Source organism: Conger conger, chromosome 13 (genome assembly GCF_963514075.1).
Source record: "Conger conger chromosome 13, fConCon1.1, whole genome shotgun sequence".
NCBI lineage: Eukaryota > Metazoa > Chordata > Actinopteri > Anguilliformes > Congridae > Conger > Conger conger.
The window spans coordinates 43,210,269-43,281,641 of NC_083772.1; the positions used below are offsets into that span (position 1 = coordinate 43,210,269).

Here is a 71,373-nt window from a genome sequence, read left to right on the forward strand (position 1 = left end):
CCTACGGGCAGTTTAGACTCTCCAATCAGCCTAACCTGCATGTCTTTGGACTGTGGGAGGAAACCTGAGTACCCGGAGGAAACCCACGCAGACACGGGGAGAACATGCAAACTCCACACAGAGAGGCCCCGGCCGACAGGGATTCAAACCCAGACCTCCTCCTTCTCATATATAGCATCGCATACTGTCCCATACTGTCCCTCAGCATAAAATAAATGACAGACAGCTGATCACTGATTCGCCCGGAACACCTGTTATTAACAAGGATTCAACTGTAAAATTCACAGGCATGCAGTGTGTGACTGTGTGTGTCTGCGTTGCACCACGTTGCAGACGTTTGGAGGCGTTCTGACCCCTTCCTGCGTTGTTGTCTGGGCAAGTATGTGTCCGTTTACTGGTTTGAGAATCCCAGATGCCACGCATCATCCCAGCTAAGGCTATTCAGTGATCAAGTACAGGGCAAAATATTCTGTGTATCTGTGCAAGAGCAGTTCATTGAATACCTAAATTAAGTTGACTGCAATTCATCAGTATTGGAGTTGAGTTATCTCTTTTAGATTTGATTTAGCGCTGATAACTTGACTGTTTGCAGTGTGTGTGACATGTATCTTGCATGAGGATGTAGAATCTTGATGACAGAATTTCGACGTGTCACAGTAAGCCTGCAGGACAGGACAGAAATTCATCAGCCCAGCACTGGGCGGGTCATCACCAGTTACCACGGCGATGTGTTGTGGAAATTCCTGCCCTCACCGTCACACTTGGACCTCCCTGTCAGCTGGTGACTCCACACGGTTCGCCATTCCACACATGAGCTCACCAGGCCAGGTCACGCAAGGCTATCGTCCGTCATTAAAGAGCATTCAGCTCACTGTGAGGTGGTCTTTCATAACAAACCTTTTAATAATTTTTTATTTTTTTGCTACTTGTAACCATTTCTTCTTATACGGGTAGCTTCACCGTCCCTGGGATGTGCAGTCGGGATAAGGAGGGACCGCCTCAAACAAATAAAAATGTAATTGTGCTCCCGTTCATGTCACGGTGAAACGCCAATTATTTGTGTGCGCTTCAACATGACAACTCTGGGTTGGAAATTCCTGATTGTGAAATCCCCACAATGGAGCTTAGCACAGCTGCTAATGTATTGCAGGAAGGGATATGTAGTAAACATAGGCAAGCTAGACACAGGGCATCGCTGCCTTCAGTGTCACCTGTCACCCCCCTTTCATTGTACAGAAAATATGAATCCACACACATCGGAAAAAGCTTGTGGGAAAAACTGATAGAAAGACAAAGACCGTTATGCCTTACAGTGACAGTGTCCAACCAGTGCCTTCCAAAGCACCTCTCCCAACATACATTATGGCTATTTATATGAACAAGAAACATTTGCACTGTACAAAAATAGTATCATTATAAGCTTTAATGAACAATCATGCACAATATATTTTTTTATTGGGTTGAGGCAGTCCCTTTCCAACCTGACTGCACATCTCTGGAGTATTTATGGCTTTGAGGAGATTAGATCATATCCTTACCTAAGACCAGTCACTTCCACATGTAGGCGGCCTGTAGCGTAGTGGGTACAGCATGACCGGGACCCGCAAGGTCGGTGGTTCGATCCCCTGTGTAGCCACAATAAGATCCGCACAGCCGTTGGGCCCTTGAGCGAGGCCCTTAACCCTGTATTGCTCCTGGAGAGGATTGTCTCCTGCTTAGTCTAATCAACTGTACGTTACCTAAGACCAGTCACCTCTTAAATCACCTCCTTATCTAAGACCAGTCACCTCTTACCTAAGACCAGCTACTTTTCTTAAATCACATCCTTACCTAAGACCAGCCACCTCTTAAATCACATCCTTACCTGAAGTGTTTGCAAACAGGTAGAATTTGATCTCTCACCAAAGAACAAATCCCGTTAAGAATGATGAATGCTGAAATTTAGGTGCAAACATTTGTAAGCAAAGATGATGATAAAATCTGATCATACTCGTGTTTCGTAATTGAGACCTTTTTTCTTTTGGTAGTCAGTATAGTTAAAATCAATGTTTGGTAGCTGATTAAATGAGATGGGAGGAGGGGAGGAGTTCCTGTAAAGGAGCAAAGTAAAAAGTAATATTTAAAAGCATGTATTTCACCGGAGTGCAGATAAGGTTTCCATGACTTGAGCTAAAGAAGGCTTTGAAAGTACTGGACAGATGAACAACAATGGTGCTCAGATAATTTCCACACCAATCAGAAAAGGGCTTTGTTAATCAGTGACTTATCACTGCCATGTGGGGTGGTGCTCACTGATGCTGATAATTTCTATAATATATTTGAGATAATCTGAAGATTAGTTGTGGAGCCACGTTGGTTGGGGGGAGGGGAGAGGGAAAAGCAAAGGTAGATCGTACAATGCCAAAACAGGTTTTAAAGTGTTCCAGTTTTCTACTGGCTTTTGAAAGAGTAAACATTTATGTTGGCATCTTCACTGACATCATTCATTTTTTTCCAGTGACCATCTCTGTGCATATGTTTCATGTAAACATTGGCTTTGCGCATTCATTTTTCACGTCATCCACCAGAATATATGACGTGTAATGTTAAATGCCGAAATGTTAAAAATTAAAATTTGAGGAAATTGTAATATGATCACCTGTGTGATGTTGCTCAGTCAGAGTATGCGGAAGGGGAAGAGACAAAGAACCAAAACAATTACTCGTTACCAGACTTACCAGACATAGTACAGTTACCAGTGTAAGCCACTGCGTCTTTGTGTTTTATGTACTGTTTTTAATACTGTTTTAAATTGGCCTTACTGTGTTTTAAATATTACATTTTAAATTTGATCTCTAAAATTGTTATTCATTTATTTGATAATTTATTTTCCTTTTCTTTTTCCTGCATTATATGTAAAGTGTATTGGGACCATGTGGCATGGTGATTCTGCACTCTAAATAAAATTGATTGATTGATTGAGTTCCCAGGGAGTTACCAAAGCTACCAGAGCTCAGAAGCAGCATTGGCGTATGCACTCTCCATGTGTAGAAAAGGTTGCCTTTGTCTGCCAGTCGACTGGTGATGACATCCCACCACTGACACCTATCATCGCATGTGGAGCTGTCTGTGTGTGAGGCTGTCTGTGTGTGAGGCTGCCTGTGTGTGGGTCTGTCTGTGTGTGGGTCTGCCTGTGTGTGGGTCTGTCTGTGTGTGGAGCTGTCTGTGTGTGGAGCTGTCTGTGTGTGAGGCTGTCTGTGTGTGGAGCTGTCTGTGTGTGGAGCTGTCTGTGTGTGAGGCTGTCTGTGTGTGGAGCTGTCTGTGTGTGGAGCTGTCTGTGTGTGAGGCTGTCTGTGTGTGGAGCTGTCTGTGTGTGGGGCTCCTGCCAGTGTGTGGGACTCTATGTCACAGACCCAGGTGGGGGAGGAGGAGAGGAGGCGGAGGGACGTTTCAGCTTTACGACCCGGGCAAACAAAGCCCTGATTGCTTTTAATGGGATCACGGGGAGGCTCCCTGAGTCTCGGGGATCCGGCCCTTGTTTGACTGCCAGGGGATTGGGCGATTGTCCCCTGTGTTTGCATGGACCTGGGTGCGAACTCTCTGTCCACACACAGGTGGGTCTGCAGCTGTTATCAGAGCGGCCTGCACAATGAGCCCCGCCCCTCTGCTGCGATGGAGGACCGCCGGGGGGGGGGTGAGGAGGGCGGGGGTGAGCGGGCGATGGCTCCAGGGGGCCCACACAATGCAAGGTGTCGCATTGTTCAACCGGTCAGCCAACAGATTAGACCATATCTTAAGCTCTTTAGCCTTCCTGGCCCACCTGTGTGCTGTCGGGGAGTATGCTGGACACTTCCAGCCTCAACCCTGATGTGATTCTTCAGGGCACCAAACTAGTCCCTTCCAAGTAGCTAGCGTCATTCCATTATTAGCCCTGTTATTACACTATGATCATGCAGCAACTGCCGTTGGCCTTAGCTGAGAAATATGCTTCCTCAGAAGCTTAACAGCCGCCAATAGGAAAGCAGGAGCATTTTCGGAGCATTGTGCTAGTAGAGCATTGTGTTAGCAGAGCATTGTATTAACATAGCATTGTGTTAGCATAGCATTGTATTAACATAGCATTGTGTTAGCATAGCATTGTGTTAGCACAGTGTGTTACTGTGCTATCAGTGCCAGAACCAGAGGGGGACCTCATTCATGGAATTGTGTGAGTGGATCTCATCTGACAGCCCTATGAGCCCGCGTCCTCCCGGCATTGACCCCAGCTCTGGCCACTCCTGGCTTTGAGCCCTGGCCCTGCTGGATCCTCCCTGCGTGGGGTTTGCGTGTTCACCCCATGTTCACATGGGTTTCCTCCCACACTGAAAAACATGCGTGTCAGGTTAGGTACACTAGACAGTACCCCTGCCACTGCCCTTGACCAAGGCACTGGCCTCAGATCTTCAGTTGGTCCCTGGGTGCTGCACTGTGGCTGGCCACTGCTAGGATCAAATGCAGAGTCAAAAATGACCCCACAGGGTTCAATGAAGTAAAACGTAACTTTATCTGTCACTCGTATTATTACCTGTGATTGGGATATTATGTGCACTGACCAGATTGAATGCTGGTTTAATTGCATCTGAGCCACACTGCTCCCATTCCGCCAGCTATTACGATGAGACTGCTGCAGGTTTACTGTCGTGCTCCTGAGGGTTGTACTAGCTAACTCAACATGCTATTGATTGAAGCAACACTAAGGTGTAAGTGACAGCGAATGAAGGTGTTTGCCAAGCAAATAACAGCCATGACAATAAAGTAATAATGATTACTGTTATCCAAATAATACCCTCTATCAGCGTATACAAGATCATGACAAATCAGTAGAGTTGGATTCCTTCCAATTAACCATACAGATGGATGTACACATACACACACGCACAGGCACGCGTGCACATACATGCAAACACACACACACACACACACACACACACACACTCACCCACGCACACACAGGGTACAGCAAAGTTATAAATCAAAATGATCTATCTATCTATCCATCCTTCCATACAAATAGTACAGTAGCTTCAGAAAGTATTCAGACCCCTTCACTTTTTGTACACTTTATTGTGGTGTAGATTGAATTTTATTAATTGCCATCGATATACAGTCAATAACAATGACAAAGTGAAAACCTGTTTTTGCAAATGTATTACAAATCAAAAACTGAAACTTGCCTGACAACCAATGTCAGTCATGTAGACTTTACATTTGGTCCTAGTCAGTAGTTGTGCTTCAGAGCGTACTGGTTGTCCAACAGCGTACCCAAAAACAATGTGTTGCATTGCACTTGCTGCTAATAAAAGTATACCTTAGCCTCAGTGTTTACTTGGGATGGCCATATTTTGACAATGCTCTTGAGATATGTTCCTCAAATTTCAAATCACCTTTTATCACCTAGGCTGGTGCTCTGTGTTTTTTGTCCAGGAAGGTGAGGGTAAAATCACATACAGTGGTCCTTTGCAATGCTACAGGATCAACTGGAAGGGTGCCTAAACTTTTGCACATGCCAGATTTACTATTTTATTTTTAAATTCTGCAAATTAAATGTAGCGGTGAATTAAAGACAGAACTGAAATATGTCATGTTTAAGTTGACTTAACTTGCAGAGTTATGTTAACTTCTTTTCACTTAAATCAGTGGTTCCCAAACCTTTTCACACTGTATGTTCATATTAACTCACTAACCAATCCAACCATCCATTGTCTAACTCACTGATTCCTGATCAGGGTTGCGGAGGGTGCTAAAGCCCATCCCAGCATGCATTGGGTGAGAGGTAGGAATACTCCCTGGACAAGTATATTAACTACAAATAAAACTTAATCCACTGTCAAATGTGTGTTAATGCTCAGTTTGCCTGATGAAACAAAACCTTGGAAACATGGAACAGGGATTCAGTGGAATTCAGTGATGCAGTTTCTTTAAATGGTAAATGTACTTTTTATCCAAAGCTCTTTACAATTGATGCCACTCATTCACCTATTCACACACACACTCCAATACCAACGGCGATAGGCTGCCATGCAAGGAACCAATCAGCTTCATGGGGAGCATTTGGGGGTTACCCTTGCTCAGGGGAGATTTGGGGTTTAGCCTTGACAACCGCCAGACAACCTCCTTAACTAATGTCCGAAAAAGTACTGGCGTGAGGACACACACCATCCTCACCGGGGCAAACTGTTCCCCCGCTCCCTCTGAGACGAGCTCCTGACCCTACAGGAGGAGCCCCGCGGACTGAGAAGAGGGGTGTCCCACCGCGGGTGTGCACCCCCTCAGGCCCCCCCCCGGGGGGGTCGGGCAGGCCCCTCGCATTCCGCCGCAGGCCCGGCTCCCCGTGCCACGCCCGCCCTCAGACGCTGTGGAGGTGGAATGTTTGCCGGCAGAGTTGGACGGGGGGTCACCTCAAGATAGATGCGTTCCCCCTCTGTCGACTGGTTTGCTCAGCTAAGAAGGGCTTATCCTGTGAGCCAACAGTGAGAGTTTAGCGGGGATCAACTGTGACTCTGCGCTGACACCCGGCCGAGTGAAGGATGGGACCCGTCCACAGAAAACCTCCCAAAGAACAGGGAACATCTCCGATCATCCGTCACTCCATTGACCAGGAGAGCGGGCGCGAAGCACCTCTGCCCTGCCGGTGGATGAAAAACGAGTTCCTCTTGTTCTCCTCTCTCTCCCTTTCTGTTACTCACTGACTCTCCCCCCCCCCTTTCTCTCTCTCCCTTTCTGTCACTCACTGACTCTCTCCCCCCCCCCGACTCTTCCTCTTTCTCCCTCTCTCATAACTGGTCTTCCCCCATGGCTCGTCAACAGCTCAGACGCACTGGGTAAACGTCTCGAAGGTGTCAATAACTGTGAGCCAAAACGTGGACCTTCTCTGAAATCCCTCTTCTTCGTCCTCGACTTGCCGACAGTTGCATTAATAAGCAGGGCCCTGCATTGCCACATAGAAGCATTCCCCAAAAAAGTGCAGCTCACAGTGTTTTAACCTTTATTTTGCAACCTCTGCACAGGGACGTGAGTGCATTGATGGGCGCTTCAAGGTAAGGGACTCCTGGGCCTAGTTAGACCGCTGCAGGGCTGAAAGCTATCAGATATACACTGCCTTGGTCCAATGTGAACTGATAAGAGCGTTTTTCTCCCAGTCTCCACACTGGCCTGGCGTCATTCCAACTGATAAAGGGGCAACATACCACATTTATTAATGATTGGTCAACTCCTCCCCCTGGATGGGCGATGACCGCAGAACGCAGCCAAAATCGCATTGAACCTCGCTTCTGTGTCAGTACTACCCTGCAGAAAACCTACGTCTTTGCGCTGTTACTGGCTCCTTCATCTCAGCTCCTTGAAAAGACTGGACTGATCCAAGCCTGGGAGTTGGTGTTCACAAACCCAGTATGGCCCTGTGATTATTTTTTTTTTACGAGGAAGCCGTACATTGAAAAATCGATCAATAAGCATCGATGCACAAGACCTTGAACCGACAGGCCATATACTGTAATTTATGTTAACAATTTGTTTGAATGCCAGAAACAGCCCTCCAACAGTTGTAATCTAAACTTGCCTTAATTGTGCTTTGCTTCATTTGGCATTACTGGGATTTGGGATGACTACCGTCGCGGGGTAGACCAGCGGGACGGTGCGTGAGGGCGCGGGCCGGCCCAGGTTTCGGGCCGGCTGGCCCAGGGGTTTCGGCCCGGCGCTGGCGCCAGTCCCTACACTGACGGGCCAGCTCTGATGGATAAAAGGAAGTTGTGGTTAATGAGTAGCTCCCAGTGTGCCGTGGCTTTCTGTAACAGGTGTGCTGGCCAAGGACAGGGACAGATAAGGCAGCAGACGAGGGCGGGGGGAAGGGAGGAAACAGACTGCACAAGAAGGCCTGTGGGGGTGGGGGTGCGGGTGGGAGTGGGGGTTTTGGAGTGGGGGTTGTTGCTAGACACCACGCATCGCCCCGTGGAGAGGCTGTGACCCCTGACTGAGCGGAGCACCCCGTGCTTAACCCGAGCCGCGGAGGTGAGCGGTGCAGACGGCGATAACGCTCTGAAGGCTGACTCTGGGAGGTAGCCGCTACCACTGTGTCCTCTTATCTCTGACCTTTGACCTCTGCGGAGAGCTACCAAAGTTATTTCGCGACAGGTCACCGCGAACAGAGTTCCAGGTTATTTACTTCACCGGCCAAGTGACCAATCAATGTAATTCCTACAGGCCGGGACAAAAGTGTATCGTCCTCATAGAAAAGACTTAGGTTAGACACACTGACAATCTTAATGAAAGGGCCCAACTGCCATGACCTGGCAGTTATGGCTTCTCACTGAAAGATGGTGACATCACCACATATTCATGAACAAGTCCAGTGAAGGGTGACTTTAAATGCAATTCAGGGTGATGTCACATTACAGTTAAATTTCAAACCATCTCAAGCTGAGAATGAGGTCCCCTCTCTTTAAAGCAGTGATACAGAACTACTGCAGGTATTCACTCCTACTGTGCACTACACCTCCTGATTTCACTCATTATTTTACCTACTTGGTTCAGATAATAAGCTAATAAGTTCAGTAGCGCTGCAGACACTGCGGCCCGCAGGATGTGGAGTTCAGTAGCGCTGGGGCCCACAGGATGTGGAGTTCAGTAGCGCTGCGGCCCACAGGATGTGGAGTTCAGTAGCGCAGCAGACACTGCGGCCCACAGGATGTGGAGTTCAGTAGCGCTGCAGACACTGCGGCCCACAGGATGTGGAGTTCAGTAGCGCTGGGGCCCACAGGATGTGGAGTTCAGTAGCGCTGCGGCCCACAGGATGTGGAGTTCAGTAGCGCTGCAGCCCACAGGATGTGGAGTTCAGTAGTGCTGGGGCCCACAGGATGTGGAGTTCAGTAGCGCTGGGGCCCACAGGATGTGGAGTTGAGCAGTGCAGCTTTAAAGGAAACATTTGCGGATCGATACTTGATAGTAACCAAATGTGGACAATGGAGCAATGCAACGTGCATGTTTATATTATTTTTGGAAGGCGTTTGGCAATGGCAGGGCTTTGTGAACAGAGAAGTGAGAGTAGTTTGATGCCAGGGTAAACTGCAGGGATCTGGAGATGGCCGTCATGCATCTGCCGTGGCCAGAGAACTGTCTGCGCCGAGGGGTATGTTCAATGAAAACACCCGGCGGTTCAGCTTTCCGCTCCAGCGACGAATGTAACGTGGCCTTTTATTTTTCATTTGACATGCTTTGATTAAAGCTGAAATGAAATGTGAAGCTCAAGTGTAAACACTCCATTGTTAATAAGACAAATAAGCGGTGTCCTTACCTTGCCACCAGGGGTTGTGACCGAAGGTTTTTTTTTTTGCGGCCACCGGACCTGTTTGTGTGCTGCAGTTAATCTCAGTGGAATCTGGACTGTAGGGGCTCGAACCTCCCTGCCCTTCCTGCGCTGACTCCTCGTTCGACCGGATTGGGCAATGAATTACCTGGAATCGCCCCCTCCTGTTCCCTGTCAACCCCCTCACCCCCTCTCTCTCTCCCTCCAACAGCCCTCCATTGACCCAGCTTTCTTCCAGAACTTTATCTGCCAGACTTCACTCAGATGAACACACTGTTCTGTCTGCCCCTAACCCCCCGTTCCTCCCTCCCTCCTGCGCCCCCATACCCCCGCTCGGTCCAGGGTTACCTGGTCCAAACCTCCTACAAAAACACAACTGTTAACCCACTCCCTCCACTGCCGGGGCAGGAGATCTCTGGAGCGTTGCCTCTCCACTGACACTAAATCCTCGTCTCTGGGTTTGATTGATTTCCCCTGTGCCGTGTCGCAGGGCTGGGGTGGGTGGTTGGGGCGGGTGGGTTTGGGGGGGGGGGTTGTGTTCTGGTCTTACTTGGTAAACATTTCCCATGACGTGAATTTAAGTGTGTGAATAGCCGAGTGAAATTTCTGGATGTGAGAGAGAGTCTGGACAGGTGGACATCCCGGGTTCTGGCACCTCTCTGCGGCATTGTGGAAAACCACGGGTGGGTGGGGAAGGGGGTTCAGCTGTGTGCTCAGCGTCGTTGGACAAACAGGAGGGGCAGCTGCACACTCCCAGATCTGGATTAATGGTGCTAGTTCCTACTCCGCCCCATCACCAGTTTACAATGGTTCTCAGTCTCTGGGATTAGCTGCACGGCCACATGCTCTCCCGCACCAATCACACCCTCTACCTGCTGGGAACATCCTGGTGGCTTGTGTAACTCCCTCCACGGAAAAATGTCCCGACAAACTTTCTGTTACAGCGTCCACGCCCTGCAGCGAAGGACTGCGGGTTCAGCTCTTACCCGAGGCAGCCGTGCGACGGTACTGCATCCTGTCTGAAGCCCTGCTCCTCCCAGCCTCCTGGGGCTGGCCACAGGTTAAATGACTGTAGAGGAAGACTCCTTTGACGGGTGACACGTACGACGCACTCCTGTATGAAATAACTGAAAATGTTTTCAGTGACCACCCAGGATCTCTGTTTACATCTTGTAAGGGTATTACAGCTCTGGTCATTTTGGTAACTCCCTGATAACTCTACTTACTCTGGTAACTCTGGTAACGGTTCTCAGTCTGGTAAGTCCCCCTTCCCCTTCCACAAACTCTGACTGAGCAACAGCACACAGCTGACCATATTACAATTTCCTCAAATTTTAATATGAAGCATTTTAGAATTTTACATTGCACTTCATATATTCTTGTATCACATCTCAATGGGACACGAGGAACCTTTACAGCAGGGAACGCAAACGTGGCTCAGCATCCACCACAGTGAGAACCATGCTGGCATGAAGCTTGCTCACTTGCTACAGGTAGTCAGAGACCAGCAGGTATTTTAACTCCTAGCTATGGCTGAGTTTGGGTGCACAGAAGGCCTATCGGAAATATATGTTGATAAATGGTCATGTTATCGGTGAGAGGAGATAAGGGGGGGGCGGCAAACTGTAAAAGGAGAGACGTCACCTGGAGGCGGAGGGAGGACAAAATGGAGGCAGAATATGGTGCTGGGGGGAAATGCACCTTTAATGACCACATGTGGGCACGGCCCGGTGTCGTAAAAGCCGTCAGCTTTCCGTGTCTCCTCGGCCCTTCAGCCAGAGCGCCGTCGCGCTGTTATTGTTATTGTCGATCCGTGCTCTTGGAACTGGGTTCGTGCTCCCCACCTGTCTTGCCAAGCAGTTTATGATTTTACAATCTCCAGGTGAAGTAAAGGCCTTAGGATAGGCCCTGGAGTCTAAATATGGGCGTGCTTCCAAACCGGATCTTCAACGGTGCCCAGTTTTGCATTTGAAAGATATTGGTCTGACTTTGTTTTGTAGCGACGTGAAACTATACAAAGAGAAAGATAGTTGCACATTATATCACACTCCCAAGTACTTTATTGCAAAAACCAATGTTCTGTCACACAGTGTCTTATTTAGATACTTATTCGTTTGTACACTGAGCTCGGTTTGTAACGAATTAAGGAGAATGATAGAGTGCTACTATTTTTCTCTTTTTATGATTGCTTTCTGTCTGTCAGCACATGGTTGCATTTCTGGGAGTGCGTATTCCGCCCACAATCAGAACTTATGAGAGAGAAAATGAAATACACGACTTCCCTCAAACTGATAGAGGACAGGAGAGTTTTCCATGGCTGAGAGGCACATCAATAACATCCCTGCTTCTCCGAAGCAGGTTTCAATCAAACTGTCAACATTTATATCAGAGCGGAGCAAATGAGCTATTCATGTTTATGGACTCCACTCGTGGCTCTGTCCTGCTGGTAATATTGTACGTTTGCAGTCCTCACTGCAAGCCTCTGTTAAAAAGCCACCATTTATCACCGAAGCGGCTTCAAAGGGTAAACATTTGACACCTTTCTCTTTGGCTGTCCCGAGGTTTCTTTGAGGCGGCTTTCCAAAGCACAGGCTATTCAGCTTATTTGAAGAACATTTTTTAATAATGCACATGCCTGTTTAACTGACAGGAAATTGCAAGAGAGTGAGGGCGGGGGAGGTGGCACGGTGAGCATGAGAGCGTGAGTGTGAGCCGGGCAGGTTGATAAACACACTCGTCGCTGCTGAAACCTTATCGGGGCTAGGTTTAAAATAAGTAAGGTAGAAACTTTTTTTTTTTTTTTTTTAACTACTCAACTTTATAGAGCGGTATTGGACCTGAATCATCAATTTAGAAACAATGCATGGTATTTATTGGAGCCTACTGAATCCCTGAACTAGTCACCTAAACTGGCCTTGACCCAGTACATACCCCTGACACCTGGATCTTAGTGTTCCTGTCTGTGGGCTTTTCACTGGTGTCATTTTCTTCAATTACTCCTCCTTAACATTTTTATTGTGAAACTGAGTAATTATGCAGACAATATTATGAATAATTTCACAATGGAATCAATTTGCACTGTAATTTTTAAGATACTGATCAACAACTTCAGCTACTGATGTTTGGAGAGGCAAAATATGCTTGTCTACCATTTGAACAAAGACACAACCTGTGCATGCAGCATGCTGTTTTTGTGCCATGTTACAATATAATCTCGTTTAAAAAGTGCAATTAAACCATATTTTAATAATTTACCAAACCATATAACATTCACTCTCTGTCCATATTTTATTCGCTCAAGAAGAAATAGGCCTAGTAAATAATCTGATGATAATGATATTATCTGATATTATCTGGGACTTCATCCGAAAACTATATAAATGAATTCAGCGATTATTTATGAATAATTGAATATCGAATTTTGTGGCCTTTTCGAGCTATCTTACGTTATTTCAGCTTTGTATGTTCCGCTAACGAGGCACCAGGAACTCTTAATTATCCATGCCGGATTCAAGCGCTTACAGGCCTGCTTACCAGCTTACTGCCATCCTGTGGCGATACCGGGTACGGCAAGAGAGGATGGTTGGCCGGGGGAGGGGGTTCGGCATTGGAGCCATCGATGTTGTCAATATAATAATTGTTATTGGATGCAATTTGTTCAGCGCAAACACTGTCTCGCCAAGATAATTATCTGACTTCTAGCTGGTCTGTTGGACATTAAATATGTCTCGACTTCAGTAACGGATGTTTTAATAAAACCAGCTCATGTACATAGTAAAATGTTCAGTATTAAATCAACTCTTACATAACAATCATTGTACGTGATTTAATGTATCGCACTATATTGCGAATTGATTCTTTTTCTTTTTTGTGGTCCTTCTTTTTCATGGAGAAAGGTTCAAACTCCTCAACTGTAGTTAAATTCGTGATGGCTGCTTCTTTCGAATGGGTTTTATGCTTTTATATGTCAAGTATGCCCAAACGTAGCCTACGTTTGGCTTTTGTCTTACGCAGTGACATAAGGAGCAAAATATAATTTATTATAAACATAAGAGGCCTAATGTATAACGGCGGTAATATATTTTTATCCTTCTATACGGTTTGGCTTATGTTGACTTTGGCTTTTTTTATTTTATTATATGGCTTATTCAGTCATAACAATAAGAGTAAGCCGACAGGCTTTAAGTTATCGCGCATATATTCACCTGGCACGGCTTTCAGGAGGTTGTAAACAGACAGGTGGAAATCACGTGGGCCGTTGCCAGCTTTGTCTGTTTCAACTGTGTCTTTAGGTCCTGGATGCTGCAGCAACAAGGATATGATTAATTAAGAGACTCTTTGTATCCTTTCCACGCGGGTGTGTCCTGTGTTCCCGGATAGAACTGCCTCTAAGACGAAGCCGTTAGAGCCTTAAATATCCTCTCGGCCAATTTCCCAGGCTACGCAGAGAATCCGAATGTACAAACCACAATCTTTACTTAAGAAAATTAGATAGAGGCATAGAAGATCCGTGAATTGTTTCTAAACAGGGATGTCCCCGCGAGATTCCGCAAATTCAAACTAGGGAACCCCGAGTTTAAAAAGTTCGTTGGTTCAGAATACAGTTTGCCATCCAGAAGTATGGTAACGGTAGATTGAAATTCGTTATTATTGCTATATCCTTGACGCATTTGGATTTTGGATCAAAAGACAAAAATACAAGAGTCAGCTTGTATTTCATGCATATAGGCCTGTGTTTTACCATTTTATAGAAGAAGGTGTTTTTGTGTTCAATATCCCCAGTCTACTTGAGGGAACGTTACCATCTTAACGCTTTCTCATAACCTTCCCCAAGTTCCCCAGGAAACATTGTACAAGCTGGGTATTTTGCATAGTGTTCCTTGCAGTTTTCCTCTATTATTGCATATTTGTCCCTTTGAATGGTCTCAGATCTTTAGACAAAATGTAATTTTTACAATGATTATTTCATTGATTTAACGAAAAGTTTAGCAAACAATCACATGACCCCTGTCAAAAAGTAATTGCTCCCTTTAACTTGATAACTGGTGTAAGGGTAATTTTCTTAATTGAGTCTTAATTGACAATATGTGTTAACATAAAGACAATCACATGATTACAGATAACCATTTAGTGATAATCTTTATTACAGTTTCATCAGACCACTTTAGGAATAACCGCAACCAAGCGCTTCCCGGAATTGTACCCAACTCGTCTGTGCAGAATTGAGAGAACTGAGAACTGTGTACGTTTTTGAATTGTTCCCTTCAGGACCTACCACAGCATCTCTAATGAGTCCAAGCCAGGACTTAGCTAGACCACTCCTAAACTTTAATGTTGTTTCTTTTCTGTCAGAAAAGAACAGAATCTTGAATAATGGCAATTTCCCCAGGTCCCTTGCAGCAGAGCATGCCCACACACCATGTATCGTGTTCTTACTGTGGAATGCTAAATTTGCATTATGCCAGACATAATGGGACTTGTGTCTTCCAAAAAGTTCAATTTTTGACTCATCTGTACATTTGAACAAACTCCTTAGAGGCTTGGGGATCATCCAGGTTTTTATTTATTTATTTTTCTTATGAACATTGATGTTTGTCTTGGTTTAGTGATGGTATCCGCCTTGCTGCTTTCCCATCAATGCCATTTTTGTCCAGTCACTTTCTTGTTATGGAGTCATGAAAACCGAACTTAGCTGAGGTTGGAGAGTCCTGCCGTTATTTGGATGTTCTTCTGGGATCTTCTGGGATGAGTTGATGCTGCGGGTGTGAAGTTTTTGGCTGGCAAACTGGCCACTCCTGGGAAGATTCACCACTGTCCCAAGTGTTCTCTACTGGTAGATAATGACTCTCACTGTCATTCAGTCCCAGAGCCTTAGAGATGGCTTTCCAACCCTTTCCAGACGGATATATTTCAATCACATTTTTTCTCACCTCTTCTGGAATTTCCTTTGATTGTGGCATAATATGCTTGTAGGAATTTTGTGGTGACAAGTTTACTCTGATGGTAAGGTTCAATATGAGTAAGGTTTACTTTCAACAGGGCTGGCTGCAATCAAGCCTACCTTCAGTCAGTTAAGTTGGTTGAGTTACCAAGAATGGGTGATATGGGTGTTTTATTACATTGGTCATTTAAAAAAATAAATTAATATTTTAAAAAAATTATTTTGTTTTTATAAAGTATTATAAAATATATGATAATAGAGGAATAAGGGAGGACATACTTTTTCAGGGAACAGATTTTATGCTTCCCATTTTGTGTAGCCCATTTGTCTATTGCAAATGGTGTTTGTAAAATTTGTATTCAGCAAATTCACCTGTATATTTTTCACTCGATGCCAGGCTCAGCCTAGGCCCCTAGTTATAGCTTAATGCAGTATATGGACCTACAACATATTCTGTTAAAAAACACCAAATATCAATTGCTCATTTAGTTATTGACTCTAGTGAACTTATTGACCCCCGATTGTATTTCAGCAATACGGTTATACCGATTAGTGACGTTCCACTTCAAAGAAACAGTCGCTCACGAAGAGCCAGACTCTTTTTATAGGCCTAGTTGTACTCTGTACCCGGTTACATAGCACCTGGCCAATCGACCGATCCTGGGGCTAGGACTGCAGGCAGCAACCGAGAAGGCAATTACTTTCTGAGAACACCCTTTCCTCTCGCGGATTTTAAACAAAGAGCGATACGAAGGATTGTTTGCATCGCCCAAATGCTGATTTGTTGTATATAATACATTTACAATACTGACGATAATATGCTAATATTACACAGCAGTCGAACCATAAAATATCCCAAAAAGACCAAATAATAACATTTATTGTAAAGGGGACTCAACGACAGACAGTGTATCCAAAATCCTCTTGAGGACAACACATTCCGTTACATTATATAAACAGAGAAAACAACTGCGGAGAATAACACTAAACTAAACGTGTATCTTAATTCAATTGAATTTATAAAAGTGGCATTGCATATGTTGATATTAAGTCTACTGTATGAAGCTCAACCCCATAGGATATGCAATATATGAATTGTCTAAACCACGTAGTCGTTTGTCAATACTAATTGCAGAATACATTATTTCTCCTAATTGTGATGAAAATGTCATTTCATAACATTTAGCAATGTTAGTCTACAGCGCCCTCTGCCGGTAAATTATTACCAAGACGGGGTGCTGATACCTTAGACATTTTTGATACGCTCGCCTTTACGTCACGACAAACGTCTGCGATGCCTATAGGTTGATCTTTTGGAAAGAATCACATGACCGAAGCGTGGAAAACTGAATCAGCGAAATTGCCTTTGTTGTTATATCTTCCTGGTGGAGCTAATAGAACGTGTTCGTTCTGAGCCACCTATCTAACGCATATTGGAAAAGACACGGGAAGCAAAGTTATAACAGTATACAGGTATGTTGCATACTTTCGATGTAGTTTCCCCTTCACCCGAATCATTTTTACTGTGACAGTCAATTTTTAGTTTGCTAGGATAGCTAACTACTGTCTCCCACCAACATAGCAGAGTCAGCAGACCCGTCGGACTGCAGTAGGTTGAGGAACGCTAAGTTATCAACACTGAGTTCAGGTAGGTTTTAGTAACGTCAAGTTGCACTCGGTTTAAGTAAGGTTTATTAAGAATGAGCTACACTGAGATCAGCCAGGTTTTGGTAATTTAACGTAAATTAATAACGTAACGCTAAATTAATTTACAGCTACAGTTTGTTAGCACATTGTTAGCTGTTGGCTAGCTGCCTTGGCTGTAATTGATCCCTTGTTGGTGATGAAGTTTGGCTAACGCAGTGTATTCGTGTGCAGTGAAGTTAACTTCCAACAACCAAGCGTAGGTGCTAACTTTACAGTACCCTGTGGCACTTTTTTAGTTGGCTATTTATTAGTGTGCTAACTTGAGAAACAAGGCTAATAAAACAACCCCGCATCATATCTATTGCAAAGCTTTTCATGATCTGTTGTCTCAAGTTGTCTCAAGTTGTCTCATGGCTTTTCCAAATATACTTTGTTATTAATTCTCAACCTATCTTTCCAGCATGGCTCTTTCAGATTTTATGATTCTGCAGATGTAGGATTGGAGCTTACTATGTGTTTTGCCCGCACTGGTCCACAATTGAGACTATGCAAATTAATGAACGTATGGCCAAAAACATAGGTGTAAAGGGAAGAGGTTCCCGAAAAAACCTGATTAGTCATATTTCTCTGTCGGTTCCCCTTTTGTGGTTGCTTATTGTCAGTTAATGTAAGTGTGGACTGAGTTGAGCTGTGCTCTGCCAAAACATTTATTACAGCACAAAATGAATTTTCCCCCAGATTATTTCTATATGTCGAAATATAGCATAAACCCTGATAAATACTGGTCCTTAATTGTCCAAGAGAGCAAGAAGAGCAACATATTTCTCTGTTGTTAAGAGACCATTGTCTTTTTATCAGTTGGGCCTACCATTATTTTTGCTGACTTCATTTTTCCATCTACTTCAGTTTTACTATTATTGTCCTTAACACTCCACAGATTTATTTAGGGAGAAGCACCAACCAAACACGAACCAATAACTAAAGCGCAAAGAATATTGGGATTTCCAAGGCAGAACAGAAACTGTTTATCACTGAATAACAGAACTAGTTTAAAAATTTTGTACGGTCTATGGAAATAGTGGGTGTCAGTATTCTGCTCTGTTTATGGCTGGTGTCCTAAAGGGAAAGAGTGCTTAGCTAGTTTATTGACATAGTTTAGCTCAAAGTGTGTGAGCCCATGTTGACTCGTTTTAGGGATTAAACTAAATGCTCATACAACTTAGCGTGTCCTACTCATTCACTAAAAAAACACTTGTTGCTCAGTTTGGTTGAATACTAGACTGACTCACTCCTCTAGCCCGAGTTCTCCTCTCTATTCATGGGAATGCGATTAGACTTCTGTGATAGAATGTAGGTCGGCTATAAAGAAGGGCTTATCTTTTGTGTTAGCTCCATTTGCATCCCCAAATTGAATCTGAGGGTCACTGTAGGCCCCTTGTTTGCCACAATGCTCCTGTTATCATGCGTCTCTTCAGCCGTGACCTCAGCAGTGGTCTACGGGGTGGCTTTCTTTCATGTGGATGTTTGCCGTTGCTTCTCGTGACCATTCAAAGGCTGAAGGATGAAGGAGTGTACCCTGGACATCCTCAGAATGGCCATAGAGTGGACTGGGCTGCTGTGCTGTTTAAGCTGCCAATGGGACTCTGCCTGTATGCTTACTATGGGAATCTTATGAAAAGCCTGGTGCTTCAACAAAGTGTTGTGTACAGAATAGTTAGTGTTTTGGAAGGAACAAGAGTAGCTTCCAGCAAAGAGAGCAGGAGACACGCTTTCCTTTTGTGGGGGGGGCTTATTGCACAAATTTTTAGTGGTTGCGTTATGACTGTCACAGTCACAAGTTGTCAGGTTCCCTATATTTGCATGGCACGTGAAGGCATGCACAGTAAGTGAGGAAAGGCGCTTTAAAAATATCAAGAAATGCTAGCATCGGGAACCGAAAGTATAATCCAGCAACCTGAAAATAGTTATTGTGCATTTTTTGCTCATTTGTCGTATGTGTGCATATGTACACTGATATTAGTCCAGTACGTAGGCTTATTGCCTGACTGTTCTGTGTGCAGGGTATGCATATATTTGAATTTGCTTAAAGTAATTTGTGTCGCGTTCCGCACGCCATTGTTGAACTTGCCCGTTGACATTCTTTAAATGTGTAAGGCGGGTAAGGTCTGTGATGGGGAATGCATCGGTGGCAGAGGGACAAAAAGGTACCTCTTTACTGCTCGTGCTGCGCAAACACCCAGCGCTTTCCTCATTGTGAGCGTGTGCAGACTCCACCTATAGAAAGGCACGGCTCTATAGCGATGGACAATGGCGTGCGGGATGACCAGAAAGCCACCTGCACCCTCCATCCATCCTACCATTCACTCGCATTTACGCTTGACATCTGAGTGAGGTCGCAGACGCTTTTCAGTTAAACCCTCTCACCAGAACTGTGTCTGTTCATTAAAAAAGTGCAAACGCATCAAATCTGTAAATTGCCAAAAACTCAAATTTTTTAAAATTATTATTATTTCACTACCATTTCACTACCGTTTCACCTACCATTCAACCCTCCCCTTGGTTTTCAAAACTCAAACCCCCATTCTGTAATCTTTAAAAAAATCTATATTCTTTTAAATATAACCTTTTTTGACTTTGCTTGGGGTTCCCTGGATCAGAAAGATTTGAAAACTCCAGGGATTTGGGAAGAGAGGTGAAGGCAGAGACTGGTGAGTGAGGTCTGTGCCAGTGTCTTTGTGAACACACTGGAAGACTAGGAGGGTTGTGCCAACGTTGTTGGCAGCTGAGTGAGAAGGGGGGACAGGGTTAATCTAAACTCATGGTGTTCCCAACAGAATAGGGAGGAGCGACAGCTTCTACCAGCAGTTAACGTCCGTAGTTTAGTTAATGGTAGTTTTTCTCCTGAGGAATGTGGTTTATGATTATGGTTGCTTATTAACAATCTCAGACACTATAACATTTTGATTTATGTGAATTGGACCAATAATTATAGAGAAAACGACAAACAACTGCACAATGTCCTTGTGTTCGGAAGACCGTGTTAGCTCACAATTGTCCATATAAGCCTGCCCGGTTCGTAGTCTCTCGTTAGCAACAGCTTTCCCACCCCAGTGTTACAGTGGATCACCATTACCATGTCACTGTATGCTGAAATGGATTGCATATGTGGCTCGTACAAAATTTTTTTATGAAAATGGAAGGAATTATACTTTACACACACGCACACACACAAAAACCAAAGCTGATCTGGAGGTCATTTTTAGTTGTTCGTTGTGAAAGTTGCACTGTTCGAAACATGGTGAACAGACTGGGTGTTCAGAACATAGTGAGCTGACGTCACTGGAGATGGAGTGGGGGCAGACGGGGGGACACAGTGGGTGGCGGAGGGGAGGACGGTTGGGAGTCTGAGGCAAGTGGGTGAGAAAAAGACATAAAAGAATGGTCTGATGCATGGAGGGGTGTTACAGAGATGTTTACCTTGCAGCTTCTCGTGAAAATGAAGTCTCTGTGCGTGGGACAAAAATGCACAAGGATGAGGTCAGAAGAGGACAGGAAGGAGATCATTGTGGTGGACTGGGAAGACTCTGTGTTCAGGAAGATTAGGCGAGTCTCTTGGGCAGCCTTGGTGGACAACCACAGATAGACACGCCACAAAGTTCAAGAGATGTCGTACAATGCTTAGCTAGCATTGCTACTCTATCTAGCTCTGGTGACTCTACCAAGATGTGTTATGAATAATGTGTCAAACAAACACAAAATGGAGATCGAACAGGTGTGTGATTAGCTGTTTGTCATTGCAGTTTCTCTCAAATTTTTTCAAGTTGAATCAGTTGAACTGTTATTGGGGGGATTAAGAAGTTATCTTAAGTTAACTTTTTCCAATCCTTTAGCCTACATGTTCTGTGTGCTTTGAGTGAGGTCTTCTCAGAAGAAATCCTCACTAAAGGTGCCACTCAAGTCCAGTGATGGCATTTTTAGTAAGACCAGCTGATGTTGTTTTTACTATCACTCAAGATAAGCTAGGGTGAGGTTGCTATGAATTATTTACGAATAACAGTGCAGACACTGCTATGGGGTAGCGGGGACCGCTCAATTTCGTTTTGGTTTGGTCTTCGTCTATCCCTTGCCCTGGTTAAGTTCACTTAACACATTGCACACCACACATTTTGTCACAAAATGGCTGACTTGAGAGAGGAGAACTGTTAGGGGAAAAATGCCCTTTTTAACATTTCACAGGTGAACATCGTCTGATGAAACAGATCCAGTAAAAATACAACAATAGCTATTCTTCTCTTTAACTTTCGTATTTATTTGCAAAGAAATGACAGAAAGTGAGAGCTTACCGGCTTTCTGATTTGAATCAGACATGGTAAGACTCTTATACACACTTTTCCAAAAGGGGGGGCTTTACCAAAACAAAAAGACATGAAGCTGGCCACGAACATTTATCAGTATTTTGTCTTCTGAATACCCCTTGTTGACCTTGCTGTGAGACCACAATGTGCTAGCTGAGAAGCAGAGACATTAAGGTCAAAGGCTGTCTGTCTGCTGGAGAGAGACAGAGAAAGACTCATAGTCAGCACTTAATTGAGAAAGTGATCTAATAGTAATAAGAATTATCACTAAAAGGTTATTTGTAATCATGTGATTGTATTTATGTTAACACACGTTGTCAATTAAGAATCAATTAAGAAAATTACCCTTACAAGAACAAAGGAAGAGAATGTGTCAAACTGGAGCCAAGTCCAGTTTGTGTAGGAAGAGAACCGGGTCTGGAGAGCTCTGAGATCTGAGTCCGAGGTGTTGGCACAGAAGAGGGGGGTTTCTATTCTCACATTAATTTTGTGTCGTGGATTCGTTCCCAGCAGATCATTTTCTTGTCAAACACAGGGTGTGCCTGTTTGCAAGTCAGAGTTGCATCATTTGTGTTTATGCTGAAATTAAATTAGTTCATGCAGCGTTCATTGCTCTAGGCAGGGAAGCTGTTCAACAAAAGCTGTGAATTTGAACTTCTCTCTTTGTGATGTTCTCTTTAAAAATAAAATGTCAACTTTAACGGACATACTAAAACATGAATACTGTGTTTATGAAATGTTACATGCAAATATTTTTGGGTAGTAAAATTCTGGCTGGTAAATGTGTGGCTTGAGCAAAAAAGTAAATTTCAGAGCCTGCAGGTACTATCTGTACATGGATTCTTATGTTAAATTGGTCTTGTGTAATGGTGGTTTTTCAAAACCTTTTGGACTACTTTCTCTCCCTTTTTACTGTGCAGTGCCACGCAACCGACCTGACTGCTGAGTTCCACTGAGTTTGGGATGTCGACGGGAATAAACACAGATGTTCCTTATGAAAAGGTAATTGGTCCGTCTTTTAGGAGAGCACAGACTGGCCAGGAGATTTCAGCATTATAAACCACTGCACACATTTTGCTTTCACACTATAAATATATGGCGTTACTCAAAGTCTATATGCGTGTGCAGCACCAGTCAAAGTGTCCACACTGTTGACTGGTACTGTATATAGTGTGAGGAGACCTGAGCCCATGGACCTGTAGTTTGTAGCAGTGTGCCTGTTTGGCACACCTGGGCAACAATATGGGACAGTATCAGCAGGTTCGCAGGTTCAGGCTAAAACATAGTTTTTCCTGAATGTAGTTTTGGCACAAAGTGGTAAGTTCGCACAAATCTCACCCACAACCTCACCCCAGCTGGGGTTGCAACAGAGGGGATAATCTAATTTGACAATGAAACTATCTGGCAGGTCTGTGTGCCAATTTTTTTACTAACTCCACTTATGCAAAAGCAAAGTGCTACATCCCAAAAGCCCCCAGTATTTCAATAACCAAAGCAGTGTACTAGTGGGCAGGCTATAAAAGTTATTGAGGAAGTACTAACTGTATCAGGAAAATGAGGAAACTTTCCTTCTGGGGGGAAAAAATGAAAGGGTGAGTCTTCTGTAATTTTTTTCTCTCCTCTCTCTAGTACTAGACTATTAAGTAGATTAACTATGACGAGCGAAACCAAATGTAGTTTCTCTCTCTTACATGTAGAGGATGGGGGTACAGAGCAGAGTATATAATCGTGGGATAGGTAGGTAATCCTGGTTTAGAGATTGGGGGATTGATGCCTGCCCAGATTTGGGCAATAAAAATTCCGTTTTTTCACGCAATTAAAAGAAATGGCAAAACAAACGATTACACAAAGCATGAAGAAACTGAGTTTTGTGACGCATGACATTTTTTCAGGCTGGGTAGGCTCAGTGGTTCGGTTCCCCCTCCCCCACCTCGTCCTTCGTTTCTCCCTCTGCAATCGCTCCGTCCGGCACGAGCAGTAGCCTAGTAGCGAGAGAGGAGTTGCAGCTTGTGTTGAGTGAAGGGAGTTGTGCACAGTTGGGTCGAATGGATGTTTCAGTTTTTTTTTATTACACTCTGTAATGTTGTGTTTATTTAATTATTATGTCACCAGCAATAGGTGATAATGTTAGTTTACTATGTTAACTCGCTGGCAAACATTACTCCTGAGCTGAAGGACTGTACACTAGCGCAGTTGTCGCTAACCAGCCCACATGCTACAATTGTGGCATCGTTATTACTAACATCGGCTAATGACCGTTTCATTGTTTTGCATTCATTAGCGGTCTCCTGTCCATCCAAGCCCGCATTCGTTTTGCAAATATACAAGCGCCATTCATTGTCGCTTCGAAACGTAGCTGCGCGCTACTCCAGTCATAGTTTTTTCGGAATTTATTTTTCTTTATTTGTTTAAACAGCATGCAGAACTATAAATACAGGAACGAAGAAGGAAGGGGGACATTGTATGTTTTGCCATCAGCAATGACACTAGTAATCTCGTTGCTAGTAATGTTCTCACAATTGGAAATCTACTTAGTACTTAACTTACATTAGGCTATTTGGTGAAATGTTAAGAGAACAAAGTCCCTCCCTTAAATTCAAGTCAAACTCTTAAATTGCAGGAAATGGTATAATTATTTTCAAAACAAGAATAATTGTACCTCCCCTAATTTTTTTGCTTGCATGATATCCCTGCAATGACCACCTCCACTGAGAGGTGTGAATGGAAATAACCTCCCAACAGAAACCCAAGAAATGAAAGAAAAAAGAGGGATGTAACAAGTTATACAAGGACAGAGTTGCAGACATTTATATAAATGGGTGACTAGGATTTAAATTAAGGGCTTATATTTCTCTGTGTTAAAGATACAGCCTCTCAGAAACAAGCCATTGCTCTTCCTGTTCTTGATTAATTCTTTATGTGATCATACTAGTGCTGAAATCGAGACTGATGCAGGAGGCTTGCTCATTAGATATGAAAACTTGAAATGGAAGCCCAGCTGATGTTTCAAAATGCCCACCCTGTCGATGCATCCTCGATCTACCGAAGTATGGCTCATTCAGATGCTAGTAGGCGACCTTAGTGATTGGCTTGATTTCTGATGTGAGATTTTCGCCCCTTCTAGCTGGCTTCCTTGAAGGCGCTGGAAGAGGAGGAGTCGCAGCATGGCAGCGCAGGACTGAAGGTATCAGACGCACAGACAGACGGTCTCATTCGTCATGTGGAACAGAGGCCGATAGAAGAAACTCCAATCCGATCAGATTCTGACACAACTCCCAAGTCACAAGTCTATGTTTGCCATTTTGCAGTGTTAAAGCATTGGCCTCTCTGTTTGCAGAATTACTGGTCTCTGCAGTCTTACTGGTCTCTTTATAGTAATACTTCTCTCTGATTGCAGTTTTACTGGTCTCTCTGTTTGCAATATTACTAGTCTCTCTGTAGTAATACTGGTCTCTCTGCAGTGTAAAAGCCCTGGTCTCCCTGTTTACAGAGATAGTGGCCTCTCTGTTTGCAGTATTACTGGTTTGCCTTGCTGGTCTCTCTGTTTGCAGTATTGCTGGTCTTTCTGCAGTATTGCTGGTCCCTCTGTTTGCAGTATTACTGGTTTGCCTTGCTGGTCTCTCTGTTTGCAGTATTACTGGTTTGCCTTGCTGGTCTCTCTGTTTACAGTATTACTGGTTTGCCTTGCCGGTCTCTCTGTTTACAGTATTACTGGTTTGCCTTGCTGGTCTCTCTGTTTACAGTATTACTGGTTTGCCCTGCTGGTCTCCAGCCTGCTGCTGGCTACCATGATCCTGCAGGCCCTGCTGGCGCCCGTCCCTGCGCACCGCCGTGGCCCAACCTGCTCTGACCCCTGCAGGTGTGTTAGCGGGTCGCACCACTGCGTCGTCATGTCCGCGACGTCTGTGACATCGGTCGTGCTGGAGTCGTGGTTTTAAGGCCGGCGAGTAATGGGCAATTAAAGGTCGTTGCCTCGATCATTACAGGTTCGCCTTGGTGGAGAGCATTCCGGAAGGGCTCACTTTCAACTCCAGCACGACCAACCCGTCCATCTACAACACGTGGCTTGACCTGATCAGCGAGGCCCAGAGCAGCCTCGACATCGCCTCTTTCTATTGGACGCTGACCAACAAAGACACGGGGACCCGTGAGCAAACAGCCGATCAGGTGGGTGGGTGCTCGGTGCTTTCCGTTGCAGTGAATGCCTGGATGTCACGCTTTAGTGGCTGTTGCTTTCTTCTTGCCTTCAGGGCGAGCACATTTTGGCGGAGCTCAGCAGTCTTGCAAAGGAGAGCGGGGTGTCCGTGCGCATCGCAGTCAGCATGCCCCAGGAAACACATCCTCAAGAAGACCTTGTCATTTTACAGAACGCAGGTAACCTGCAAAGTGTTGACCCGTGTGGCTGACAGCTGCTCTTTAAGGCGCTGACGTGTAACGGCTGCTCTTTAAGGTGTGGTTGTAACAGACCCATGTGACTAACGGCTGTTCTTTAAGGTGCTGTTGTAACAGACCCATGTGACTAACGGCTGCTCTTTGTGTGGTTGTAACAGACCCATGTGACTAACGGCTGCTCTTTAAGGTGTGGTTGTAACAGGCCCATGTGACTGTAACGGCTGCTCTTTAAGGTGTGGTTGTAACAGACCCATGTGACTGTAACGGCTGCTCTTTAAGGTGCGGTTGTAACAGACCCATGCGACTGTAACGGCTGCTCTTTAAGGTGTGGTTGTAACAGACCCACATGACTGTAACGGCTGCTCTGTAAGGTGTGGTTGTAACAGACCCATGTGACTGTAACGCTGCTCTTTAAGGTGCTGTTGTAACAGACCCACATGACTGTAACGGCTGCTCTGTAAGGTGTGGTTGTAACAGACCCATGTGACTGTAACAGCTGCTCTTTAAGGTGTGGTTGTAACAGACCCATGTGACTGTAACAGCTGCTCTTTAAGGTGCTGTTGTAACAGACCCACATGACTGTAACGGCTGCTCTGTAAGGTGTGGTTGTAACAGACCCATGTGACTGTAACGCTGCTCTTTAAGGTGCTGACGTGCGTAAGGTGAACATGCGAGAGCTGACCTCGGGTGTGCTGCACACTAAGTTCTGGGTGGTGGATAAGAAGCACGTCTACATCGGCAGCGCCAACATGGACTGGCGGTCCCTGACCCAGGTGAGTGCCCTTCTGATTGGTGCAGTGCAGCAGCTCGGTGTCTGATTGGTGCAGTGCAGCAGCTCGGTGTCTGATTGGTGCAGTGCACCAGCTCGGTGTCTGATTGGTGAAAAGTAGCCGCTCAAGTATTAGGATCAGAGAGAAGAACATAGGCCTCTTTTCCAAGGGTTGCAGTAACTAAAAGCGGGCCAGAACTATTACATTACATTACATTATCAGCATTTTGGCTGACACTCTTATCCAGAGTGACATACAGGTGATTAGACTAAGCAGGAGACAATCCTCCCCTGGAGCAATGCAGGGTTAAGGCCCTTTCCTGTGGGGAAAGACTGAAATTTCCCAACGGGGATAAATAAAGAGCTATCTATCTATCTAGCTTGCTCCAGGGCTCAACGGTTGTGCAGATCTTATTATGTCCACACCGGGGGTCGAACCACCACCACGGTCCCAGTCATGTACCTAAACCACTATGCTACAGGCCGCCCCAGTCATGTACCATAACCACTATGCTACAGGTCCCAGTCATGTACCTTAACCACTATGCTACAGGTCCCAGTCATGTACCTTAACCACTATGCTACAGGCCGCGCTACTACTATCCACCACAGGAACTAAAACCGTTCCTCGTGCGCAAATGGGTGGCATGTAGGCTAGCTCCATCACAGGTATTCTGGGATGATCCCACTTGCCTCCATTCCCAGGTAAAGGAGCTGGGGGCGGTGGTGTACAACTGCAGCTGTTTGGCAGAAGACCTGGGGAAGATCTTCGAAGCCTACTGGTACCTGGGAGAGCCCGGGAAGGCCATCCCCTCCCATTGGCCTGCTAATTACTCCACCTCTTACAATAAGGACACACCCATGGCACTGTCACTCAACGGAACCCTGTCGAGCACCTACCTATCGGTAAGCAGGTCCTGCGGGACAGGGTTCAGGGACCGCCCCGAGTCACTCCTCTGAAAAGTCAATATTTCTCCTCCATAATGGTAATTTAAAGGGCATTCATCGATGCTTTATTTCAGTCAACCCACAGCTGTTAGTTAGTATTTATGTTTAATCTTCATTTTAAATTAATTGTGTCTTTTCCGAGAACCCCGCCTCCACATATTTAAAATGGAACCACAGGGAAAGTACCAGTTACACACCAAATGTAACGGGCTGATGGATAAGTGCCAGTTATGTTCCCTCTGTGTTACACTCTCACCACCCTGGGCGCTGTGTATATACAATACCCTCCATAATGTTTGGTTTGGGACAATTTTAGATTTGGAATCACACATTTATCATTTTGTTAACGTGCACATTCTCAGATTTCATTAAAGGTACAGTTGGTAAGATATCTGTGTTAAAACATTGTCACAAGACCATCATTGTAAATCCCTTCCTATCATTGAAGCTCGCTGACATCTAGACTCACCCTCTGCCTGTGTTTATAGTCCTTAAATTCTGGTTTCAAAATATACAGTTGACGGGCCGTCACTCTGTACCAAAACAGCTGTACAATAATTCAACCTCATTGGTTGAAAAATGGTTCTAATTGCTACAGCCAATGGCATGGGGGCTTAATCAGATTGTTTGTGTGTAGCTGCCAAAATTGCTCTCCAGACAAGCTATCACTGGAACAGGTGAAGACTACATATCTTGTTATGAGACAATACCAGTTCACTATCAGTAGCAACAAGCAAATGAACTATAGATTTACAAATATCCACCTGAGGCAATACGAAGTAGCGAGCGTAGTTGCACACGCCGATAATGAACTGGTATCGTTTTATAACTAGATGTGTATTCTTCACTTGGATAATAAGTAGTAGTCTACAGAGTTTCAGTGATCGCTTATCTGGAGTGCAATTTGGGCAGCTATGCGTTCCTTTTATCTCTTTACATGTTCAATCATGCGTGTTTAGCGAAACCTTTATTTGTCCCAAACTGTAAGTTGCAGTTCCATCGTTTGCGGTACACTATCATATCTTAGTTTGTATAGCCAGCTAGTTCCATAGCCAAATAAGTTGCTTGCCCATAATATTGTTGGTTCGCAAAAGTGAGAACTTCAAAAAGACAAAACGTATAAATAGTTTTGTGCAGCACACTAATCAACATTTCATGAAGTTACCTGTTCGGCGAACATTTTCTGACTAGACCACTATGACAAGACAGCAGTTGCGTTTGTCACTGTCAACTTTCCAAAACAGTGCATGTTGTGGTTTGAGGGTGTTTGTTGCTGCAATTCCTCTCTTGACCGTTAGGAGTCTGAAATTACCTATTGTACCTTTAAAGGGTATATATTTCTCTCTCTCTCTCCCCCCCATTTCAGGGCACCATAATGTTTGGGACTTCACAGGTGTTTGCAATTGCTCAGGAGTGTTTAATTGCCTCAATGCAGGTAGACAGATCAGAAACACTCTTCAGGGGTCAGGTGTGGATTTGACAATGACCACTGTCGGCAGACGACTTCATGAACAGAAATACAGAGGCTACACTGCAAGATGCAAACCACTGGTTAGCCGCAAGAACAGGATGGCCAGGTTACATTTGCCAAGAAGTGCTTAAATGAGCAACTACAGTTCTGGAAAAAGGTCTGATGAGGACAGATGAGATGAAGATTGTAACTTACATCAGAGTGATGGCAGACAGAAGGCACTGCCGAAGATCCAAAGCACACCTCCTCCTACACTTCGGTTGAAGTGATCGAAACAAATTTTTTATCACTCCACAGATGTCATGTTGGCAAGGACATTTTTTATATTTTTTGTATTTATTTCAGATTTCTCCCTTTTTCTCCCAATTTGGTAGCCAATTGTACCCCATCTAATCGAATTAAGAGTTAGTGTTAGATACACCGCCCACACCCTGTCCCTCGGCGGCCCGAAGGAGAGCGACACGCCTTCTTCAAGCCGTCTTGTGACCGTGATCCCGAGGCGCCCGAGGTGCTTCTTGTGCAGCGATCAGCTAACCCTGCCAAGTCCCTCCCTCTGCATCAGCGAGCCAATTATGCCGCTCCACGAGAGCCAGTCAAACTTGTTGGCAAGGACATTTACTTTCTGCATGGCACAAGTAATTTTTTCCAACAATTGTTTACAGACAGATTATTTCACTTTGAATTCACTATCACAATTCCAGTGGGTCAAAAGTTTACGTACACTAAGCTGCCTTGGAAAATTCCAGAAAATTATGTCATAGCTTTAGAAACATCTGATAGGCAAGTTGACATCATTTGAGTCAATTGGAGGTGGATATGTTTTAATGCCTACCTTCAAACTCAAAGTGCCACATCATGGGAAAATCAGAAGAAATCAGAAGACCTCCACAAGTCTGGTTCATCCTTGGGCGCAATTTCAAAATGCCTGAAGGTACCACATTCGTCTGTACAAACAATAGTACTCAAGTATAAACACCATGGGACCACTCAGGAAGGCGATGCATTCTGTCTCCTAGAGATGAACGTGCTTGGTGCGAAAACCGCAAATCAATCCCAGAACAACTGCAAAGGACCTTGTGAAGATGCCGGAGGGAACAGGTACAAAAGTATCTATATCTACATAACCTGAAAGGCTGCTCAGCAAGGAAGAAGCCACATTCCAGCCACCTATTGTGAGAAGCTTGTGGAAGGCTACCCAAAACATTTAACTCCAGTTAAACAATATAAAGGCAATGCTACCAAGTACTTACGGAGTGTAAGTAAACTTCTGACCCACTGGAAATGTGATGGGGAAAAAAAATAAAAGTTGAAATGAATCGTTCTCTCTACTATTTATTTCACATTCTTAAAATAGTTGTGATCCTAACTGACCTAAGATAGGGTTTTCTTTACTAGGATTAAATATCAGGAATTGTGTATAAACACTGCTGTAATTTCTACATGGAGAAAACAAAATGTATAAAAATGCCCTTTAAAAAAAAAAAAAAAAAAACTGACAATGTGCACTTTAACCACATGTGATTTCACAAATCTCAAATTGTGGAGTACATAAGCAAATAAATGGGCATAGGTTGCTGTTGAAGATGGTTATGGAAAAAGTGGTGTGAAGCTAATCCTCAGGGCCTCATCCACTGCACTGTGATGCATGTGAGAGGGCGCTGAGACCGTCCTGAAGGTGTGTGTGTGTGTGTGTGTGTGTGTGTGTGTGTGTGCGCGTGCGTGCCCTGTAGAGCGCTCCCCCAGCCTTGTGTGCTGACGGCAGGACCCAGGACCTGAGCGCCATCCTCAGCGTCATCGAGGACGCCCATCATTTCGTCTACATCGCCGTCATGAACTACCTGCCCACCATGGAGTTCTCTCACCCCAAAAGGTCCTCCCCACTCACCCGCCTCACACACCATGAATATTCACATTCTTCCTGAACCTGAGTTCAGTGAGTATCGCTCTGTCGTCGCTCGGGTTAGAAGCTCCTCGAGTCCAAACCGGAACGGTCGGTTACGGCGGAGTGGTCGAGTACGTGCAGCCGGCGGCCCTTTACTGTGAACATTTGTCCAAGGTGTATTAAACCAAGTGTTCATGGGTTTTTTTTTTCTGTTTCTACAAGCCTGTGTAATTACAGTAATTTAAACCGCCATTGTACTCCGTTAGGTCTCTCTAAAGGACTATTTCTTGTTTTGTAAGAATAGCACCTCTAATTTCATCCAGGGAACTCTTTAAAATAGAATGTTGAGCGCGCAAAACCGGTCGCTTGACCGGACCGTGCTGTCGGGGGCGACCTCTGACCCCGGCGACCTCTGACCCCGGCAGGTACTGGTCGGACATCGACACGCAGCTGCGCCGCGTGGCCTATGAGCGGCGTGTGCGAGTGCGGCTGCTCGTCAGCTGCTGGGGCAGCACCCAGCCGGCCATGTTCCCCTTCCTGCGCTCCCTGGCCTCCGTCAGAGACCCCAAGAGCAAGCTGGACATCCAGGTGGTGAGTGGAACCCCCGACGCTGCGTTCGGTCCCACGGCCACGAGCGACTGTCCGTCACAGCTAGTGTTGGCACAGTCTTACGCGACGCACGATTAAGAGCTACGGCATCAAGATGCAAGATTACAAGTACTAGATGAAAATAGTTGTGTATTGTTTAAGTGCTAGAAGATCAAAATACAAGTCAAAATACTGATATGTACTCAGTGACCACTTCATTAGGCACACCTGTACGGCAGGTAATTAATGCAAATATCTAATCAGCTAATCATGTAGCAGGAACTCAATGCATCAAAGCATGCAGATGTGGTCAAGAGATTCAATTTCTGTTTAGACCAAACATCAGAATGGGAAAGAAAGGTGATCCAAGTGACTTTGACTGTGGAATGATTGTCGGTGTCAGATAGGGTGGACACAAAAACAAATGTCCCTTTATTTGACTGGTAACCACAGTGCTAGCAGTCTTTCTGCTGTGCTGCGATTCTTCACTCTGCTCTTGTGCCTCACAGAAACTGTTCGTTGTCCCGGCCAACCCACGTCAGAAAGAGATCCCCTACGCCAGGGTCAACCATAACAAGTACATGGTCACAGACAAGGTTGCTTACATAGGTATGTGACCTTTCACCTCTGCTTCCCCCTTGGACATTTCTTCACTCATTCTTAACTCAGGTTTGGATCTTCATATGATGATCCCTATGTGGTTTTTGTTCAAACAGGCACCAGTTACTGTTGTTAAAAACATCCACTGAAGTTTTGAAGGATTTTTTTCCCCTTTCACACTGCAGTTTGGTCCACATTCTTGATCTCCATGTCTTCTCAGGAACCTCAAACTGGTCTGGTGACTACTTTTTGCACACGGCCGGGTCGGCACTGGTGGTGAACCAGACCGCGGCCCAGACGACGGAGTCCACGGTCCAGGAGCAGCTCCAAGCCGTGTTCGAGAGGGACTGGAACTCCTCCTACAGCACCCCAATCAACCAGCATACGGACCTCCATACCCGCTGTTAAGACTGGCCCCTGCTCCACACCGCAGTTCCACCCCAGTGCCAGCAGGGGGAGACATGGTTCTGTTTTAGTTCCCGAGGCAAGCTGATGGACTTCCTCTCCCGTGTCTGACTTTGACGATACCCCAAACAAACGCCTGGTGCACACTGGTTAAGCCAATCCATGAAGTGGGCTTTCGTTCCATCAAGAAGGCGCACAATGATTTTTAAAAGGGTTAAGCTGTACCTGTATATGAAGTGATATGGATGTACTTCTAAGTAGACAGGCACTCCCGACTGGATGCTTGCATAGCTTGTTTGTAGGTATCGAGCGCACACAAAATATTTCCATAGTTGTTTTGCAGACTTCAACATAGCAGTGAGCTGCAGTGGAATCGAACAGAGAGCAAGAGGATCAGATTGTCAAACGGTAAAAGAGAAACAGAAAATGCCTTGGTCTGGCGGGTAAACTCTTTCATTCCCACTAGGCTGAAATTACTTGAACAAGTTTTTCAACAGCTGAAAACATACAAGTCATATTAACACAACTGATTCTTACAAAAATGTAATATGTTTGATTTGTTCAAATGGATTTGTTCACAGCCATGAACCTCACAATTTGCCCACCCCCACCACCTTAATATGCCAGCAGAAAGCCTGTAGTTTCAGGCTCACACTGAGCTCTTTGAGGGAGGAAAATGCAACTACGAAGAAAAGTCCCCTGTAAAACATTTCGCTTTTATTTCAATATTTCTTTTATTGCAAAGAAGCACACATCCTAGGTCATGGTATGATCTATGAAATGATTCAATAGTTATGCTGCATTTAGGAGCTGTTTTTCTTTTATAGATCCATGGTAGGATGTCATGAGCTATAAGACAGAAATATGTTTTTGAGGGGGATCTGGAAAAGATAATAAAACGCAATATAACCTTTCCATGTTAAGAGCAAGCGCATAACGGTACTATGATGGACAAAGTCTGCACTGAGTCAGTCATTCAAGCCTAAACACAGTATCCCACAATGTAGCACAATTACACTTTGCTAAGTAAGGGATTTAAAGTGATGTTTCCTCATCCAAATTGAACAATGAAGGGTCGTTTTTATTTCTGACTGACCCTGGAACAATGGAAAAGTCACCACTCTGTCAAGCGCAGCTGATAACTTCCTCTGTATGGAGTAGTTAAGGAGGAAGTGTGGAGTAGCTAAGGAGGAAGGGTGGAGTAGTTAAGGAGGAAGGGTGGAGTAGTTATGGAGGAAGGGTGGAATAGTTATGGAGGAAGGGTGGAATAGTTAAGGAGGAAGTATGGTGTAGTTAAGGAGGAAGGGTGGAGTAGTTAAGGAGGAAGTATGGTGTAGTTAAGGAGGAAGGGTGGTGTAGTTAAGGAGGAAGGGTGGAGTAGTGACTAATAAGTTAAAACATGCTAATGAAGCCCGCCCCAAATGGCCAATAAGATCCAGCGTACTGTGAGAGAGTTCTGGTGGCGGGGTGATTAAACAAAATCAATTAAGCCCTTTTCACAGGTGGAGGCTGTGTGTATATATCATCAATGTAGTCCATGACTACATTTTTTTGGTTCTTTTGTAGACCTGTGTTCTAGGAAATCAATCTTGTTTTGAAAATTCTGAATCTCAGGGAGAAATATAGCCTAACTTTTTTTCCTTCAAGGCATAACTATTTAATGTAACTTAAGAAAAAAAATCTGGTTGTGGCTGTGTTTTCCTTGTAAGGAGGACAATCGCTTTTAACTGAATATGTGGTTTTATTGGATTTGTTACAATTTTGCTAGTGTTTTAGGTTTCTTTCTTACTATGATGCTCTAAGGTAGTTGCTTTGAATGAAACTCAGAATGATTTCATAGATCCAGGAAGTGGTAAAGTTTGGATAGAAACCGAAACATTTATGAACCAAGTTAAAAAATGATGAACCAAGTCACCAAATTATGTAGGCCTACCTCTGTACATGAGGTGTTTTTGTACAGTGCGGATTGCTTGAAAGCGAAGTGGAATGATTGACAATAATCTGAAGGGGCAACCCTCAGAAAAGATACATAATTGCAGGTTAAATAAAAGGCACTTTAATATTATTGTCTGTACTCATTTCTAAAACATGAACGCCTCATGCATGCTGAAACTTGCATAAGAAATTTTTTTTTTTCCAGAGCAACTTGCCCAAATTTGCATTTTTAAATTATACCTGTAACTTTTAGACAGTGGGCTCCATTGGCACCCTTACAGAAAGTAGTTTTTTTAAACATAGGTGTCTAAATTGGGTGATACAGTGCCACAGTGGGTAGCACTGTTGGAGCCCCGCCTGGGCCTTTCTGTGTGGAGTTTGCATGTTCTCCCCGTGTTTGTGTGGAGTCTGCATGTTCTCCCCGTGTCTGTGGAGTTTGCATGTTCTCCCTGTGTCTGTGTGGAGTTTGCATGTTCTCTCCGTGTCTGTGTGGAGTTTGCATGTTCTCCCCGTGTCTGTGTGGAGTTTGCATGTTCTCCCCGTGTCTGTGTGGAGTTTGCATGTTCTCCCCGTGTTCGTGTGGGTTTCCTCCCTGGGTACTCCGGTTTCCTCCCACAGTCCAAAGACATGCAGGTTAGGGACTACAGATGAAAGTGAGCTCATTAGCTAACGCTGGCACATTTTCCCGAAACTGTTGATTAATGTGCACTGTCTCGAGTAAATAAATAAAATTATTGTGAAAAAATTATTATTGGCACCCCTAATAATTATTGGAAATAAAATCAAAGTAAAATTGGCAATGTAATTGTACTTAATTTAGTTCATCTCAGTCTAAAAGGACCTACTGTGGCTTCAGAAAGTATTAAGACAACTTCACTTTTATTGTGTTGTAGATTTCATTTTAAATGCATAATATTACCATGTTTTCCCATCAATCTACATTCATAATGACAAAGTGAAAACATGATTTTTTTTCTTCTAAAACATATATTTTTTGCAATGTTTTGCAATCTCTAATTCCACATAAGTATTCAGCCTCAATAATTGTGAAATGGAAGAAGTTTGAAAGCACCAGGACTCTTGCTAGAGTTGGTCGTCCGGGCAACCTGAGTGACCGGGCAAGAAGGGCCTTGGTCAACAAGGTGAGGAAGAACCCAACGGTCACTCTAACAGAGCTTCAGAAGTCCTCTGCAGAGATGGGAGAACCTGCCAGAAGGACAACCATCTCAGCAGCACTCCATCAATCAGGCCTTCATGACAGATGCCACTCTTCAGTAAAAGGAATATGATAGTCCACTTGGAGTTTACCAAACTGTAGGAAAAAGATGAGGCATTGAACACTGGGCAGAACTCCAAGCACCATGGTGGACACCAGGCACTGCTCATCACGTGAAAATGTCCGGACCTTTACACATGCTAGTGGCTGTTCAGCTGTATCGCGGGCATGAGATATTATCTCATGACATTCTCCACGTCAACATCCGTGACATCTGAAGAGCATAAACGTGTAGTCTACGAACTGGCCAATGCAAATGAAGCAACATATGTTTGTGCGTTCATCTTTCCACTATTGTGGAAATGGCTTGCAGGTCTACAGTAAATGTAACTATTGAGGAATATCTATTTTGATAGAAGTCCTTCTCTCGTGTGTGGCCGAAGTTGGCCTATTCTGTTACCGAAAAGGGGCGTGTGTGAACTGGAAGGAGGGCAGGTGATGGGCCTGTGCTGGCCGGTAGCTGCGGAAGGTTGCAAAAATCGAACGGCCCTTCTAAAAAGTAGTTCGCTACAGAGGATTGAAATAAATAAACATTCAAAGGTGGAAAGTCTTGTCATGTGTTTCTTCTACAGCCAGCTGATTTCACTAATTATAGGCGCCCTCCTGGCTAAATAATTGTGCTAATTATCTAGGTGGAACAAAATACTGTGGAGGACTTTTACTCTCTCAACTTGGATATAGCCACCTATCTATTTATATATATATATATATATATATATATATATATATATATATATATATATATATAATTATTATCTATATATTAGATAATAATTTCGTTGAATTGCCGTGGGCGGCCATTGCATTGCATGTTAAAATTAAAACCACGCCCTGAATCTCGCACTTTATTACAAGCGGTCCCTGTCCATCATTAGCCTGTTTTACCCCTAAACGAAGGAGGACTGTGGGTGTCTGCAGTTGTGCAAGCAGCAAAGATGGCGGTAGGCTACGTCGACATTAGGCTACATTTCAGGACCGTAAAGTAGATTTTCTTGTAATTAATATGAATTTAAGGTAAGTTAACATCTTTAGTTGGCTACTGAGGAAATGCAGTCGGTTATATAAATTGTTAAATAAGTTTCACAGCGATATTTGCTGGTATACGTGGCTCATTGATTCAGATGCAGCTTCAACTTTTTCGATTCAACTGAAAAGCGGCTCAAGTTCTTGGTCTTGAAGATAATCAGTGTGCCTCTTGTGCGAGTAACAATGCTGTAAATGATCGGAAAATGCTGCTCAAATTTGAACAGAATGACACGTTTGCTATTGCAGGGCGATTTAAAAATATCCATGTGCAAATTAATTCTGGTGTTCCAATAGTTTAACTGCGGTCAATTTAGTTGGCTTACCGTTAACTAACAATAGAACGCTGGTTGGTTGATATGAGTTGTAGCCCTATGTTGAATGTCGGCCTCAAGTGTGGCAGTCCCACTAGGCTATTCTTGCATTGTCCAGTGGATGTGTCCAAAATGTTTATTCATTAAATGCTTCATTTTCATTCACCAACAATAGAATAAGCGTCACACGCTCCGCTTAATCCATCGATATCATTGCCGAGCCGCTTGTCTCTAAGGTGACATTGCATTGGTGGGGTTTTTGCTGGTTTAAAAGCACTTGCGGTGTCCTTTTGGAATTCAAGAAATGTAACCCTTTAATAGTTTTGAGCCAGCGCAGACACGTCAGCACGTTACTTAACTTTTACCATGGCGTTAACTTTGGAGACGCCGGCGATGTAGCCGGACAATATCCCGTCTCTAGTTGCTGTCACACTGAGAGAAGTTCCAAGAATTCTATAATAAGAGCAGAGATTCCATCCTACGATTAGTTACCACGTCATCCGACATCCACGCGCAGAATTTGAGGATGGTGGAGCAAATGGCTGAAGACTAATCGTGGCGTTACGGACGGGTGTGAACTTTGCCTATTTATTAGGTATGCGAAACCGTTTGAGAGCGGTAGAAAAAGTGATGCCATTTTAACGGTGCACTTAATTAGCTTAGGCTACTTTATCCACATGCAAGTAGAGGAGATCCGGGTCCATTGTGACACTTTTTTCCCCCTTTTACCCGATTGCTAAGAGACCGCTTGCATAAGTGACAATTTTGTGTGGAATATTTTCAGTCCATGAACTAGGCGATTTATTATGTTTATTAAACTCGAACGGAAACGTGAGGGGTACAGTTTCACTTCGGAACTTCGTTTGTTTTACTTCGAGAGGTCTGTTACTAGTTTAAAATGAAAATAAGTTTGGGATTAATTCATTCTTCTCATTAATTGTATCTTATATTTCGGTTCGTGTTTCCACATTCCATTGCTAAATATCCTGTTAGCGAAGGGTCTTACTGGCTTGACACTTTCAGTGAAAAAGAATATCGACTAAATTTTATTCTTTAGCTACGTTATGATTTGTTCACAACAAAACACATGACAGTCGCTGAAATATAACCGTGATACTTAAAAAAACAAAACGACAAAAAACAAACCCCTTCTCATGACGTTGGTGAACGGAGAACGAAATGAACATGAAACTGGACCGTTGAAATCCGAGGTAAGAGGGTGTGTATGGGGGTGAGCAGTGTGATTTACAACAGGCTCGCCTGTTTCTGATCGGGCGAAAACATTTGTCCCCGTGTCACGACAGACCCCGCAGTCTCCTAATATTTAGTATCGAAGGTGACGCTGTAAATGGTGACTGTACAGACTGAATGAAGTAATGTTAAAACCATTTGTGGTTAGAGTGCTACGTGTATTGGATTCCGATGCTCCTGTTGGTTGTTCATTAGACGCCCATTGTCTGTGGTCGTAGCAGCTGTCACATTTCACGATTTTGGCCGGTAATATCTGACACTGCCAATCTTCTGTCGGGGGCTAAGATTCAGTAAGTCGGATGTCTGTGAATGTCACACTGAGAGCTCCAAGATTCTTCTACGATTTGGAAATTGTCTGCGACTGCAGAATCGTGGCAAAATCCCCAGTGTATAGCCAGCTTGATTCGCGGGCCTAACCGCGCACACAGAAAGGCCATTGTCTCTGCACTGTTTCCACTTGTAATTACATATTGTAGATTCTAAACGTCGTGCGTTGCTTCCAAAGCCATTTGTAACTGAGCGTGTCTGGAACGAAACTTTGGATTAATTTTTAAATGATTGTTCCAAACCAGCGTTTTGCTGTATTTTCAAGATGGAAAACTGAACACCCAATACACACTGCCTTGCGTTTTGAAATGCATTGCTGTTTCCTGTGAAGGTCACATCTATTCTTGTCTAATGCCTGTCTGTTATCCACCATGTAGACTCTGTACAGTCCCCCTGACTTCTGGAGGTCTTACCCTATCCTCATATCTGCTCAGTACAGTGGGGCCCAGATTACAATGGTCCCTTCTCTCCCTGACTTTAAAGGGGAGGACAGCCAGGAGACCGACCACTTGTCTAAGTTCCCCTTCAGAAAGGTGAGTTTTTTATTTTTTTTTAAATATTTTTTTAAATTAAATTAATTTATTTTCCTTGAAGTGAAAAGTTATTAAACCGGAAATGCAGTGGTGTCAGAAAGTATGGTCTTGAAATGGTAAACCCAACATTTTATATAATCAATTGGTACTTTATGTAATTGCGTGGAGAGTAATTGGCCTGCTGACCGGTTTGCTTCTGCAGTTGTCATGTAAAACATTTTTTATTAAAAAAAAAAAAAAACGTTTTCCTGTAGGTACCAGCCTTTGAAGAAAATGGTTTTCAGATCCAGGAGGCCACTGCCATTGCTAATTACGGTAAACTTTTCTCAGTCAGAACTGATGCATGGAAGAACAGATAAAGAAGCCATGTAATCATTTACAATCTTTATTTCTTGGATAATCATTAAATAAATCAAGTCTGCCCTCATTAATCTTGTAACTTGAATAGTGTACAGATTTATTATTTTTTGGCATTGAGAAGCTAGCCATGCAATTACAGATGATGTGCCAAATCTGTGTTGCAGTAGAACTTTTATAACACCAGTGGGCAGTGTTGATGCATGGAATCTTGAATAGATTTTTCTGTTTGCGTACAATATTTTCAGGCTTTCCCAATCTGTACAGACCTATTATGAAAACATGGGGGGAAAAATATAGAAATGGGCTACCTTTGTGCTGCATACTTCCATCGTTTGTTTTCTACTTAGTGAATTGCACTCCTTTTGATCATTTAATTTGATCGTACTACATGTTGGAAACCCTAAGTATATACTTATTTGCTTGTGAATTAAACTGAAAACTAAACTGAAATTTGCCTCATGGCAACAATTCTAAAGCATTCAAATTCAGATGTTTAGTTTGATAAATTATTTCTAAAGGACTTAGAAATCCTACAGTTGGGCTACACAGAAGCAGGCTTTAAAAAAAAAATAAAAATAAAAATATGAACAAAATATGACATTCTATTCTGTAAATGAGATGGTGCAACTTCCAGCTTGGTACTGGAATCAATTTTGGGCACATTTGCTCTTCAAATTATGCACAATGTGTTACCCTGACTGCTGAATGAATTCAGGACATGGTCTCGGGTTCTCCATACACGGGCTATGATGACATCTGTCCTTTAATTTTAGCTGCGCTGCTGCCATTTTCCCTTCGTGGTTAGATGAGCAGTAATTGGTTGCATCACAGGGATAAACCTGCCCGGCTCAGGCCCTGTAATTCCAGGGATCAGTCTCCTGGTGCGTGCGTCAGAGCGGAGAGCTTGGTGGGTCTGCGGTATTTGTGACTTTGCTGTAGAAGATGTCTGTGCTGGTACAGCTTGGAGCACGTGAAATGCCAGGCTGTGCTGGGAGAATGCTGTTGGCTGTAGGTTTGATGGGTAATGTTTGCCCGACATGGCGCCTCTGTAGAGATTGTTTGTTTGGTTTAGTTTTTGAAAATCGGCACACGCGCTCCTTCTGTGATTGGATCATTTAACCCATGCTTCCTTAGGGACACAAGGTAGGGTCTTCTGTCTGTTGTGTAATGCACATTGTCCAACTTAATGGTCAGTCTATCCTGTGTGTACAGTAAATTGATAAACGTGGTAGTATTTCACTGTGGTACTTGGTTGTGATTCATGTTGGCTCCAGCTTTGGAGGTGGGGGAGGTGGGGTCCTAAAAATGGTATTTTAAGAATCCATTGGCACCGCGGTTCCACGCTCCAGGCACTCCTCCAGTGCCTGTTGGTTACGTGCCTTTCAGCTGGGTGGGTCCTGATTCGGACTGTCCCCTGGCAGGAAGCCCCCCGCCCTCGACAAGATGTCCTGTTTACAGTGGAGCTGCTGCACCCCATCCACCATGACAGCCCACCCAAATCACTCTGGAAATATTCGGCAAGGCCCTGCTGTTCACCCAGTGGTGGGAAAAGTCCTAATCCACTGTTCAGAGGAAGGGCAGCTATTATGGAGAGAACTGTGACTTTTTTTTTTTTTTTTTGGTCTGTCTGATATCAAGCAGTCTGTACAGTTTAGCCATCTTGAGATTGCATTACTTCTCTCTGATTCAGAAAGGCCTCAAGAGCTGAGACACTCATGTGCTCTGTAGGCTTTTGGCTGTTTAACGTGGAAACTCTGCCAATGCTCATTGCAATGTTTTTGGGTGACCAAGCTTGATATCAGTGGTTCATGGTGCTGATTTTGCTATCCAGTGATTGTTTGTTTCTTGCGGTCACCTTGCATGAAATGGTAATTTACAATAATTCTATAGCATTTTGTCACACAGAACTGCTTTCTCTGGTTGGTCAAACCCTGTTTATAAGGAAAAAGGGGCAAGCCTAATTCTACTTGTTTAGCCAGAGATGCGATACAATGCATGAAGTATTTGTTTGTTTGGCCAGACTTGGCTTGTGCGTCCAGCTGGGAATAGAATAATGGCTTTCTTTGTGAGGTTTAAATTCCTTTCCTGTTTGAGCATCGGGGTGTGCTGTCAGAACAGGGTGGGCTGCGGAGTGGGCGCTGCAAAACTTTCCCTGTTCTACCTTTCAGGCGACCTCTTTGTCTAAACGGCTTTCACAATGGCTTTTTTATTTAGAATGTTCTGGAAGGGCACTGGCGTCAGTAGGGCAGTATTGAACAGCAGAGTGAGGGATGGAGGTGGCCTGCCTGCTTGCCCCAGGTCAGTGCAGTGCAGTGTCTGACAGTGTCCTCCTTGACGGGCTGCCGAACCCTGTTCCTGAAGGTCCATCTCCCTGCGCTTTGTGAGGGATGGAGTGAAAAGCTACACCTCCATTTTCTCAACGGCGAGAGATCTTGAGCTGATGATTGGTAGAACTGTGCCAAATTATGGTCGAAATGAGAACCTGCAGGACTGTAGATTTTCCAGGAAAAGGGTTGGGTAGCCCTGCTTCAGATTCATCCTAGGTCGGCAATATGCTGGATCTGTTTGTTGCAGTGGCCGGCGATGTTCTGCGGGGTGCAGGCCCTCAGGACCAGGCTTTGGTGCAGCAGTGGGTGAATCTTGCCGAGGGGGAGATAATCCCCTCAATGACCACCTGGGTCTACCCAATAATGGGTGTGGCAGCCTATAGTGACAAGGTAAATTTTTCTAAATTAACTTCTCCACTGTGTGTATGTGTGTGTATATATAGCAGTGTAACCTATCCCTTATTGGATTTCATATAAAATCTATAAGGCATGTGATGCCTTTAGGCTTAGGATATGCTCTATTGCAGGGGTCGGCAACCCTGGTCCTGGAGAGCCGCAGGGTGTGCTGGCTTTCGTCTCCACCTTAAAATAAGCAACCGATTCAGACCCAAGAAACCAGGTGAGGTGAGTTAACTGTGCAATCAATGGCTTTCATTGATCAATTAATGCCAAGTAACAACGAAAGCCAGCACACCCTGCGGCTGTCCAGGACCAGGGTTGCCGACCCCTGCTCTATTGGATGATAGAAGTATCAATCAAATGGCTTAATCTAAATGCATAGTTTTATGCACTGCAATGTTGCACAGGTCAGGAAAAAAAGGATTATATCTGGAAAATGAGTCCCATTTGACTCCTGTGGCAAGGTGCTATAAATGCAGGGCTTGGTCTCCTTTGGACAGAGATTGGGTCATGCAATACTCTATTAGAGATTTGATTTGCACCCCTTCATGGTATCTTTGTTTGTTCTGTCATAGGCCTGTGAGAAGGCGAAGGAGGTGCTCCTAGGAGTCCTGTCTGTCCTCAACCAGCACCTCCTCCCACGGACCTTCCTAGTTGGAGACACGGTCACGCTGGCAGACATCTCTGTGGCCTGCGCGCTCCTCCTGCTCTTCACACAGGTCAGGCGATGTAGAGTGGCTGGCATTTACATCTCAGCCCACACAGAGGGGCAGACGTTCGGTCTTGACTCTTTCAATGACCCTTAAGGAGCCTTTGGAACAATTGCCGTTATTTGCTTTCATGCTTTAAGGCGACCTGACATTGTGATTGGTACACACAGCGCGCTCATGCTGATTGTTGGACTTGTGTGTTTACAGGTGATGGAACCCTCGATGCGCCAGCTGTACCTGAACGTGACTCGCTGGTTCTGCACTTGTGTCCACCAGCCTCAGTTCCGCACCGTGCTTGGGGATGTGATTCTGTGCAAGACTGCATCCCCAGGTAAGCCACGCCTTGTCAGATGAAAGCCAAATTAAAGTTTCCACGGGGCGGTCAGACTCTGCAGTTGACTTAAATGTGCCATCAGGTGTAGACCCTCTAGCCCTCCAAACATGGGTTCTAAGACTAGTGCTCTACAAGCTCTCACGGTTTGTTGCAGGCTCATTTTTGTTCCAACTTGGTCTACTCTTTAATGTGGGGTTTCATGCACTTGCAGGCAAGCTTGACGGCAAACCAGCAAGCACTGAGATCATAAAGAACCAACAGCAGGAGGTGAGGTCCTTGTCGGAGGTGGAGGTGCAACAGGTGGAGGTACACAAGCAGCAGGAGGGCGTTCAGCAGGAGGGCGTTCAGCAGGTGGAGCAGCAGCAGCAGGAGCAGCAGGTGGAGCCGCAGCAGCAGGAGCAGCAGGTGGAGCCGCAGCAGCAGGAGCAGCAGGTGGAGCAGCAGCAGGAGCAGCAGCAGCAGCAGCAGGAGGATGGACTGGATCCTACTGAAGAAGCTGTGGCAGCTGAACCCAAAGCCAAAGACCCCTTTGCCTCTCTGCCCAAGAGGTAGAAAACACACTGAACAAACTGCCATTTTTGTCTCTAGTCACAAGGGCAGGGGTTTATTTAAACTTCAGCATGAATGAGCATAGTGGTCCATGGCTTAATGTGAAAGGAGGTAATTGGAAAGCAGTAGGGCCTGTTGGCCTGTAGGTCACTAAGTAGAAGTCCTTTGAATCGTTCTATTCACAGAACATACAAAATCACAGCTTTGTACTTATTGAGGCTATACTGAATCCTTAATGCCAGCACCGTTTCCACCTAGAGGTTGCCCTTACCCCCTGAGCCTGTATTCCGAGTTGGTAAACTGATCGCAGATCGGCATTACTTTAGCCTCATGATGGATAAGTTTAGGATGAAGACTGAATATGATCCTCGCTCACTGGGAAGCTTTGTCAGTGAGCCCCAAGCTCTGTCGAAGATTTTGATTGTCGCGTTTGTGCCCTGCAGCACCTTTGTCCTGGACGAGTTCAAACGGACGTACTCAAACGAGGACACGCTGACTGTGGCACTCCCATACCTGTGGAAGAAGCTGGACCGTGAAGGCTGGTCACTCTGGTACTCTGAGTACAAGTACCCCAGTGAGCTCGGTCAGGTGTTCATGAGCTGTAACCTCATCACAGGTGTGTGTGTCTGCAACAAAGGGCGGCCTGTAGCATAGTGGTTAAGGTACAAGGTCGCTGGTTTGATTCCCAGTGCAGCCACAATAAGATCTGCACAGCTGTTGGGGCCCTTCAGTGAGGCCCTTAACCCTGCATTGCTCCAGGGAAGGATTGTCTCCTGCTTGGTCTAGAATCTACTGTGTGTCGCTCTGGATAAGAGCGTCTGCCAAATACCATTAATGCATCTCATTACCAAAAAGACCCAAAGGAGAAATGTAGCCTTTACTATAGCTTCTTTTTGGGTGAACTAAAATAATTTTTGGGTTAATTCTTGAATGTGACCACCTGCAGTGCTGCTACATGGTCAGATTTTTACAAGATTAGCCCATTACTTACTAGGTACACATTGGGGTTTATGGGAGATTAGGCTCAGTGCTGGCTCTGGTATAGTTCTGAATTTGCGGTTTTCCCATCAAGCTTACTACCAGGATGTAACCCTCCAGGGCTGGGGAGGGCCGCTAAAGGGAAATTATGGTAGATGACCTTTAGATTTTTAATTGTTGGGTCAGACGGTCCATGTGAGGGGGAAGGGGTGAGCAGCTACGTGTCTGACTGCATGCCCTCAAGCATCGACTCTAGACAAGGTCTACCTAGGGCCACTGATATCCATCAACTCTGAGCTCATAGTTGGGTGGTCTGCCGATATGGCTTTTTTTGTGTGTCTGTGTGTGTCTGTGTGTGTCTGTGTGTGTCTGTGTGTTGCACTTTAATTACCAGCCTGCCGGTGTATCAGTGGGCAGGCATGGTGACGAGGGTGCAGACAGCAGTTAGGTGGCCCCCCAGGGATCCACCCGTTGGCCTCCATGCCATGACGGGACCCTGAGGGCCCCAACACTGTGTGTGTGTGTGTGTGTGTGTGTGTGTGTGTGTGTGTGTGTGTGTGTGTGTGTGTGTGTGTGTGTGTGTGTGTGTGTGTGTGTGTGTGTGTGTGTGTGTGTGTGTGTGTGTGTGTGTGTGTGTGTGTGTGAGAGACTCATAATGAAGATAAATTAAATTGAGTACTTGGAATGTGATGGATTGTCAGAATGTGGAGGGGAAACTGCACAAAGCTGGGTTGTTATTCTTTAATCAAAAAAGCCCCCCCCCCGCAGGGAGTAAAAGGGGATGAGTGATGTCATCTGTGAATGGTATTAAGCATCCAAGCCTTGATCTGAACAATTGTTAAGGGAGTGCTAACCTGTAATGGCTCTGGGGAGCCCCCTCTTTCTTCGCTGTACATAACCAATTGAGGACCTGCACCATCTGGCTCCTCCTCCATGAGGGTCTTATCCCCCCCCCCCCCCCAGGAATGTTCCAGAGGCTGGACCGCCTGCGTAAGCATGCCTTTGCCAGCATAGCCCTGCTGGGCACAGACGGGGATAGCTCCATCTCTGGCGTCTGGCTCCTCCGTGGGCAGCAACTGGCCTTTGAGGTGGGTGGCAGTGCCCAGTACTCTCCTGTGCATCTCTAAATGTTGGTGTTCTTTTGGTTTGCGTACGAAAGATCCATTGTCATGTCAGGCAAACATTGTCCTGGTTGCTCTGTACTGACCAGTGTTTGACTGGCATTGGAGTACTGTGTATGCATCCACTGTGAATGGAGTAAATGTGTGGTGGGGTTCATGCATGCAGGCATATGTGCAGCTCAACAGTTTTGAATGCTAGGGCAGCCTGTAGCGTAGTGGTTATGGTAATGGTCGGTGGTTTGAATCCCAGTGTAGCCACAATAAGATCCACACAGCTGTTGAGCAAGGCCCTTAACCCTGCATTGCTCCAGGGGAGGATTGTCTCCGGCAAATCAACTGTACGTCGCTCTGGATAAGAGCGTCTGCCAAATGCCAATAATGTAATGTAATGTAATGTAGGTGTTGGTCAGGTAATGAGGAGGGCTATCAAGTCTTGTCAGTCCAAGCACTAGAACTTTCTCCAGTCACCGTTTCCTTGGTTCTAGCTCCCCTTTACTTGGCCAGAATCTCACTGAGACTGTCTATTCTGACATCTAGATCAGCTCCTAACTCAATCGTTCTGAACTCCCACAGCTGTGTGAGGACTGGCAGGCGGACTATGAGTCTTACTCCTGGAGGAAGCTGGACCCTGAGAGTGAGGAGACTTGCACCTTGGTCAGGGAGTACCTAAGCTGGCAGGGCGACTTCAAGCACGTGGGCAAGTCTTTCAACCAAGCCAAGATCTTCAAGTGAAGCTCCAATGAAATTCACCCCCCAACCCCGCTTAACAAAGGCACCTTTAAAAAAATAAAAATAAAATGATGATGATGATAATCAAAAAAGGAAATTCCATTTGAGAAGTGATACTTTGGTGTGGCATATTGTCACAGTTGGTAGTTTCCAGCATTACACTGCCTACCTTGCTTTACTGCTTGCCTGCACAGAATATTCCAAAGGTTCATGACATGTGTGACCTGTCATTGAATGTAGAGCCAGTTGGTTCATTTTGCTGCTAGTGTTTTGTTCACGGTCAGAGTACTGTATAGATGTGATTTCCCCCTCCCTGATGGTCATGTGATGCTCAGTTTGACTGACTGTTTTTGTCATGTTTTGTGTAAGTGGTGAAGAGCCTTAAATCAGCTTCTCAGGCCCAAACTCATGTAACTGAATGTCCTCTACCTCTGCTAATAAATTGAAACTGCACTGGACTGTAGTCTGTGACTCTCTGTTTTGGGTAATTTCTCCTTTTAATGTGTAACATTTTTTTGTAATTCTTCATATCCAACCTCCTCCCCAATCCCTCCGCTTAAGCTGCACTGCACTGCACCCCCTTTCTGGAGGGATCCGCATGCACACGCCCCTCCTCTGGTTGATGCTGCAGGGACCTGAGCTTGCTTCCACCTCTTTATCTGACTTCATTAGCACAAGTGGGTTTGTTAATCAATGAATAGTGTGCCCTCAAGGATTTCAATGTGCTCTTCTATGAAAACCAGCACATGTGGAATCAATTTTCTGGAGCTCTTTTCTGTCTGAAAGAAACCGTGTTAGACTGGCATTAATGGCGTCAATTGTCAGCAGATTAATTTTAGTCTTTTAATTTTTTTTAATCCATGGAGTTCTGTTGAACATTACCCTAGTGTAATTAAAATCTTGTTATGGGTTTAAAAAAATCTTTACTAAAATTGGTGTGAGACTGGTGGTGTCCTACAGCATAAATGTAAAATATTAGAAACTTTATTTATATAGCACCTTTCATACATAAAATGTAGCTCAAAGTGCTTTACATTAAGCCAATTACAAAGAATTAGAGGCAACACAAATGGAAAATAAACACTGGAAATGTGTGCCTCCCTCAAGTGAGATGACACTGATTGTGGGACTATATACTGCAATTCCACACAGCCAACCAAAAAAAATAAATGTATTTGACTTTAAAGACCACCAAAAGTTCTAAAGACCTGCTAGACATGGCGCAAAGTTAAGAGCAAGAAATAAAAATAAGCTGTTAGATATAGCTCAGAAGATGAAATAAAATTTAAAAAATAAGAAAAATAAGGAGAGGATAATCAAAGTAGTGCTGCTAGATAAGCCCTAAATGAAAAAGGTAGGTTTTCAGTTGCCTTTTAAAAATGTCCACTGAGCTGTTCTGATATTAATTGGCAGGGTGTTCCATAATTTAGGGGCATAATGATTAAAAGCAGCATCCCCAATTTTCTTTTGTGAACCACGGGGAACAATTAATAAACCAGCTGCAGACGACCTGAGGGCTCGTGAAGGGACATAAAACAACAATGAGTCTGAAATGTAAGGAGGAGCGAAACCATTCAGAGCTTTGTGGACAAGTAAAATAATCTTAAAATTATTCTAAAAGATACAGGGAGCCAATGCAGTGCAGCTAAAACAGGAGTAATGTGAACTCGCTTCCTTGTTTTTATTAAAAGTCTCGCATTATTTCTGAATTAATTGTAGTCTTTCAATTTATTTTTTTGGAAGTCTAAAATTACACCCAGGCTGGTTACTTCTGATTTAACCTGGGGAGTCAAATTTCCTAACCTGTTATAAAGTGCATCCCTTTTAGCTTTGGGGTCAACTAGAAGCCTTATCTTCATTTAACTTAAAAAAATTGTTGTTCATCCATTGATTAATTGCAGACAGACAGGTAGTCAAGAAACATAATGCATTTGGATCATTTGGCTCAACTGATCAGCATAGCTGTGGAAATTAACAGTGTTCTCTGATGACATGACCTAAGGGAAGCATATACAATGAAAAAGCTCCCTTGTGCAACACCAAAAGATATGTCATATTTTTCAGACGTGATTTCCAAGATTAATATAAAATTGTCTCCCTGTAAAAAAATTGAAAAGAAGGTTGACGCCATTCGCAATTCCTTCTCCCAACCTTCTCCCCCCCGCTGACCCTCCTACCTTCCCCAACTCCTTAGCCTCCTTTTCTCCCCTCTCTGACTCCGACACATTGAAACTCCTCACGTCCCACCTCCCGACCACCTGTCCTCTTGACCCCATCCCCTATCCCCTATCCAATGACATTCTCCCTTTTCTCTCCTCTCTAATCAACACCTCCCTCTCTTCCGGCACCACGCCCTCTTCCCTGAAGAGGGCCAGAGTCACTCCCCTGCTCAAAAAACCTACTCTTGACCCCTCTGCCCTGAACAACTACCGGCCTGTCTCTCTTCTTCCCTTTCTCGCTAAAACTGAAGAAACAAGAAAGCCACCCAGCTCCTAGTCCAGGCGCTCGTCATTTCCCGCCTGGATTACTGCAACTCCCTCCTAGCCGGTCTCCCAGCGTGTGCCATCAAGCCCCTCCAGCTGATCCAGAATGCTGAGCCCGCCTGATCACCAGTCAGCCCTGGTCGGCTCATGTCACCCCGCTTCTCATTGGCATCCACTGACTTCCTATTGCCACACGCATCCGATTCAAGGCCCTAGTGTTGGCATTTCAGGCTGCTAAGGGGACTGCCCCACCTTACATACAATCCTTGATCACTCCCTACTCCCCAGCTAGACCATTGCAGTCTGCCAGCTCTGGTGGCCTTGTGGTTCCCTCATTACGAGCACCTGGCGGTCGAGCTGCTCGTTCACGCCTGTTTTCCATTCTGGTTCCCCAGTGGTGGAATGACTTGCCTACCACTGTCGGGACAGCAGAATCCCTCCCCCTATTTCGACGCAGACTCAAAACACACCTTTTCAAACTGTACCTTAGTCCTCCCTCCTGATTTCCCCCGCCCCCCCCTTTCTGATATCCCTATCCTCCTTGTCTAACCCAAAAAAATAAAAATAATAATTGCACTTATGATGACGACTATATGTTTAGAACAGCATTCCATGTGTATTTTCCTAGTTATGGATGTGATGCTTTGACTTGTGGAAGAACCTATGCACTTGTAAATCGCTTTGGATTAAAAGCGTCTGCCAAATGACAAAAATGTAAATGTAAATATGTTTGCAACCTGTTAAGAATGCATTCCGGAGAGACCAACCCCGTTTTCCAGGTGATTGATTAGAATATTGTGGTTAATTGTGTCAAAAGCTGCACTCAAATCTAAATTAGAACTGAAACCTTGTTAGAATCAGCACTGAGTCTAAGATAATTAACCATCTTAGTTAGAGCGGTCTTTGTACTGTGATTAGATCTGACTGGTCATCTACAGTACTGTTTTCCTTCAGAAAGATGGTAAGTTGGTTAAAAACTACCTTTTCAAGTATCTTGCCCATGAACGGTAAGTTGGATATAGGTCTGCAGTTGCTTAAGACATTAGAATCTAAATTTGATTCTTCAGAAGAGGTTTCACAATTGCAGTTTTAAAAGCCGTGGGAAAAATTCCAGTCTCCAGAGATGTGTTGACTATCTTAAGAACAGTTGTGGAGACACTTAAAAGCTTTTTTAAAAAATGTGGTAGGAACAGGGTCAAAATGACAGGTTGAAGGTTTACTCTGTACTACAATTTTACAGAGCTCTGCCTCAGAAATACTTGTAAAGCTTCTAATCGTGGCTGGCTTGTTACAGGGCAGATCATCTAAATTACCAGTGTTTCTAACAATACCAGCTCTAATCGTTGTTACTTTATCATTTGAAAAAATAAGCAAATTCCTCACACTTTGAGGGAGAAGCTTGGCAAGAATGTCAGAGACTGGCCTGGGATTTAATAATCGATCAATAGTTGAAAACAGTACCCTAGAGTTGCTGCCATTGTCTGCAATGGCTCTTCTCTCAGTGCGTACACCATTATTAAAGTTACTAACGCATTCCTTGAGGATGCTGCGATGAATCTCTATTCTGGTTGTTCTCCATTTTCTTTCCGTTCATCGACATAATCGCTTCAGCTCACGGATCGTGTTATTTATCCATGGAGCCACTTTATCACAGAGCTTCTTTTTTTGTCTTGACTGGGGCGACTTTGTTCAACATGTTACTTAAATAGCTATTAAAGGCATCAACCATTTCATATATTGAGCATTCTCAGGACATAGATCCGAGGATTTCACAAGCTCTGAAAGCTTTTGTTCTACGGTAGCATCTAAATATCGCTTGTGAATTGTTATTTCTTTTTTGTTACTTGAGGCATTTCGCAGAACATCAAAGTACACAAAGTAATCATCAGAAACAGTAATGTAGGACACTGAAACTTTGTTGACACATATTCCCTGTGAAACTACCAAGTCAAGCGTACTACCAGGTGACATGTTGAATTAGTTCAAAGTTGTCTAATAGATTCATAAATTCCATAGCCTTGGAGTCGGCACTATTATTAATATGAATATTCATGTCTATATTCATATTCATATTATATAAAATCATATAAAATGATTTGGTCATAACTAGAGCGCACAATGCACATAAGCTCAGAGAACTCGAAAAGAAATACTGAGGATTGCTTTGTTGGCCTATATACTGTTAAAATAAGCATGACTGGGTCAGCCTTAAGCACAAAGGAAAGATATTCAAAAGATGGAAATGTACCTGTTTTTGAGTTTTTTTAGTTTTTTTAATTAAGTCTCTGGTCCTTTTTTGTGTGGAAAACTGCCTAAAATAACTGTTCCATTTCCAGTTTCTCCTCCCAGGATGGAGGAGAAATGCAATGCAAGTTATTTGGATGTAGTTACACCCAACACCCAACACACTACCACATACTTGTAAGAATTTTCAGTAATGTTTCCATGGCCCCAGCACATTCTGCCACATCTTTATTTTTGTTGAAGTTGAAGACCCTCACCCTAAACACGGCAGTCTGTTTACAGTGGCCGAGCAGGGGAATGTGTTTTCCTTTACATAATGTTGAAACTGATTTGGGAGTCCAGTCACATGGCTCCCTGGCTAGGTTTCGCTAAGCCCTGTAACAAGGCCTGCAACAGCCACAGCTAAACCCATCCTGTCCCAGACAAAGGGTCGGGGCTTTGTTAGTGGGGTCCAAAGTGCTGACTGCGGGCTTGAGCTAATGCAGTCATTTCTGTCCGGTCTCTCTCGTCCCCCCTCTCTCTCCTCTTGCCCGGCCGGGGGCTGAGTCTGAGTCAGCCAGAGCACCTATGGTCCTGGGGCGCAGTGGCCACGCTCCGTCTCCCTCACAAACTGCCAGTTTGCTTGCATACATTTCTGTGTGTTCTTTTCTTGTTTGTGACGCGTCTCTCCTTGGACAATGTGCGATTGTCTTCGCGGGATATTCAGAGTCACCTGGACACCCTCTTCCAGTGCCGGTGGGTCAGATGGTGGTTGGGGGGGGGGGGGGGGGGGGGGGGGGTGTTTGTCAGTACAGATGTACAGAATATGGGAAAAAGTGTGTTCTTTTTCATATTTGATTGGCTGATTTGAATGTTTAATTCTTTATTTACCAAGTTGTACAGTACTCCCTCTGCTGGACAGCTTGTGGTCAATACGGGGTTTCATTCATTTGATGTTGCTGACCACCAAACATGTGTAATTGGTTTACAGCGAGTGTAGCTGTCCATAGCATTTCACATTATGTATTTACTCTTATCCGCGGCAACTTCAAAATGTATTGTTCATTACAGATGGTAAATGTACATAGTTTAACAATCGCACAACCTCATAACACCTGCATTTGGAGCTCAGAGTCCATATCAATAATTACAAGGTAAATAAGACACGCATCACACACAGAGCTGCTTTGTACATTTCCAACCAAGCAATGTCATGTTTAACTACTGTACATTGGTCCATTTTAGCAGGGCCATTCCAAACACTTATTAAAAGTCCTGTTGTAGTCACAGGTGTGTGCATTATTGGAGATGGACCAAGCTGACTTTCAAGTTGCGGCAACTTCCTGTGCAGACCCATTGTAAAAATTCTGTGTACTACTTGCCCCCAGTTTCTGAACATCAAGGCTGCTTCCAAAACACTAGCAGAATCTTCATCAAGGCTCTCTAACCCTGTTCCTGGAGCTCTACCATCTGGCAGGTTTTCATTTCAACCCCACTTTGGAACACCTGATTCTACCAATTAACAGCACAATGAGATATCTAGCTGTTTAATTAACTGTTGCATTGTTAGGGTTGATGATTTCATCTTGGCTGGTTCACACTGTGATTTCAGTTAGGCTGGTTTGCACTGCGATTTCAGTGGGGCTGGTTTGTGCTGTGATTTCAGGATAGCTTGTTTGCCCTGATTTCAGCTTTTGCACTGTGATTTCAGTAATGCTGGTTCATGCTGTGATTTCTGTGTGGCTGGTTTATACTATGATTTCAGTGATTCTGGTTTGTGTTGTGATTTCAGTGTGGCTGGCATGCACTGTTTCTGGGTAGCTGGTTTGCCCCAATTTCAGCAAGTCTGGTTTGTATTGTGATTTCAGTGAGGCTGTTACATGCTGTGATTTCAGTGTGGTCGGTTTGTACTGCAATTTCAGTGAGGATGGTATGCACTGTGATTTCAGTGAGGATGGTTCACCCTGTGATTCCAGTGTGGCTGGTTTGTGCTGTGATTTCAGTGAGGCTGGTATGCACTGTGATTTCAGTGTGGCTGTTTTGTGCTGTGATTTCAGTGTGGCTGGTTTGTACTATGATTTCAGTGTGGCTGGTTTTCGGCTGTGATTTCATTGTGGCTGGTTTGTGATGTGATTTCAATGTGGCTGGTTTTGGCTGTGATTTCATTGCAGCTGGTTCACACCATGATTTCAGTGTGGCTGGTATGCACAGTGATTTAATTGTAGCGGATTCACACTGTGATTTTACTGAGACTGGTGTGCTCTATGATTTCAGCATGGCTAATTTGTGCTGTAATTTCAGTGCGGCTGATTTGTGCTGTGATTTCAGTGTGGATGGCTTGTCATGTGATTTCAGTGTGGCTGGTTTGTGCTGTGATTTCAGTGTGGCTGGTTTGTACTGCAATTTCAGTGAGGATGGTATGCACTGTGATTTCAGTGAGGATGGTATGCACTGTGATTTCAGTGAGGATGGTTCACCCTGTGATTCCAGTGCGGCTGGTTTGTGCTGTGATTTCAGTGAGGCTGGTATGCACTGTGATTTCAGTGTGGCTGTTTTGTGCTGTGATTTCAGTGTGGCTGGTTTGTACTATGATTTCAGTGTGGTTGGTTTCTGCTGTGAATTCAGCATGGCTGTGATTTCATTGTGGCTGGTATGTACTGTGATTTCAGCATGGCTGGTTTGCACTGATTTTAGTGTGGCTGGTTTGTAATGTGATTTCAGGGTAGCTGGTTCATGCTGTGATTTCAGTGTGGCTGGTTTGTGATGTGATTTCAGTGTGGCTGGTTTTTGGCTGTGATTTCATTGTGGCTGGTTTGTGATGTGATTTCAATGTGGCTGGTTTTGGCTGTGATTTCATTGCGGATGGTTCACACCGTGATTTCAGTGTGGCTGGTATGCACTGTGATTTAATTGTAGCGGATTCACACTGTGATTTTACTGAGGCTGGTGTGCTCTATGATTTCAGCATGGCTAATTTGTGCTGTAATTTCAGTGCGGCTGATTTGTGCTGTGATTTCAGTGTGGATGGCTTGTCATGTGATTTCAGTGTGGCTGGTTTGTGCTGTGATTTCAGTGTGGCTGGTTTGTGCTGTGAATTCAGCATGGCTATGATTTAATTGTGGCTGGTATGCAGTGATTTCAGCATGGCTAGTTTGCACTGATTTTAGTGTGGCTGGTTTGGGATGTGATTTCAGGGTAGCTGATTCATGCTGTGATTTCAGTATAGCTGGTTTGTGCTGTGATTCCAGTGCAGATGGTTTGTGCTGTGATTTCAGTGAGGCTGTTTTGTGCTGTGATTTCAGTGTGGCTGGTTTGTACTATGATTTCAGTGTGGTTGATTTCTGCTGTGAATTCACACCATGATTTCAGTGTGGCTGGTATGCAGTGATTTAATTGTAGCGGATTCACACTGTGATTTTACTGAGACTGGTGTGCTCTATGATTTCAGCATGGCTAATTTGTGCTGTAATTTCAGTGCGGCTGATTTGTGCTGTGATTTCAGTGTGGATGGCTTGTCATGTGATTTCAGTGTGGCTGGTTTGTGCTGTGATTTCAGTGTGGCTGGTTTGTACTGCAATTTCAGTGAGGATGGTATGCACTGTGATTTCAGTGAGGATGGTATGCACTGTGATTTCAGTGAGGATGGTTCACCCTGTGATTCCAGTGCGGCTGGTTTGTGCTGTGATTTCAGTGAGGCTGGTATGCACTGTGATTTCAGTGTGGCTGTTTTGTGCTGTGATTTCAGTGTGGCTGGTTTGTACTATGATTTCAGTGCGGCTGATTTGTGCTGTGATTTCAGTGTGGATGGCTTGTCATGTGATTTCAGTGTGGCTGGTTTGTACTGTGATTTCAGTGTGGTTGATTTCTGCTGTGAATTCAGCATGGCTGTGATTTCATTGTGGCTGGTATGCACTGTGATTTCAGCATGGCTGGTTTGCACTGATTTTAGTGTGGCTGGTTTGTGATGTGATTTCATGGTAGCTGGTTCATGCTGTGATTTCAGTGTGGCTGGTTTGTGATGTGATTTCAGTGTGGCTAGTTTCGGCTGTGATTTAATTGTGGCTGGTTCACACTGTGATTTCAGTGTGGCTGGTATGCACTGTGATTTAATTTAGGCGGATTCACACTGATTTTACTGAGACTGGTGTGCTCTATGATTTCAGCATGGCTAATTTGTGCTGTCATTTCAGTGCAGCTGATTTGTGCTGTCATTTCAGTGTGGATGGCTTGTCATGTGATTTCAGTGCGGCTGGTTTGTGCTGTGATTTGAGTGTGGCTGGTTTCTGCTGTGAATTCAGCATGGCTATGATTTAATTGTGGCTGGTATGCAATGATTTCAGCATGGCTGGTTTGCACTGATTTCAGTGTGGCTGCTTTGTGATGTGATTTCAGTGAGGCTGGTTTACAATGTGATTTCAGTATAGCTGGTTTGTGCTGTGATTTCAGTGTGGCTGGTTTACAATGTGATTTCAGTTTGACAGGTTTGTGATGTGATTTCATTGTGGCTGATTCACATTGTCATTTAATTGTGGCGGGTTAACAATGTGATTTCAGTGAGGCTAGTATGCACTGTGATTTCAGCATGGCTGGTTTGTGCTGTGATTTCAGTGTGGCTGGTTTGTGCTGTGATTTCAGTGTGACAGGTTTGTGATGTGATTTCAGTGTGGCTGGTTTGTGATGTGATTTCAGTGTGACAGGTTTGCGATGTGATTGAAGTATGACTGGTCTGCGCTGTGATTTCTGTGCAGTAGTTGGTGCTGCGATTTCAGCATATGCATGTGTTTCACACTTCCAGGTGACCTCACGTGACCAGCTAATAGAGTCATCATCTTACCACAGGGTGCCTCTCTGAGGTGGTTCTTTCACACGTTTCCCCTACAGCCAGCATCCAGCGCCCGTCAGGCAGCTCTGGTTTCCTGGCACCGCGATTCGCTGACGAGGGGATTATTAGAATGCCCCACTGATGCCAAGGGATCCGCCCGTCCCGGTCCGCCACCCCCCAAGCCAGTTAAATCCCAGTTTTGTGTTCCAATAGAAGGCAACAATGGTGGAGTTAGTTCAATACAAATAGCCTGATCCACTGGCAGGCTTCCCTGGCATGCCTGCTCCTCTGTGTGGCGATTGAGACTGGCTGGGCCACCTGTGTCTCAGATGTCAGGGCCCCCCATGGGCAGGGCCGCTCCCGGTGGCTCTTGGGGAGTCATGGCGGGCGGCTCCCTGCCCGTTCTGTCCCTGGCACAGAGTCAAAGACCTCCAAAAACAAACGGTGGACACGCGTCCTGGAGAACTCCGAGCTGAGGTCCAACACGCCCCGTCAAAACAACAGCTGCTACTGTCAAGAAAACAGAATAACACTTTTCCTGTCGGGAGAGGGGCTCTGGTGGATCTTAATCTCAGTGTTTTTGTATGCATATATTTAGCCCTGGTGGCCACCCATCTCTTTCCTGTTTTTGAAGTGTTTTTGTTTATGTTTTAAAATTGGACTCAGCAGAGACTTCCATCAATGCCCAAATGCCCTCAGCCTGATTGCTTGTATGTCAAGCAAAGCACGCAGAGTTATTTTTTATTATTTTTTATTTTTTCTAAAATCAGAAACCATGCTACTAATGAGGCCGCCCCCTGCCGCTGCTGGACCCAAGCACCGCCCCTCCCCTCTGCTGTCCTCCCTCCTAATTTGGGGGCATCCCGGTTCAGGTTGCCACGGGGCTGCCCCGGCCAATCCCCACACAGGCTGCCTCCCCTTGCAGTGGCTGATGGGCAGGGCCACATCTCCTCAGGGAGGGCACAGTTGAGGATTAGGCTGTTGGAGACAGGGGGTCAAGGAGTGAGTGAGTGAGGGAGAGAGCGGTCTGGGTCTTGCATCTTATCTCCACCAGGGAAAGACAGAACAGAGGGGGAAGAAGGTAAGGGCTTTCTCGGTCTCATGTCTGCTCCTGCCGGACCCGGGTGGAGGGGCCGTGGAGCTTGGGGTGCTGAGGACAACAGGTGGAGCTTGTGGAGAGGCAGGTCAGGGATCAGGATCCGAAGCCGGGGTGTTTTTGCACAGCCACACTAAAGCATCTGGCCACTTGCGGAGAGTGAAAGGATTTGATTGGGCGCATGGGAGTAGGAGAAAGAGACCTTTGGAGTGCTTTGTTGCATATCTGGGCAAGGATGTGCAGTCATCTGAGCTTGAAGGCTGAAGTCTGAGAAGTTTACATGTTTGATAAAAGAACTGCATTTCTAGGAATGTCTGTTAAGGGCAAAATTCTGGCTCCTTTCAGCTGGTGAGCACATTACGTGTTATCTAGTGTTAGAGTGTTAAGGCTTCCTGGTCAGTTAATGTACTCAAAAATATAATTGCAAGTAGCTGATTAAGAATGATGATTGGTACACTGTGGAGGCATCACAACCCTACATAGTTTATGAAGATGTTTTTTTGTTGCGGTTTGGTTGGGGGGGAGGGGGCAATTTGCAGCTCCAGAACTGACAGTATAGATTACACGGGCCGACTTGCAGTGGGTGCAGAAGATGCGACACACATTTATTTTAAACTCCCTCTCAATTTTACATGGCAGCGACAGCTGCGGATCGCGGGTCATGGGACCTGCCCGTCAACACCACTCATTCCTGGGCTGGTCGTGCCATGCCTGGGCAGTCTGGCATTAACGGGGCGGCGAGGCAGGGAGGAGTGGGACCGCCGGAGTCACCTCCGCTCGCTCTGACAACTGTTACTCCGAGGGCAAATAAAAGGCGGCCATTCACGATCCCGTTTTTTTTTAAACAGCCAAGAAGCCAAGTAGTTATGGTCCCTGGGTCAGTTTTTTTGAAATTGTAAGAGGGAAGAGGCAATATGTCTTCACATTTTAAAAGAAAATTCTAGAGCTATGTCAAATGGAAATGAGTTTAACTGACTGCGATGCCACTCAATCGAGCAAAAAAAACGGGCTTCTGTCACGGCACCATCCAGAATCTGCATCTCCAGTGGTGATGCAGCACACACAGCATGCAGTGTTTGTGTCTGTGAGAACGGGTAATTCTCCGGCTAAATTAGTTTACTCTTATCTGGACCACGGAGGAAAAAATGTGGAGGATTGAGGAATGTTTCTGGTGGACTGCCAGTTTGGGGAGAGCAGGACTGTTTGCTGTCCAAACTTTTTCATCATGTTGCATTAATAGTTTTAATAGTATTTATTATGTAGAATGCGGATCCTGTGAATTACTACAAATGGCATTTCTGCCATCATTTAAATAGAGGGTCACTTTAACTGCATGTAGTATAGAGTTGAGACATGCACCCCTCCATGGTGTGCCACAGTTATTTAAAAATGTGTACCCGCTTATGTTCTTGCGAGGTGAGTTCCTCTGTCATTAATAGGCTTTGACTTGCCATGTGTCTTGTGAAAGTGAGGCAGTCCCTCCTTCATATCAAACTGACCAGCACGTGTATCTCAAGCTGGTCTTTGCTGCAGACATTGAATGCAATTGAAGGAGACACATTTGTGCAGGAAGCTTCCCAATGAGAGACAGAAAAAGCAGGTCATATTCGCGTTATGAGGGGTTTTGCTTCCGCATCAATGTGTGAGTCATAGTGTTTTGCTTGCAGGCCCCTGTGGCAAGGCACTGGGTGAAATTTCCAGGCCTGGGACAAAATTATATTTGTATATTATTCCCGGGCCTAGGACAATAATATTTACCACAAGCTCAGATACCGTTCCCACCCCCCTTTCCCCCAGGGACAACGTATCCAGTTGTTGCCCCCCTGATGGTGACCCTTGTCCTATGCGATTCCTTTGAGGACGGGTACGTGTTCATGGGACGAATGTCACGCTGTGGCAAAGGAAGGGAACCGCCCTGCTCCACAGTGCCTTCTGACGGCGGCTGCACGGGAAAGAGACACGCTTTATCTATAGATAGCGGTGACCCCTCAGTGAAATGTCCTCTGCCCGAGCTTCCCCAAAGCCCGTTCTGCAGCTGCAAATAGGAGAGCAGTTGCTGAGCCTCACGCTGTTGGCTATTCTGACAAGAGCCAGAGGATTACTGGTACACATACGGTGCTTGCATCGAAGGACACTGCATATTCTACCGCTGTGAAATGTGCAATAACAATGAAAGCCAAGACACAGTTTGTAAAAATGAATCCGTCCCTTCCCCTGAAATGGCTCAGTTACGTTTGTTATAGGCTGCACTGAAAACAGTGACCGATCAATCAGAATATCAATCGAGATATATGAATTCACTGGACACAGTATTCAAAGTGTTCTTCCTATGTTGGAGACAAAGCCATCTCTAAATTCCGAAGGGACAGATAAACCCAAGGCCATAGTCAATATTGATAAGGTGATGACATTGCAACCATCTACAACATGCAATTGATCAGTCTGAAGTACTGATAAGTGCTACAGCATCATTTAGCAAGTAGTTTTTCTGCATTACTTTACATGGCAAGAGGCGTGTGGCACTTCTGACAGGACGTGGATAATGGACAGCCCACAGGCAGCCTGGGAAATCATAAGGAAGCAGACACTGAGAGAGAAGATGGATGGTTTTGTTTGTTTCCTGTAAACTGTCCCTGTAAATAATGAGCCACGAGGAACTTCCTTTGTTGTTGTCTTTGCTAGATGGCTGGGGCTCACTTCCTCCCCAGACAGGAAGTCTCAACTCATAACAGTATGTACAGTGCTCTCCATAATGCTTGGGACAAAGCTCAAAAACAGAAAATCTTGAGTGAGAAAGACATCTTCTACTTACACTGTGTTTGAGCTTCTGTAACTTTGATTTAGTAATACTTAGAGTAATTGTGACTCTTGGGAAAACAAAACCCAAAGGGCTAGCTTTCAGAAGACACCTGTAGTTGCATACATGAGTATGCCTGTAGACAAAATGGGTTCAAGAATAGTAGGCATTTTGTTTTGGGTATGTAATTTTCAAGCTTGTGTTAAGAAAAGGGGTTATACTTAAGGGGTTAAAATCACACATGTATAATATAGTATAGTATAGTATAGAGGGAAATAAATAAGTGATGGGTTTTCATCCCAAACATTATGGAGGGCACTGTAGGTTTTAGTTAGATTCCATTTTCAAGAACAATAAAAGAACACGGCACAATGCATGAGGCTGACCTGATACATGGAATGGTATGTGGAATGGTAGATGGAAGTCACCTTAGGCAGGGATGTAGATCTCATTTCAACTTTATGGGGGGAGTTGAAGACAGGACATTTTCTTTCTTTTTTATTTTTACTGTACTGTAGGTAGGTAAGTTTAAAATCACTCGTTTTATGAGATTTAAGAACAAATCTGTGGTTCTTGCATGAGGCCTCAACGTCTGGCAACAAAAACAAATAATTGGTTAATTGAGAACAGAACACCACCAAGTAGGCAACTGAAGTCATAGAACTGGTCATTTTGAGTGAAAAAAATTATCATTCAAGATCATGATTTTCAACATTTACTATGATCATGGATTTCATTTATTACATGCTGCATTGTGCTGGTATGTTCAAGTTCTCAGTTGAAATTAATTAGTTCAGATCACTTTTATTGGGATGCATATAATATGAAATAGTCAAACTGAGCAGCAAACAAAGCTGCCCTTTAATAGGCTGCCATAACAGGGGTCAGTTTGGGTTACTAACAATGGGAACGTTATTTGCGCTGTTTCTGTGCATTAGATATTTCCCGCTGTAGAGATTTTATGTCATGTCCTCATTTCTCATTCACGCCAGTGAGAATGGGGTGTTTCTGTGCAGCTAAATTAGCTGTACAATGAGGGAGCAGCCTTTACAAGCAACTTACTTTAGGCTACAGCATATGACGACATAACGCTAGGCTAGGCTGCAGTGCCATAGATAACATTTTTATAGAAAACATGTTTAATTCAATGACACTGAACAAAAATATTAGCCTTAACCATGCTGAAAATAATGTCTCTTTGGGAGTGTTTCATTCAAGTCCAGTTTAAGATCATTTAGGCTACTAGTGGACCAAGTGGAATGTATGCAAGTTAAACTGACACAAAATTTGACAGTAAAATCTGTATCCCAGGGACCCGTTTTCTGCACGATTGAATGAGCAAGCAATAGTCAACAGAGCAAAGTTAAAGGTTGTTTTTGGAAAGGCAGCGACTGGGAACACCGTCTGGCAGAAGTGATTGAAATGGAGGAGTCGGATGCTTACGGAGAAAAATGTGAAAAGCCGAGCCGATCGGCCTCCAGTTGAGGCGGTAGAGGTGTTGTTGACTCGCACTGTTTTGCGTCGGCGATCGAATGTCAGCCAGCTGCTCGACTCGTACGGAGGTAAACACAATCTGCGCGCAGGCAAGGTCTGCCCACGGAGCGTCACTCGCAGACCTTTTCTGGGAATGCCAGCAATGCGAGAGGGCTTTCCCTGCATTGTCTTCTAATAAACAAGGGATTGACAACATCCAGCTTTGACCTTTACTGAGCTGCTCGTGGGTTCATTTTATACAGAGGCGTGGGATTGCATTATTTCTTATGCTGTTAAAAGCCTTTCGCTTTTTTCTCAACAATGCGTGGTTTAGGCCGTTCTGTGATTTGGATGGGATTCAGTCTTACTGCAAACTGCGTTTTCTGGCAATGTTAAGCACAAATTTTAAGGAGACTTAAGCAGTGCTGCCTCCGTTGGCTGCCTCACATTGGTTATTGACAGTTAAGGGAAAACAGCATTATAGAAGGATTGGATTACTCCTACAGTGAACAAACATATTTAGCGGGGCATTCCTGTTTCATATACACTCACCGAGCAATTTTATTTATTACTTATTTTTTAGACTTCTACTGCTGTAGCCTATCCACTCAGAGTTATAACGCGTTGTGTGTTCAGAGATGCTATTTTGCATACTACTGTTGTAATGTGTGGTTATTTGCGTTACTGTCACCTTCCTGACGGCTCTCACCAGTCTGGCCATTCTCCTCTGACGTCTCTTATTAACAAGATGTTTCTGCCTGCAGAACTGTTGCTCAGTGGATTTGCTCAGTCTAGAGGCTAGTGTGTGAGATCAGCAGTTTCTGAGATTCTCAAACCACCCTGTCTGCCACCAACAATCATTCCACAGTCAAAGTCACAGTTCACATTTTTTCCCTATTTGATGTGAACATTAACTGAAGCTCCTGACCTGTATCTACATGATTGTATGCATTGCACTGCTGCCACACAATTGGCTGATTAGATAATTGCATTAATAAGTAGGTGTAATAAAGTAAAAATGTTCCTAATAAAGTGCTCGGGGAGTGTATGTAAGTATATGACAGCAACAAACTTTACAGTGACTGGTACTTTGATGGGTATTAGGGGATTTGTGGTCTAAAGCAAAAAGCATTCAATTAAGCACGTAGAACATAGAACTGGGTGGCATACGGTGGTAGGGCCAAATGTGAGATGTTTTCATGGGGCCCAAAATCTGTATTGGTGTCCATGTTTACATTATCACTTTCACAACTGTAATTATATGTATGTGCTCTACACTACTACAGTATCAACAAAATATACAGCATAATTGAATATTGTAGTTCAAATTTATTTCATATTCATTTCTAATTCCAATAGAATAATGAAAACCATTTTAACCATGTTAAATAGGACATTTCATATTTTTTGTTTATGCCATGCTTTTAGCAATTAACCCAAAAAGAATCAAATTTACTGCTGTCAGATTAGGCGGATAGCGATCAGTGTTTCAGCATTCCGATCCTTTCCTGTGGGCCGGAGGTTTGCGTGGGCTTTCACAGCAGCCAAACAAGGAACAAAACCCGACTGTAGAACACCAAACTGTGCTGACTTTGTAAATACTCAAACCAAAAACACTTAGATTATGAATATTTCTGAGTTTCATCTGTCTGTTTTTTTCCATTGTACCATTGTACTTTTGATTTTACCAAAGACCTTGGTAGGAGTACAAAAGTGAATTTATAGGTTTCACTAATGTTTCATTCTTACATCCATCTACGGCTAAATTTGCCTGAAGTGAAGTGAAATTGAATTGTCATTTGAGAAGAGGAGAATGCATACTATTTCCACCTTTGCTAAATTGAGTCACTTGATACAAAACTCCAACCACAGGGTGAATTTGTGAATACCATATGGAAAAAATGATGTATGGGATTACGTATTTTAATATATGCACCAGAGATGTTCACAAGTCATCAAATGCAAGTCTGAGTCAAGTCTCAAATCTCTGAGCTAGAGTCCAAGTCAAATTCAAGTCTCTGAGCTAGAGTCCTAGTCAAGTCTCAAGTCTCTAGAATGGTGCAGCCTAAACAACAGTATGGCTATAGAAATTCATCACAATTCCTATGCTAATTGAAGATATAGAAACCAGAAATGTAGAAAACATATTTTGTATATGACATCAAGTGTGTGACATCAACTGAAGGAGCAGTATTATCAGGGGCACACAAAAACATAGTGGTTAGTTCATTTATTTATTCATATATCAATGAACTACCACCTGAGCCAACGTTTTGGCAAAGCCTTTCTCAAGATAGCTGGAGAAAGCCCTTGCCAAAACCTCAGGTCTGGTGTGGTAGATAATTGATTGAATAATTGATTGAAAATATAAAAATAACCGTCCGCTCGGAGTGATTCATGTGACATAATGTAAGCATTACCATGGGCTGTAATATAAGCTGGTAGTCAATAACAAAATAGGGGCCAGTGAACATATATTAAGCTTAATCCTGGACTAAATGCATATTTGTATGGATAATCTCCAATTAAATTTAGCCTAGGACTAGGCATAATTTGCATCTGCGACTCAAGAATAATAAACAAATTCTGTTGAAAGTGTTGAAATTTGAATAACTTTGCAGTAGGCCTTGGTTTATTAATATACTGTTACTTTAACATTTTTAAATGAAAGGTAACTGTTCAGCATTTACTTTAATCATTCAAAAAAATCTAATGAGGCAAGATATTGTTTATGCAAGAAATCGGGAGCTATGATTTTGGGACTACATCTACATTATGCTGAAGGAAAAACTAGAATCCTAAGGAATGCCATTCCACTATTGCATCGTAAAATGATAAATCATTTCAAACCCGGCTGCCACTACAGTAAATGCAAAACTTGGGTTCTACGGTAGCTTTTAATGTTAATGTCAATTACAACAAGCTCTCTTGAAAATATGGTTCATATTTGTATGACACTGGAATACCAAACAATGTCCACGCAACTATAACATCACCTAACAAGACATTCAAAATCACTCGCTGTCCTGCTTGCATATCGATTTTAAAGACCAAACTGAAAGGTTTTAATAATAGTGCAACCTTGATCAAGCTCCAGATCAAAATCCCATTACATGGCCGTTTTACTGAAAACACAGCTGCTTGTGTGAACTACGTTGACAATGAAAATGTATGGGGCTTTTCATGTCAACTTTGTTTTAACGTTACGCTTGTGGTTCTCTAGCTTGCATAGCTTTTCAAGATTATTTTAATTCTACACATTTTGCTAGAAGCAATCATTTTGTTTGGCTCGATGAGCCTGAATTATTTAAACTCAAAGACCACAACATGCGGAACTGTAATCTTAGCAAGCTGTGCTGCAAGAAATGCAGCGTAGGGTGTTGCTACGTTTGCAACTAAAAGGCGCATGGTGTGGCGCGTAAAACGACATTGGGTGTAGAATATCTTTCATATAAATAATTGAAAAATATGGCTGTGACAATATTCACGTCATTTCCACGATGGCATTTGGCAGACTCTTATTGTTCACGAGTCCTTATTGGCGAGTCCGAGTCAAGTCTCAAGTCATTTTTGAGTCGAGTCTGGAGTCCGTGTACGTGCGACTCAAGTGCGACTCAAGTCCAAGTCGCTGACTCCAGTCCCCATCTCTGATATGCACTTAACTATATGCTTAAGTATTTATTACACATATATACATCATATATTTACATACATTCCTCTGACAGTCCAAAGACATGCATGCATGTTAATTGGAGAGTCCCTTGGGTATGAGTGTGTGAGTGAATGCTGCATGTGCCCATGGGCCCGGTTACAGTTGCCCAGTTACATATACAGTATATTCTTACATCTAATAGTTGAAATGATTTTGAATTTCCCTCCATATAAATTTAATATATTACTTTTATGTATGGGTTTCATAGCTAGCCATCAGCCTAAAAGCAGTTTTCATGCAAGCACAGCGTGTGGCTGGGATTGAGTTATGCAGTAGCACATTTACAATAATAATAATAATAATAATAAGAACAAAATAGCCTTGATTTGTTTCAGATTCGGTGCTACAGATTACTGGGCATGTACAAGCCCTGACCGAAGTCCAGTTGTTGGGGATACACACTTCTAATCCAGCCCGTCCAGCCTGAAGATCCAGGCCTTATAGGCCAGCGAGTGGGCAGATGTGGGTCAAGGCTGGGTCTATATAAAGACAGGACGCTCAGATATGCGAGATATCCGGCCCGCTCCCCTGGGCGCAGCATAGCTGCGGCCAGCTGCTTCGCTCACTCAGGCCAGAACAGCAGCGCAGAGGGGTGGCCGGACTCGGGTCAGAAGGCTGTTGTCTCGGGGGCCCCGATGTCGTGCTCTTCAGGTGACAAAAGCTTTGCCGTCCATGCTCCAGTGGGTGTTCAGCAGCATTATTAACCATTCCAAAGGTTTGCTATGTAAAAAAATGGATGTTCGCATAATCTGTGTTAGCTAGCCACTTTCTTCATTGACTTCCTGTTTTAGCCTGAGGCTAGTTATGGCACATGCTAGCTGGTCATTCCCAGTTTTTGAAAACGTGCATGGGAAAGGTTAGATGATGGCGTTCGGGATGAGGTAGTTATTGGATGAGGTACAGTGCAAGGACACTTAGCATGAAGGGGTTGTAATAGGAAAGGAGTGAGACCAGACTGTGCCAGTGTAAGAGATTATGCCCTGGTGTGAAATCCAGCTATGACCAGCATGAAATTACCAGCTACCAGCTGTTTCAAAGCATAGCTTGAGCTGGTCAAACCATGTTGAGTATGGAGCTGGCCTGAACTGGTCAGCCAGCTACCAGCTGTTTCAGTCTTCCTCTCTGAGGCTTTAGTGCCAAGACCTGGGGCCTTGTTTAAAAACTGTTGTGGATATTATAAAACTGCCACGCAATATTCTGTTCATAAATGATTTTGCTTTGAAATTTTGCATATATGCACAGGCAGTGTATCCCACCCTGTTAACTCCTGTAATTAACCATAAATAAGTAATGGAATGCCCATTGTGAATCAGACCTGGGTTGAAATAGTATTTGTTTTGGATTCAAATATTTTACTGCATTTGACTAAGCTTGGCTGGTGTATTGGAACAAATGAAATAATCCCAAAAGTGTAAAACCCACCCATCCGCTCCTCCTTGCAGGCTCAAAGGCACAAGGCAAGATAAATAGAGCACAGAAAAGTACTTGAATCCAAAACAAATGCTATTTAATATGGAATATTAATATGGATATAAAGCAGCTAGCGAACCCACATAGCTAGTTTGGTCTGCCCAGGCGACAGCCCACAGGACTCATTCTCACTCAGCCTGCAACAGAAATTAATGGCGGTCCATCAGTGGTCTCGCTCTGGTTGCAGGATGCAGAGCAATTTCTGGGACGTTTTTTTCAAGCTATGGCCCAAAAAATGGATCGCTCAACTGGATCTGAGCCACCCACGGACCACCAATCATTTCTGACGGAGACAGTGAGTTATGTGCTATGTGGGAATACATTGTCCGGGAAAATGGAGAAGACAAAGAGGAGAATCTTCACAGAGCATGAAATTGAGACGCGTATCATGGTGGGAGACGTGAAAAAAAGGCTTTTTGGAGGAAATAGTTCTGGCAAAACAATTTAAATAAATAGTGTGGAACGGCAGCATGAATTGAATGAAAATAATTGAGTGCAATGGGTCTGTATAGGGACTTTATCTGCATTTTACTACTTTATCATTTGAAATTCCCATAGCGTTGAAAAAAAAAAAGCATATGTGTGGGTACACATAATTATAAAACCATCAAGTTTTATAAATCCAAACAGCGGGAGGAGAGCAATGTGTGTGTGTGTGTCTGTATGCATGTGCGTGTGTGTGTGTGTCTGTGCATGAAATCCCTGAAACTTGTAGCACATGATTAAAATGTATTAAGGTGTATGTGGCTGGAGAGTGTAAATAATCCGTTCCTCAGCCCTGCTCGTGTTTCGCCGTAGAATGTGGACGGCAACATTGCTATTGAAAGGGCAGCCCAATGCGGTTAGTAACGCTGGCAAAAGCCCTTCATGGCATGTTGCGTCTCTCCTGGCGCCTTACCAAGTAGTACCCTGATACTCATTACTCAGGAGACATCATGTGATTCTCACAGAATCTCACTGTCCACTCTGCCTGCCCAGGGCACCCCCCTGCCTTTCATAAGCACTAGAATACATCCACGGAAATACCACATACCACAAGCCTGAAGCCTTCACTGAGCAAGCAGCCATATCAGAACTGTAGAGGTAAAACCCAGACAAAAGTAGCTTTCCTGACTGTGTTTTTCTGGATAAAGGATAAAATAAAATAAAAATCACTTTCTATTGGAATGTGGCCAAGAAGGCAATACAAGCAAAAACCTCCTGTAAAGGCTTGTTCTGCAGTTTATATGAACAGTTCAGTTGCAGGGCACACTCCTTTATGCACAGTGACATACTATGGTTTGTTTCCCTTTTCTACAGATGGATATTTGCAGGAAAAAATGACATTAAGTGGGCGGTACCCACCCAGTATAGCCCTCTGAAATTTCCTTAACCATATAAGCTATAGAATATCATGAACAGCTTTCAAATAAATAAATGCAGAAATAAATAAATGAATAAATGCTAAGTAACTGGACTGTTTGGCTGTTGTCTGGTAGTCACCAGATGTGATACTCAATACGTCCCAGCAGAATGGAAACTATGCTGATACAGAATACCACAAGGTCCCACCATGCCTGATCAGAACTCGATCTCCGCCAGCCAGCAGGGTGTGGATCTGCATACTTCAGAGAGTTTTAGGGAAACCTGACATGGTGCTGGGTAGTCTCGCTTACTGGCCATGTGTGTTGGGCCTGCTCCAATCAGACAGCCTTGCATGCATCCACTGACAAACATGCACATAACTGAAATGAGGACAGGACCCAGACAGGAGTGCTATTTGCCACCTACCAGTTTAAAACACTTTGTCTGTAATTAATATGGCTTAGAACTTAAAAGGTGGATACATTTCGCACACAAATCGACCCTCGTTAATTTTGTGAACTTTAGTGAATTCACTCAAAATACATCATCAGCCACACGAATAATATCTCCGCCCTTCATTTGCACAAACCAACCTTGAATGTACATGCATTAAGGAGACAAGTGCAGCTTGCGATGAGTCGCCTAGATCACAGGCATACTGCGGTTCCCGCCCTGTGCGCCAGTTTGATACGTACAATGCCCGGGCATAATGCATCATATATGCAGGCTTAGTAAATCTGGCACTTAGTGTCGCTCATTCTAAAATCATTATTTTCCCCATTTCTTAGAAGAAATAATGACTAATATAAAATCATTGGACTATTTTCATTGGTTCCCAAAATCACAAGGGAGGAGAGAGAGAGAAAAACACAGCAATGTGAGATCTGTGACAATTGGCTCAATCTACCTGAAATAAATGAGACAAGATGAGTCACAAATCTGAGTGCATTACTCTTGTTTTATGCAAAGTAATAAAACAGTAGATGGATAGATAATTGCATTTATATAGCACACAAAGCTCTTTCCAGTGATCAGGAGGAAACATGCCTCAACCACCGCTAATGTGTAGCACCCACTGGGCGATGCCCGGCTATCAGTTTTCCCAGGAGGTCTCCCATCCAATTACTAACCAAGCACACACCTGCTTAGCTTCAGCCATTTGGCAGGAGCAGCTTGCATGGTGGCATGGTGGCATGGCTGCTGGCAATATTGATTTAATAATTATTACCCAACCACCACCGGAGGCCAAGGGCAGCCAGATTAGACAAATTGCCCTAAATGTCCTCACGACTTTCACAAAATTTAATTTCACAGACCCACTTTATTTTTGCAATTCACCCAAAATTGAAATCGAAAGCATTTCAGAGCTAGCAGCACACCTCTTCCTCACTGTGTGTACCCTGCTTGTTTTCATACTATTTGGCCCAAAGAGTGTTGTGGCTGTTGCAATGTAAGGCTTCTACACTCCTGAAGTCATGCCAGAACAGAGATGGTTTTAGCGGAGACTGGCATGTCAGATGCTACCATTAGCTGTGACACTTGTATAAATGAATGGTAGCAACAATTAGCAAATCTTCCATTCACGGATTTCACACTTTGGATTTTCAGTAGTTTAAGTGCAAAGTGCATAATAATATAAAGTATCCTATTAATTAAACCTCCCAGTGTAAAAACTAAGGAAATTAATCACAAAAACTGTATATTAAGTGACATATTTGCATTTGTCAAAAGCCTGAAAAGGAAAATAAACTTACCAACCCTAACACTAACATCAGCCTGCTCTCCATCAAGGTGCACTAGCACAGATCTTGCGACAGCCCTATATGTCTATTGTACAAATTGATTAAGATTCAAACCTCTAAATGATCCTGCAAACATTTCATTTAAAACATTTATGTTGTTGGGTACAGTCGCACAATAGATTTACCTCTCCGGTCCAACTTCAATATTGTTCGTGTCGTGGGAGGTCCTGGTTACTTGCGTGTCTGTAGGCGCAATGGTCATTGTAGTTATTGTGATGCTTAGTTCTTTTTAAAATGACAACTAAAGAAAAACTAGCACACTGAGCAACGATAAAAACACAATTTATCCATCGCATTAAGACAATTCACATAGTCATAATCGACTCGACTTCGTCAGCTTAATGATATAAACTCTAAAATATCGTTTCATCGATTAGCACTAGTTTTCGTTGAAAAATGGAAATGTAACTTACTGTAGAGCTCCAGTACAAACTCTGCCACTTGAATAACAATATTTCTAAGAATAACACTTAGCTGGTCCACACAGGCTTTAAATAATTAAACTTAAATATAATATACCTGTAGAAGACAGAGGCTCTACAAGGTGACCTGCCTGGCTGTGCCGACACGCATGCGCATTCAACACGCGATATTTTTTAGGATTCAGATTAAAATGAAACTTTAAAAAAAGGTTAAAGGCTAATGAAAGTTGACATTGTGCAGGAGAGAGACCAACATAATCCTTCTCAGCTACATGAGTGCAAGCTGCACAAACTATTTTATTTTGTTTTTGTGTCTGTTGTCATCTTGAATGTAATAGGACTATCACCTTAATTAATTACTATGTGACAGAGGAACAATCTATATTTAGTATAATAGATGTTATTATTGAAGTTATCTTCCAGATCCGGATGGTGGTTGAGAGGAAGAGGAAGGAGTTGACACACTAGCAACCTGCATTTGTGTTCACTTCTGCCCAATACCTTGCTTTTCTACTTGTATTTCTTATTCTACAAACTGGTCAGGCCTCTTCTGGGTGTGGTCTTTTGTTATTTCTGTGCTATATCTGAAAAGCATTTGTCCAATACACTGAACTCATATGCTTTATGATCCAATAGGGTGGGAAAAAGGATACAATTGGCTGCTACAGTGAGCTGAGTTTTAGTGGCTAATCAAGTGGCTGGCCAGCTTTGAGTAACATTAATTAGTTGCCACATTATAAGCTAACTAAATTCAGTTTTGTATGTTAGCTGGCTGGCTGTGATAGCTGGGTCCCTCTCTTGGGCAGGGAGCTCATGCCTAAATCCAAAATACTTTCCAAAGATTTCAGATGTCTGAGAAAAATAAAAGCAACAATGAATTGATGTGTTTGTGAGTATGCTTGCTTATGTTACAGAATTGTGCAGGGAGAACAGACTGAAATCCACTGGTGGCTAGCATCACCACTAGCTAACATTTAGCTAAAGTTAGCTAACTAAATATAAACATGAGTAATGTCAGTTAAATAGCTAGCTAGATGACCTGTGTGGAAAGCGATTACTAAAATTGATGTTTTACAAATCATATTAGACTGCGGTTTCTCAGCTCATTGCTATCACGATGGCACAAGGTCGTCTGCAACGGAGAGGTGGGGTTGAAAATGGGGTGTAGATGTTTCTTGTATGTTAATAGATGAGCAAGAAATCCTGCGTAGTCTGAAGATGTTTCTACAGGGTGAAGAGCAAACAT

General features: G+C 43.9%; 3 protein-coding genes across 18 annotated transcripts in view; all 3 read left to right on the forward strand.

The window, feature by feature from the left end:
• Positions 1 to 16,598: 16,598 nt before the first annotated feature.
• Positions 16,599 to 34,382, forward strand: pld3 (phospholipase D family member 3). 4 transcript variants are annotated; one of them, XM_061217362.1, is made up of 13 exons: positions 16,601 to 16,733; positions 16,843 to 16,908; positions 22,183 to 22,264; positions 24,387 to 24,446; positions 25,006 to 25,121; positions 25,249 to 25,429; positions 25,513 to 25,636; positions 26,300 to 26,427; positions 27,129 to 27,329; positions 30,573 to 30,712; positions 31,150 to 31,315; positions 31,822 to 31,921; positions 32,133 to 34,382. In XM_061217362.1, the coding sequence occupies exons 3-13, from the start codon at positions 22,226 to 22,228 to the stop codon at positions 32,318 to 32,320; spliced, it is 1,443 nt and encodes a 480-aa protein (XP_061073346.1). In that variant the 5' UTR covers positions 16,601 to 16,733; positions 16,843 to 16,908; positions 22,183 to 22,225; the 3' UTR covers positions 32,321 to 34,382. The 4 variants fall into 4 exon arrangements, with proteins under 4 accessions (XP_061073347.1, XP_061073346.1, XP_061073348.1 ...); XM_061217364.1 differs by having other exon boundaries at positions 16,605 to 16,733; positions 16,846 to 16,908; XM_061217363.1 differs by lacking the exon at positions 16,843 to 16,908 and having other exon boundaries at positions 16,599 to 16,733.
• Positions 34,383 to 36,328: 1,946 nt separating this feature from the next.
• On the forward strand, positions 36,329 to 46,941 carry LOC133107962 (elongation factor 1-gamma-like). 11 transcript variants are annotated; one of them, XM_061217316.1, is made up of 11 exons: positions 36,329 to 36,469; positions 38,821 to 38,976; positions 39,231 to 39,291; positions 41,911 to 42,053; positions 42,638 to 42,781; positions 42,980 to 43,103; positions 43,318 to 43,538; positions 43,572 to 43,654; positions 44,099 to 44,271; positions 45,597 to 45,721; positions 46,328 to 46,941. In XM_061217316.1, exons 1-11 carry the CDS (start codon positions 36,464 to 36,466, stop codon positions 46,484 to 46,486), a joined length of 1,395 nt encoding a protein of 464 aa, XP_061073300.1. In that variant the 5' UTR covers positions 36,329 to 36,463; the 3' UTR covers positions 46,487 to 46,941. The 11 variants fall into 11 exon arrangements, with proteins under 11 accessions (XP_061073300.1, XP_061073302.1, XP_061073301.1 ...); XM_061217318.1 differs by having other exon boundaries at positions 43,318 to 43,511; XM_061217317.1 differs by having other exon boundaries at positions 43,318 to 43,484; positions 43,539 to 43,654.
• A 10,043-nt stretch (positions 46,942 to 56,984) lies between these two features.
• prx (periaxin) overlaps positions 56,985 to 71,373 on the forward strand; it is a 34,439-nt gene continuing 20,050 nt past the window's right edge. For 2 of the 3 annotated variants that reach the window (XM_061216633.1, XM_061216632.1), the window contains exon 1: positions 56,985 to 57,092. Coding sequence is in view for 1 of the 3 variants with exons in the window: in XM_061216631.1 (XP_061072615.1) it covers positions 65,725 to 65,740 (16 nt within the window). In the remaining 2 variants the exon portion in view is untranslated. Of the gene's footprint in view, positions 57,093 to 65,672; positions 65,741 to 71,373 lie in introns of those variants that run through there. The other variant, XM_061216631.1, reaches the window with a different exon arrangement.

Excerpts from the sequence above, each read along its gene's own strand:
- pld3 (XM_061217363.1), top strand. The coding sequence starts at position 22,226 with ATGTCGACGGGAATAAACACAGATGTTCCTTATGAAAAG. Across the intron at positions 25,637-26,299 it reads TGTCATTTTACAGAACGCAG|GTGCTGACGTGCGTAAGGTG; the intron begins GTAACCTGCAAA and ends CTGCTCTTTAAG. Across the intron at positions 30,713-31,149 it reads GAGTTCTCTCACCCCAAAAG|GTACTGGTCGGACATCGACA; the intron begins GTCCTCCCCACT and ends TGACCCCGGCAG.
- LOC133107962 (XM_061217315.1), top strand. Across the intron at positions 42,782-42,979 it reads TCCTCCTGCTCTTCACACAG|GTGATGGAACCCTCGATGCG; the intron begins GTCAGGCGATGT and ends GTGTGTTTACAG. Across the intron at positions 43,104-43,317 it reads GTGCAAGACTGCATCCCCAG|GCAAGCTTGACGGCAAACCA; the intron begins GTAAGCCACGCC and ends ATGCACTTGCAG.